The 70,966-nt window shown below is 39.3% G+C and overlaps 4 protein-coding genes and 1 long non-coding RNA gene across 12 annotated transcripts; 3 read left to right on the top strand and 2 right to left on the bottom strand.

Moving 5' to 3' along the window:
* Positions 1-17,672: 17,672 nt before the first annotated feature.
* LOC103722046 lies at positions 17,673-26,675 on the top strand. 4 transcript variants are annotated; one of them, XM_039128559.1, is made up of 5 exons: positions 17,679-17,843; positions 20,017-20,094; positions 20,173-20,276; positions 21,635-22,630; positions 25,846-26,675. In XM_039128559.1, the coding sequence occupies exons 4-5, from the start codon at positions 21,675-21,677 to the stop codon at positions 26,324-26,326; spliced, it is 1,437 nt and encodes a 478-aa protein (XP_038984487.1). In that variant the 5' UTR covers positions 17,679-17,843; positions 20,017-20,094; positions 20,173-20,276; positions 21,635-21,674; the 3' UTR covers positions 26,327-26,675. The 4 variants fall into 4 exon arrangements, with proteins under 4 accessions (XP_008810689.1, XP_038984487.1, XP_026666191.1 ...); XM_026810390.2 differs by lacking the exon at positions 20,017-20,094 and having other exon boundaries at positions 20,207-20,276; XM_008812468.4 differs by lacking the exon at positions 20,017-20,094.
* A 4,806-nt stretch (positions 26,676-31,481) lies between these two features.
* Positions 31,482-37,998, top strand: LOC103722044 (putative aminoacrylate hydrolase RutD). Of its 2 annotated transcripts, XM_039128558.1 has the most exons (12): positions 31,482-31,736; positions 31,844-32,045; positions 32,650-32,732; positions 32,890-32,990; positions 33,537-33,632; positions 33,792-33,845; positions 34,384-34,532; positions 34,686-34,803; positions 37,087-37,174; positions 37,279-37,343; positions 37,422-37,482; positions 37,588-37,998. In XM_039128558.1, exons 1-11 carry the CDS (start codon positions 31,634-31,636, stop codon positions 37,479-37,481), a joined length of 1,119 nt encoding a protein of 372 aa, XP_038984486.1. In that variant the 5' UTR covers positions 31,482-31,633; the 3' UTR covers position 37,482; positions 37,588-37,998. The 2 variants fall into 2 exon arrangements, with proteins under 2 accessions (XP_038984486.1, XP_038984485.1); XM_039128557.1 differs by having other exon boundaries at positions 37,279-37,482.
* Positions 34,966-39,646, bottom strand: LOC113463740. The gene is made up of 2 exons (XR_003388525.2): positions 39,500-39,646; positions 34,966-35,889 (listed from the first exon to the last, which is right to left on the bottom strand). It is a non-coding gene; the product is annotated as an uncharacterized LOC113463740 (long non-coding RNA).
* A 2,345-nt stretch (positions 39,647-41,991) lies between these two features.
* LOC103722043 (putative protein ABIL2) lies at positions 41,992-45,788 on the bottom strand. 4 transcript variants are annotated; one of them, XM_008812463.4, is made up of 10 exons: positions 45,574-45,788; positions 45,004-45,158; positions 44,257-44,339; positions 44,000-44,150; positions 43,794-43,893; positions 43,535-43,633; positions 43,391-43,430; positions 43,163-43,278; positions 42,941-43,044; positions 41,992-42,374 (listed from the first exon to the last, which is right to left on the bottom strand). In XM_008812463.4, exons 2-10 carry the CDS (start codon positions 45,109-45,111, stop codon positions 42,204-42,206), a joined length of 972 nt encoding a protein of 323 aa, XP_008810685.1. In that variant the 5' UTR covers positions 45,112-45,158; positions 45,574-45,788; the 3' UTR covers positions 41,992-42,203. The 4 variants fall into 4 exon arrangements, with proteins under 4 accessions (XP_008810685.1, XP_008810684.1, XP_008810687.1 ...); XM_008812462.3 differs by having other exon boundaries at positions 45,587-45,787; XM_008812465.4 differs by lacking the exon at positions 45,574-45,788 and adding an exon at positions 45,454-45,538.
* Positions 45,789-58,417: 12,629 nt separating this feature from the next.
* On the top strand, positions 58,418-66,633 carry LOC103719671. Its single transcript, XM_039128555.1, has 3 exons — positions 58,418-58,594; positions 65,603-65,685; positions 66,241-66,633. The coding sequence occupies exons 1-3, from the start codon at positions 58,516-58,518 to the stop codon at positions 66,274-66,276; spliced, it is 198 nt and encodes a 65-aa protein (XP_038984483.1). The 5' UTR covers positions 58,418-58,515; the 3' UTR covers positions 66,277-66,633.
* The last annotated feature ends 4,333 nt before the right edge of the window (positions 66,634-70,966 follow it).

Genomic DNA, 70,966 nt, shown 5'->3' with positions numbered 1-70,966 from the left:
TGGGTCTTTTAAAACTTTTAAACTACTTCTAGTACTTTTTGATTAATTATGCTAAGTTGTATATATGCGCAGTGAAAGTTAAACTTAGCAACAGTTTGATGTATAGAATGTGACTTGATTAAATATGCTTGCAACTAAAGGATATCCAGATAAGAGTTAAGCAAGCAGTTTATCTAAGTAAGTGAGTGTGTTAGTTAGACAATAAGTAGAGGCATTACAAACACAAAGGACATATAGTGGTTCGGTGCACCCCAGCACCTACATCCACTCCCCAAGACTTCTTGAGAATTTCACTATAATCCTACAGATTACAGCCGGTTGTTTTACAAGCTCACAACCCAACTTGTTGTTTTACGAGGTCACAACGAACTCGGTCGGTTTTCCCAGGCTCACCGACTAGAACCACCCCCGATTGTTTTCCCGGGATCACAATCGAACCCTTACACGTTGGTTTTACCCTCGGCTCACCAACAAACCTAAACTCCGTTGGTTTTCCCTTTGGCTTACCAACAAACCTTACACCGTTGGTTTTCCCTTTGGCTCACCAACAAACCTTTAACCCCTTGATTCAATCCCTTGATTGAATCAAGTTACAAGATATTAAAACAAAGAATAAAAACAAATCAAAGCTTCTTAAACAAGCAAATATAACAATATAAACAAATAGAGTAAAGAGAAGCCCTCAAACGAGTTTTGAAGATAGAGGAGCTCGACTTCTTCTTTACTTGACCCTCTTCTGATTTGGCACGAAGTAGAGGATCACCGCGGCAGCACACGGATGGAGAGGAAGCTTTGGGATACACTTGGAAGCTCTTCTTCTCTCTATTTCACTTTGAATGGCCCTTATTGTGCTTATGGGAGATTTTCCTTGGAATCTCTTTCCTAAATGTTTTCTCCCACTTCCATGATTTCTTCCCTAGCTCTCTTCTTGTTTTTATAGCTTTAGATGGCGTGGAAACAAGAATATAGCCGTTAGAGACAAAAATAGAGCCGTTGGACACAGTCTGCACTTCCTGACAATATTACCGTTGGGATCGGAGTCGACTCGTGCGATCAGAAGTCGACTCGCCTGTTGCAGGAGTCGGCTCGTGCTTTACTGGAGACGACTCGGCCACTGTTCCAAATTTGAATTAAAGTGCATGCCTTGACTGGGAGTCGACTCGGCTTAACCTGGAGTCGACTCGCCAACTTCTGGAGCTGACCTGGCAATTTCGGAGTCGGCTCATCCACTGAAGTCCGTGGATCCAATTTTGAATTTTGTCCTCTCGAGTCGACTCGACTGTCCTGGGAGTTGACTCGAATCTCAGAGCCCGAACTCCCGATCCTCTGTCTTTTGGCTCGTCCAGTCTTGGAGTCGACTCGAACTTCCTTGGAGTCGACTCGGCTCTCAGTTTCTGAAAGTTGGTCTTCTGCCTTTTGACGTGAAGCTATCGTGGAGTCGACTCGAGCTGTCTGAGAGTCGACTCGAATCTCAGAGGCAGTAACTTGATCTTCTGTCTGTTGATGGTCGCGCAGTCTCGGAGTCGACTCGTGTATTGCGGGAGTCGACTCGAATCTCAGAGTCCATGAAATGCTCTCTGACTTTTTCTTTATGTACCGCTGAGAGTCGACTCTTGCTTTCTTTGGAGTCGACCTGCCAACCATCGGAGTCGACTCGCGTTCCACTGGAGTCGACTCGAATTTCAGACCCGAAAACTGCTCTCTGACTTTTCTGCCTGTGACTCCTAGGAGTCGACTCATACTTCCCCGGAGTCGACTCGGTAAACATTGGAGTCGACTCGAATTCCTCAGGAGTCGACTCGAAGACTATTCTTTCGAATTTTTCCTTTGATTTTACTCCTCCAATTTGAACCTTTTGAACTTTAAACTTGGGCCAATGAATTGTAGCTTTCTTCTAACTTTTCTTGAGAGCTTTTGGAGGCCTTCTTGTGTTCTTCCAACTTGCTATGTTCCTTGCAAAATAAATATCTTTCTCCTTGCAACATAAACATTAGTATCTATACTTCAAGATTTTGTGATCATCAAAATCAATCTATGAATCAATCTTTGGGTCATCAACTCCTGAAGAACTCGAGTCGACTCCGATGGCTGGCAGGTCGACTCCTAAGGAAGTGAGAGTCGACTCCCAGAGGAAAACAAGGCAAAAGTCAGAGAGCAAATTTCGGACACTGTGAGCCGAGTCGACTCCGGCAAAGTCCGAGTCGACTCCAAGACAGCGCAACCCCAAAGACAGAAGACGGTATTTTCGTCTCTGAGAGGCGAGTCGACTCCAAGACAGTTCGAGTCGACTCTAAGGCAGCGCGACCCCAAAAGACAGAAGACTGTTTTTCGGATACTAAGAGCCGAGTCGACTCCGAGACAGTTCGAGTCGACTCCGAGACGGCACAAGTCAACAGACAGAAGATCGGGATTTCTGGGTCTGAGCGCCGAGTCGACTCCCAGAATTTTCGAGTCGACTCGAGTGAGCAAACTTGAAAAATACATCTCAGGATTCCTTGGAACGAGTCGTCTCCAAAAATGCCAGGTCAGCTCCGGACATTGGGGAGTCGACTCCAGGTTGAGTCGAGTCGACTCCAAGTTGAGACAGCACTTTAATTCAAATCCGGAACAGTTGCCGAGCCGTCTCCAGAAAAGCACGAGTCGACTCCTGCAACAGGCGAGTCGACTCCAGATCGCGCGAGTCGACTCCGATCCCAACGGAAACATTGTCAGGAGTTGCAGAATGTGCAGAACGGCTACAATATTGTGTCTAACGGCTAGTTTCCGTGGGGAATAGCTTAAATAGCCACAGAGAACTGTAGCAAGGTAGAGAAGTGACATTCCTTTCAAAGAAAATAAGAAATCTCTACCTACCAAAGGATTTCAAAGGGAATACGCCGAAAAAAAGGAAGAGGGGCATTAAACTCCATCCAACCAACTCTTCCCAGCATTCAAGAAGTCTCCGTCAGTCATCAAGTCTTCGAGACATTCAAGAGGAGACCCCGAGTTCGAGAAGCCCTCCTCTACATCTTCATAAATTTGTTTGAGGGCTCTTAACTTCTCTATTATTTATATCGCTGAATATCTGCTTGTTAAGAAGCTTTATTTTTCTGTTTGTTTTTCAAACCATTTGTTCCTTACTTGATTCAATCAGGGGATTGAATCAAGGGTGTAAAGGTTTGTTGGTAAGCCAGGTTGAAACCAACGGTGTAAGGGTTTGATTGTGATCCCGGAAAAACAATCGGGTGGTTCTAGTCGGTGAGCCTGGAAAAACCGATCGAGTTCGTTGTGATCTCGTAAAACAACAAGTTAGGTTGTGAGCTTGTAAAACAACCGGCTGTAATCCGAGGGATTATAGTGAATTCCCAAGTGAGGCTTGGGGAGTGGACGTAGGAGCAAGGGTTAGCTCCGAACCACTATAAATTTTTTTGTGTTTGTGATTGCTTTATTGTCTCTTACTTTCCTTTCATTCACTGCATATAGCAACTAATTAATCCACTTGCAAAAGTTTTAATTAGTTACTCACAAAGCTTTTAAATTGCAATAATTATTTTAAAACCCAATTCACCCCCCCTCTTGGGTTGTCTATCTGGGCAACAAGTGGTATCAGAGCCGGAACTCTTTTACCAAAAGAGTAAAAGATCAAAATGACAACCCCATTTGGATCTTCTCATATTGAGGGCCAGTTCACCCATAGACCTCCATTCTTTAATGGATCCGACTACTCATATTGGAAGGCAAGGATGAGAATATTCATCCAAGCACAAGACTATGAGATGTGGACCACCATACTTAATGGACCATACGTCCCATCAATTTTTGTAGAGGGTGTAACTATACCCAAACTTGAAAAGGATTGGGATGACAATGATATAAAGAAGGCACAACTAAATGCCAAAGCAATGAATGTGCTTTATTGTGCTTTAGATAGAAATGAATTCAATAGAGTCTCTACTTGCAATTCTGCAAAAGAGATTTGGGATAGACTTGAAGTGACCCACGAGGGCACAAATCAAGTAAAAGAATCTAAAATAAATATATTAGTTCATAAGTATGAATTATTTAAGATGGATTCTAATGAAACAATCACTTGCATGTTTACTAGATTTACTGACATTGTCAATGGCCTAAAAAGCCTTGGCAAAAATTATACTAACAGTGAACTTGTCAGGAAGATTCTTCGCTGTTTGCCAAGGTCATGGGAAGCCAAGGTAACGGCAATCCAAGAAGCCAAGGACTTAAACAAGCTGCCACTCGAGGAGCTTCTTGGATCCCTCATGACGCATGAACTAACAATGAAGCAACACAGTGAAGAAGAGTCCTCCCACAAGAAAAAGGTAATAGCCCTCAAATCTGTTTCTACTAACAAAGATTTATCTTGCAGCAGCAGCAGTGAAGAGGAAGACAATGAGGGAGATGATGATGAGGCTCTTCTCGTGCGTAAATTCAGAAAATTCATCAACCGAAAGAAGTCCTTTCATCAAAGAAGAGGCCCCTCAAGTTTCTATCACAAGGATAAAGATAAGGAAAGGAAAAATGAGGGAATCGGATGTTACGAATGTAAGAAGCCGGGACACTTCAGAGCAGACTGTCCTTTGCTCAAGAAGGCCAGCAAGTACAAGAAAAAGAAGGTCCTCGTCTCCACCCTATCGGACTTCGATACATCATCATCATCGTCGGATGAGGAACAAGAAGAAAAGGCCAACCTATGTTTTATGGCAAACGACAATGAGGTAACATCTGAAACACATTTAGACTTTACCTTCGATGAATTATATGATGCTTTTAATGAATTAATGGACGAATATAAGACAATAAACCTTAAGAACAAAGAATTGAAACTAACTAACCAATCTCTCTTCCGTAAGTACGATACATTAGTTAAGGATAAAGATGTTATCAGTAAAGAAAATTCAGAACTTAAGACAAGCAACCAACGGTTAATTCAAAAAACTAATACCTTAATTAAAGATAACGAAAAACTAACCAAGAAAATTTCTGAATTTAAAAGGGATAAACAAACTGATAGAGATAATTTCACAAAAGAATTAAATGCACTAAAAACAGAAAAACAAAAGTTGGCACTAGAACTTGAAAAGTACAAACCTTTTGTAGAAAAGTTTACATATAGCTCTGAAAAATTGGAAATGATACTTAATAGTCAACGAGCTGTGTTCAATAGAGCTGGTTTAGGGTATAAACCAAAAAATAAGCAAAAGCTCCTTAGTAATTTCTTTGAAAAAGCAGAGGAAAGCAAAACCAAGAAAATAACCTGTTTTTGCTGTGGAACAATAGGACATAAAGCTAATGTATGTGATTATAGAAAAGAAAAAACTAAAAGAAAAATTAAAAGGGTTTGGGTTCCAAAAGGAACCAACATTACTAACCATGAAGGACACAAGAAAACTTGGGTACCTAAAATTGTATGATTTGCTTGTGTAGGAGTGTCTTGCAGCCAAGGTCGACAAAAACTGTTGGTACTTGGATAGTGGCTGCTCAAGACACATGACGGGTGACAAAGACCAATTCTTCACCCTTGAGCTTAAGAAGGGAGGTGCTGTGACATTTGGAGACAATAACCAAGGTCACATCATTGGTATAGGTAAAGTACAAATCACCCCTTCAACCTTTATTGATAATGTTCGATATGTTGATGGTCTTAAGCATAACCTACTTAGCATTAGTCAGTTGTGTGATAGAGGTTTTGATGTTTTGTTCAAACCATCTTTATGCATCATAACCAACTCAATTGACAACAGTTTAGTTTTTAAAGGAATAAGACGTGGCAATGTGTATGTAGTAGACCTTGAGGATCTTGCCAAACATAACCCCTGTTTAGTTGTTAATGAAACTAAGGATAATGATGCAAGTTGGTTATGGCACCGTAAGTTAGGTCATGCAAGTATGGATACAATATCAAAACTAGTAAAAAGAGATTCCGTGATAGGTTTGCCAAAACTAAAATTTGAGAAAAATAAAATCTGTAAAGCTTGTCAATATGACAAACAATCAAGGAACTCCTTTAAATCCATAAATTGTGTCTCTACCTCTAGACCTCTAGAACTACTACACATGGATCTATTTGGACCAACTAGAACCACAAGTCTAGGTGAAAACAAATATGGTCTTGTTATTATAGATGATTTTTCTAGATATACTTGGGTCATGTTTTTAGCTCATAAAGATCAAGCATTTTCAGTATTTAAGAAATTTCATAAGGAAGTAACTAGTGCTAGAGATGCTTCAGTTATAGCTATTAGAAGTGACCATGGAACGGAATTTGAAAATCATCTATTTAATGAATTTTGTGGTAAAAAGGGGATAACTCATAATTTTTCTGCACCTAGGACACCACAACAAAATAGAGTTGTGGAAAGAAAGAATAGAACCTTAGAGGAAATGGCTAGGACCATGTTATGTGAAAGTAACCTCCCTAAGTATTTTTGGGGAGAAGCCATTAATACCTCATGTCATATATTAAATAGAGTTTTATTGAGACCTATTATAAAGAAAACACCTTATGAACTTTGGAAAAATAGAAAGCCCAAAGTAAACTATTTTCATGTTTTTGGATGTAGGTGTTTCGTTCATAATAATGGGAAGGATAACCTAGGTAAATTTGATTCTAAATTTGATGAGGGTATATTTTTGGGGTATTCTACAACAAGTAAAGCCTATAGAGTTTTTAATAGAAGAACCATTGTTATTGAAGAGTCTATACATGTTGTTTTTGATGACACTAGTGATATCTCTTCTAGCAAGAGAGTTGATCTTGATGATGATGCTGAAATTCTTGAAGAAAAGATTGATGAGATGACATTACAAGAAGATGAACAAAAACTAATTAGAAATGCATCATCAAGCCAAGAGGCAATTGTGGATCATGGGCTGACTAAGGCTTGGAGGTATGCTCATGGGCATCCTAAGGAATTAATTTTAGATGATCCATCTCAACCTGTTAGGACTAGAGCATCTCTTAGAAACTTGAATAATCATCTAGCTTTTGTCTCACATTTTGAATCTAAACACATAGAAGAAGCTGAAAAGGATGTAAATTGGATAAATGCAATGCAAGAAGAACTAAACCAATTTACTAGAAACAAGGTATGGAACCTTGTTGAACGACCCTCTGAATATTCAATAATAGGTACCAAATGGATATATAAAAATAAGCTTGATGAAAATGGAATTGTAATTAGGAACAAGGCTAGACTAGTAGCAAAGGGCTATAATCAAGAAGAAGGTATAGACTTTGATGAAACCTTTGCTCCTGTAGCTAGACTTGAGTAATTAGATTGTTACTAGCATTTGCATGCTCTAAAGATTTCAAATTATTTCAAATGGATGTAAAAAGTGCATTTTTGAATGGTACATTAATGAGGAGGTGTATGTAGAACAACCTCCTGGTTTTGAAAATCATCAATACCCCAATCATGTGTATAAATTAAACAAAGCACTTTATGGTTTGAAACAAGCACCTAGAGCATGGTATGAAAGACTTAGCAAATTTCTACTAGATCATAAATTCTCTACGGAAAATGTAGATACAACACTGTTTTTAAAGAAGAAAAATAAAGAAATGTTAGTAGTGCAGATTTATGTTGATGATATTATTTTCGGTGCTACTAACAATCGCCTCTGCGAAGAATTTGCTGACTTGATGCATAGTGAATTTGAAATGAGCATGATGGGAGAGCTGAACTATTTTCTCGGGCTCCAAATCAAACAATCTGAAGAAGGGATCTTCATCAATCAAGCTAAATACATCAAGGAGATGCTTAAGAAGTTTGATATGGAAGGAAACAAGTCAATCAGCACACCCATGAGCTCATCATGCAAACTAGACCAAGATGAATCAGGTAAATCAGTAGATCAAAGGATGTATAGAGGTATGATAGGATTTTTATTATATCTCACTGCAAGTAGACCTGATATCATGTTTAGTGTATGCATGTGTGCTAGATATCAATCTAATCCTAAGGAATCACATTTAATTGCAGTTAAGAGAATCTTTAAATACTTAATAGGAACAAAAAATATAGGTTTATGGTATTCTAAAGAATCTAGCCTGAACTTAATAGGGTATACAGATTCAGATTTTGCTGGTTGTAAACTTGATAGAAAAAGCACTAGCGGGTCATGTCAATTCTTAGGAGAAAATCTAATCTCATGGTTTAGCAAGAAACAAAACTCGGTTGCATTATCTACTGCGAAGCCGAATATGTTGCTGCCGAGAGTTGTTGTGTTCAAATCATGTGGATCAAACAACAACTTGAAGATTATGGAATTAAACAAGATAAAATTACCATTAATTGTGACAATACTAGTGCTATTAACTTAACTAAGAATCCAATTCAGCACTCAAGAACCAAACACATTGAAATAAGACATCACTTCATAAGAGATCATGTACTGAATGGTGATGTTACACTTCAATTTATTTGCACTGATGATCAACTAGCTGACATCTTTACAAAACCCTTGAGTGAAGAGCGATTTTGTGTGCTTAGGAGAGGATTAGGAGTGATTGATCCATCCTAGTAATGTTCTCTTCTAGTTCATTGATTTTGATGATTAGCTTGTGTTAAATATAGAGTTTCTCATCTATGATTATCAAATCAGATCATAAACTTAGTGATTATCCCTTGTTTGGCACGAAAATAACATGATTTTTAGGTGCGTGCCAGATTACGAGTCGACTCGGATACATTTTAGAGTCGGCTCATGAGGAGGAGTCGACTCGCACATAGATAGGAGTCGACTCGAGGTCGATGGCATCATAGGGGGAGTCGACTCGCGCATATTTTGGAGTCGACTCGAGGTCGAGTCGACTCGCGACTTACTGGAGTCGACTCGCGGTCGGAAATCCGATGTTTTAACCCTAATCGAAGCGTTTAATCGACACTTCTATTCACCGCCTCCACTGTTCAAAAATCCTAGAGTCGTCTCCGACCTCGTCTCCGACCTCCATTAGGGCATTTCCGTCGAGTTTCCCCCGATTCCTCGTGTCTTTCCCCCCTCCTTCGGTCTAGGATGCCTCGGAAAGTTGTTGTCCCGAGCCGGAAGAGGCCCCAATCCGCGAGCGGCGCCGAGCGACGGTCCAAGGCTCGGAATGAACCCGTGAGGCCACAACCTCCGGTTCCTTCCCCGCCGAGGCCGGTTCCCTCGCGTCCGTGCGCCGGGAAGGCGGTCTCCACCGGGAGGTATGTCAACTTTGACTTCCTCTCCCGGGAAGGCTTTACAATAGGGCATAGGTTAAGGACCCAAGGGTTAGAGATGTTTTGCTCCCTAGATCTCCCTACTTGCCCGTGGCTAGTTAGGGAGTTTTACGGGACAGTAGCTAGGGGTCATGGTGGGATACAGGGAACCGTAGCGGGTGTCCCTTTATTTATTTCGGAGGATTTCATTGCACAAATCCTTCATCTTCCCCAAGTAGGGGTGTTTCCCTCTCACCCAGCCGATAGGACTGAGGCCCTTACGGCCATACTAGGGAGTCCACCCCAGTCCCCCCTAGATGAGGTGTCTACAAGTTAGCTATCAGTTGAAATGCGGCTCCTCTTAAGTATTATATCTAGGACCCTCTTCCCTAAGACTGGCCGTTTTGACTTTGTATCTGAGAGGGACCTAGCCCTAATGTACTACATTCTTCAAGATACCCCAATCAACTTTCCTAAGCTCATCTATAAATACCTATGTGAGCCTCTAGACAAACCAAGGCTTACTCTTCCCTATGGAATGCTGTACACATTGATCTTCAGGGAGTTAGAGGTCCCCATTCCTGAGGGGGAACCCTCTCGCGCACTGCGATACACAGATCGCATGGGTGAGGGAACTCTTCACAGGATGGGATTTGATAAGGTTGAGGGAGTCTGGGTCCGGAAACCATCCTCTTCCACACCTACTGACCCTACCACTCGTCACTCCCCCAGCCTTGATCATGACTCCGATTTTTCCACCTATCCCTCCACTTCAGCACCATCCACTTCAGTCGGACCCTCCACTGCACCACCTTCTCAGCCACAGGAGGTCCGGATCTCTCCTGAGCAGCTCCGGGAGTTGCGGCAGGAGATCGTGAGGGATCTTCGGGACGACCTACTGCGGGAGCTCCGAGATCCAGCGGCTGCTCCCTCCACTGCCCTGGTTCCTTCATTGGCAGCCGTGACCGAGATGACGGCTCATCTGAGGAAAGAGATTTACAATGTCAGAAGCCTTATACAAGCCCAATTTTCAAATATGAGCGATGTCACGAGTAACACAAGAAAGATGCGAGATGACATCCGACAGGACTTAGGCAGCCAAAGTCAGCGGGCCGAGCGTCTAGCCAATGTACTGATCTCCAAGTTGGATACCCTTCAGGAGAATCTGACTGAGCTTACCTCAATCCAGAATAGGGCCACCTCGGAGATCATAAAGCAGCTAGGAAACATTACAGATGGGATCAGTCTAATTATGCAACAATCTAGACTGAGCAAGGGAGCCACATCCTCCACAAAGAAATCCTAGTGTAGCTTGTTTTCTCTTTTTGATATGTACTTACTGCTTTACTTTTTGTTGTATCTACAAGTATACTTAAATATACATCAATACAATGAGTAGACATTTCTCTTCCAAAGTGTTGCAAATTTGATCTCTAATTGCTTTTGTGATGTGCTTTCTTCCTTTTTACTATGATGACAAAAAGGGGGAGAAAATATATTGAATAGACATGTAAAGGGAATCAATAAAAAGAAACCTTTTAAAACACAAAATAATTTGTTCTAAGTGGATTCGATACCTCGAGGCTCATTATCTCTCTGTTGGGGCTCCTAAAGGAGTAATCTCCAGAATCTATTCAAGGGATATTCGGAGATTAGTCGAATCATACTCAAGAACAAATTGGCAGATTTTTTCTCTAAAAACAAAAATTCAAGTTCAAAAGCTTCAATACACTAAAAGAAAATTCAGAAAATCTAAACAAAGTTGAATGCATGTGTTGAGGGGGAGAATCTGAAATTTTAAGAAAGCAAACTCATTAAATATATATAAGCCAAACAATTGATTGCATGACATGAAGGCTTATATAATTTCAAATGAAAGGGGGAGCTTTAACTTCAAAATTTACTGTTTCACACCTTTCAGTTTTGGATAAATTAAATAACTAGACACTTGAATTCATTTTAAAATTTTACTATAAATCTCCTTGTTTGTTGAGCAATTCACTTTACATATACTAAATATTTTGTCATCATCAAAAAGGGGGAGATTGTGGAGTGATTGATTATAACCCTATTTGATTTTGATGAGCTCAAAGCATTTGAGTATATCTTATGTTGTACTAATGAATTCAATCTAGTGTTTCAGTCAAATACTAGTAAATTTATGGTTAAGTATCTCTAGATTTGGTTCAATACATTGTGGATAAGTAAAGAACTCAATTTGAACCAAAGTCTGAGACTCGAGTCGACTCCGGAAAATTACGAGTCGACTCCAAGCGTATCAGAAGCACTGGCATGAGCTCGAGTCGACTCCTGTACATTACGAGTCGACTCCGACTGAGAACAGACAGACGGACAGAAAGAATCATCTCAGAACCTGTCAACGAGTCGACTCCTGAAGAGCGCGAGTCGACTCCGATGCTTGACGAGTCGACTCCAGAGTAGAACGAGTCGACTCGAGGGAGTAACAGACAGAAAGACAGAGAAGCTATTTTGGACCCTGAGAGCCGAGTCGACTCCTGAAGAACTCGAGTCGACTCCGATGGCTGGCAGGTCGACTCCTAAGGAAGCGAGAGTCGACTCCCAGAGGAAAACAAGGCAAAAGTCAGAGAGCAAATTTCGGACACTGTGAGCCGAGTCGACTTCCGCAAAGTCCGAGTCGACTCCGAGACAGCGCAAACCTAAAGACAGAAGACGGTATTTTCGTCTCTGAGAGGCGAGTCGACTCCAAGACAGTTCGAGTCGACTCCAAGGCAGCGCGACCCCAAAAGACAGAAGACTGTTTTTCGGATACTGAGAGCCGAGTCGACTCCGAGACAGTTCGAGTCGACTCCGAGACGGCACAAGTCAACAGACAGAAGATCGGGATTTCTGGGTCTGAGCGCCGAGTCGACTCCCAGAATTTCCGAGTCGACTCGAGTGAGCAAACTTGAAAAATACATCTCAGGATTCCTTGGAACGAGTCGTCTCCAAAAATGCCAGGTCAGCTCTGGACATTGGGGAGTCGACTCCAGGTTGAGTCGAGTCGACTCCAGGTTGAGTCGAGTCGACTCCAGGTTGAGTCGAGTCGACTCCAAGTCGAGACAGCACTTTAATTCAAATCCGGATTAGTTGCCGAGCCGTCTCCAGAAAAGCACGAGTCGACTCCTGCAACAGGCGAGTCGACTCCAGATCGCGCGAGTCGACTCCGATCCCAACGGAAACATTGTCAGGAGTTGCAGAATGTGCAGAACGGCTACAATATTGTGTCTAACGGCTAGTTTCCGTGGGGAATGGCTTAAATAGCCACAGAGAACTATAGCAAGGTAGAGAAGTGACATTCCTTTCAAAGAAAACAAGAAATCTCTACCTACCAAAGGATTTCAAAGGGAATACACCGAAAAGAAGGAAGAGGGGCATTAAACTCCATCCAACTAACTCTTCCCAGCATTCAAGAAGTCTCCGTCAGTCATCAAGTCTTCGAGACATTCAAGAGGAGACCCCGAGTTCGAGAAGCCCTCCTCTACATCTTCATAAATTTGTTTGAGGACTCTTAACTTCTCTATTATTTATATCGCTGAATATCTGCTTGTTAAGAAGCTTTATTTTTCTGTTTGTTTTTCAAACCATTTGTTCCTTACTTGATTCAATCAGGGGATTGAATCAAGGATGTAAAGGTTTGTTGGTAAGCCTAGGTTGAAACCAACGGTGTAAGGGTTTGATTGTGATCCCAGAAAAACAATCGGGTGGTTCTAGTCGATGAGCCTGGGAAAACCAACCGAGTTCGTTGTGATCTCGTAAAACAACAAGTTAGGTTGTGAGCTTATAAAACAACCGGCTGTAATCCGAGGGATTATAGTAAATTCCCAAGTGAGGCTTGGGGAGTGGACGTAGGAGCAAGGGTTAGCTCCGAACCACTATAAATTTCTTTGTGTTTGTGATTGCTTTATTGTCTCTTACTTTCCTTTCATTCACTGCATATAGCAACTAATTAATCCACTTGCAAAAGTTTTAATTAGTTACTCACAAAGCTTTTAAATTGCAATAATTATTTTAAAACCTAATTCACCCCCCTCTTGGATTGCCTATCTGGGCAACAGTTAGTATTCTTTACGGTGATATTTTATTGGTCTAACATGTAGCTGAGCTGGTATATAATTTCTTGTATTATTGGGGGTGGTGGCAGGATCCAAAGTCTCCGTACATTTTTTAAAGAAAAATATAAATCTCCAAACGACGAGCCACCAATCTCATCATCGTAGTTCAAAGCGGTTGCGGGTTCCACACCAGATCCAAATCCGTCCGTCCGGTTCGGTTTGATAGACGCCATACCGTGATACACAGATCCGTCCGTCCGGTTGCGGGTTCTTTACGCCATATACCGGCTGAGGGGGAACCCTCTCGCGCACTGCGATACACAGATCGCATGGGTGAGGGAACTCTTCACAGGATGGGATTTGATAAGGTTGAGGGAGTCTAGGTCCGGAAACCATCCTCTTCCACACCTACTGACCCTACCACTCGTCACTCCCCCAGCCTTGATCATGACTCCGATTTTTCCACCTATCCCTCCACTTCAGCACCATCCACTTCAGTCGGACCCTCCACTGCACCACCTTCTCAGCCACAGGAGGTCCGGATCTCTCCTGAGCAGCTCCGGGAGTTGCGGCAGGAGATCGTGAGGGATCTTCGGGACGACCTACTGCGGGAGCTCCGAGATCCAGCGGCTGCTCCCTCCACTGCCCTGGTTCCTTCATTGGCAGCCGTGACCGAGATGACGGCTCATCTGAGGGAAGAGATTTACAATGTCAGAAGCCTTATACAAGCCCAATTTTCAAATATGAGCGATGTCACGAGTAACACAAGAAAGATGCGAGATGACATCCGACAGGACTTAGGCAGCCAAAGTCAGCGGGCCGAGCGTCTAGCCAATGTACTGATCTCCAAGTTGGATACCCTTCAGGAGAATCTGACTGAGCTTACCTCAATCCATAATAGGGCCACCTCGGAGATCATAAAGCAGCTAGGAAACATTACAGATGGGATCAGTCTAATTATGCAACAATCTAGACTGAGCAAGGGAGCCACATCCTCCACAAAGAAATCCTAGTGTAGCTTGTTTTCTCTTTTTGATATGTACTTACTGCTTTACTTTTTGTTGTATCTACAAGTATACTTAAATATACATCAATACAATGAGTAGACATTTCTCTTCCAAAGTGTTGCAAATTTGATCTCTAATTGCTTTTGTGATGTGCTTTCTTCCTTTTTACTATGATGACAAAAAGGGGGAGAAAATATATTGAATAGACATGTAAAGGGAATCAATAAAAAGAAACCTTTTAAAACACAAAATAATTTGTTCTAAGTGGATTCGATACCTCGAGGCTCATTATCTCTCTGTTGGGGCTCCTAAAGGAGTAATCTCCAGAATCTATTCAAGGGATATTCGGAGATTAGTCGAATCATACTCAAGAATAAATTGGCAGATTTTTTCTCTAAAAACAAAAATTCAAGTTCAAAAGCTTCAATACACTAAAAGAAAATTCAGAGAATCTAAACAAAGTTGAATGCATGTGTTGAGGGGGAGAATCTGAAATTTTAAGAAAGCAAACTCATTAAATATATATAAGCCAAACAATTGATTGCATGACATGAAGGCTTATATAATTCCAAATGAAAGGGGGAGCTTTAACTTCAAAATTTACTGTTTCACACATTTCAGTTTTGGATAAATTAAATAACTAGACACTTGAATTCATTTTAAAATTTTACTATAAATCTCCTTGTTTGTTGAGCAATTCATTTTACATATACTAAATATTTTGTCATCATCAAAAAGGGGGAGATTGTGGAGTGATTGATTATAACCCTATTTGATTTTGATGAGCTCAAAGCATTTGAGTATATCTTATGTTGTACTAATGAATTCAATCTAGTGTTTCAGTCAAATACTAGTAAATTTATGGTTAAGTATCTCTAGATTTGGTTCAATACATTGTGGATAAGTAAAGAACTCAATTTGAACCAAAGTCTGAGACTCGAGTCGACTCCGGGAAATTACGAGTCGACTCCAAGCGTATCAGAAGCACTGGCATGAGCTCGAGTCGACTCCTGTACATTACGAGTCGACTCCGACTGAGAACAGACAGACGGACAGAAAGAATCATCTCAGAACCTGTCAACGAGTCGACTCCTGAAGAGCGCGAGTCGACTCCGATGCTTGACGAGTCGACTCCAGAGTAGAACGAGTCGACTCGAGGGAGTAACAGACAGAAAGACAGAGAAGCTATTTTGGACCCTGAGAGCCGAGTCGACTCCTGAAGAACTCGAGTCGACTCCGATGGCTGGCAGGTCGACTCCTAAGGAAGCGAGAGTCGACTCCCAGAGGAAAACAAGGCAAAAGTCAGAGAGCAAATTTCGGACACTGTGAGCCGAGTCGACTTCCGCAAAGTCCGAGTCGACTCCGAGACAGCGCAACCCTAAAGACAGAAGACGGTATTTTCGTCTCTGAGAGGCGAGTCGACTCCAAGACAGTTCGAGTCGACTCCAAGGCAGCGCGACCCCAAAAGACAGAAGACTGTTTTTCGGATACTGAGAGCCGAGTCGACTCCGAGACAGTTCGAGTCGACTCCGAGACGGCACAAGTCAACAGACAGAAGATCGGGATTTCTGGGTCTGAGCGCCGAGTCGACTCCCAGAATTTCCGAGTCGACTCGAGTGAGCAAACTTGAAAAATACATCTCAGGATTCCTTGGAACGAGTCGTCTCCAAAAATGCCAGGTCAGCTCTGGACATTGGGGAGTCGACTCCAGGTTGAGTCGAGTCGACTCCAGGTTGAGTCGAGTCGACTCCAGGTTGAGTCGAGTCGACTCCAAGTCGAGACAGCACTTTAATTCAAATCCGGAACAGTTGCCGAGCCGTCTCCAGAAAAGCACGAGTCGACTCCTGCAACAGGCGAGTCGACTCCAGATCGCGCGAGTCGACTCCGATCCCAACGGAAACATTGTCAGGAGTTGCAGAATGTGCAGAACGGCTACAATATTGTGTCTAACGGCTAGTTTCCGTGGGGAATGGCTTAAATAGCCACAGAGAACTATAGCAAGGTAGAGAAGTGACATTCCTTTCAAAGAAAACAAGAAATCTCTACCTACCAAAGGATTTCAAAGGGAATACACCGAAAAGAAGGAAGAGGGGCATTAAACTCCATCCAACTAACTCTTCCCAGCATTCAAGAAGTCTCCGTCAGTCATCAAGTCTTCGAGACATTCAAGAGGAGACCCCGAGTTCAAGAAGCCCTCCTCTACATCTTCATAAATTTGTTTGAGGACTCTTAACTTCTCTATTATTTATATCGCTGAATATCTGCTTGTTAAGAAGCTTTATTTTTCTGTTTGTTTTTCAAACCATTTGTTCCTTACTTGATTCAATCAGGGGATTGAATCAAGGATGTAAAGGTTTGTTGGTAAGCCTAGGTTGAAACCAACGGTGTAAGGGTTTGATTGTGATCCCAGAAAAACAATCGGGTGGTTCTAGTCGATGAGCCTGGAAAAACCAACCGAGTTCGTTGTGATCTCGTAAAACAACAAGTTAGGTTGTGAGCTTATAAAACAACCGGCTGTAATCCGAGGGATTATAGTAAATTCCCAAGTGAGGCTTGGGGAGTGGACGTAGGAGCAAGGGTTAGCTCCGAACCACTATAAATTTCTTTGTGTTTGTGATTGCTTTATTGTCTCTTACTTTCCTTTCATTCACTGCATATAGCAACTAATTAATCCACTTGCAAAAGTTTTAATTAGTTACTCACAAAGCTTTTAAATTGCAATAATTATTTTAAAACCTAATTCACCCCCCTCTTGGATTGCCTATCTGGGCAACCGTTAGTATTCTTTACGGTGATATTTTATTGGTCTAACATGTAGCTGAGCTGGTATATAATTTCTTGTATTATTGGGGGTGGTGGCAGGATCCAAAGTCCCCGTACATTTTTTAAAGAAAAATATAAATCTCCAAACGACGAGCCACCAATCTCATCATCGTAGTTCAAAGCGGTTGCGGGTTCCACACCAGATCCAAATCCGTCCGTCCGGTTCGGTTTGATAGACGCCATACCGTGTTTCCCTGTACCAGCGACGCGATCGCACCACCGTCGCTCAGTCTTGTGACACGTGGGACCCACGGCTTGTCCTGCTTCCTCCTCATCGCCGAGCAAAAAAACTCCCCGTTTAACGCCCCGGGATTTTCATATAATCACAATCGAATTCTTTTTTTTTTCTCCACCCGTTCTATTCGTCCTCCTAGATCACGAATCAAGAGATCGATAAAATGGGTGCTTGTCCTTTTCTTTACCAGCGGTGACGGGACACACGGTCAGTGTGTGGGATCCACCGGGAGGACCACAAATCGACGGCTGTCCTTCTAGCACCGCCCTGAGGAATTGGGTATTCGTTTATTTACTTAGGGGGTTTTCTGGAAGTCTAGCTTCAAAATCAGTAGAAGAACTTAATATATAATGACAAGAATTCGAGAGAGAAAAACGATAACTTCGGGCAAAAGAACTCGCTGGGAAGATAGACACAGGGATCTAGCGTCATCCGGTCCTTTCCCCTCGATTAGATTCGGTTTTAGATCTCATCTTAGAGAGGCCAGCGCTCCGGTGGCCAAGTTTTTCAGGTCGAAGCGCGTTACGAGGTATAACTTTTCGTGCCGATCCCAGGTTGCTGAATTCTGGAGTTAAATTCGCTTCGGTTTTTTTTTTTTGTTAGAAAAGTCCTATTCGGGATTTGGTGACTGGGTTTCTGTTTTATTGATGTGTTTCCTCTTTCGTTTTTTGAGCTTCCAGGATGTGTGTGTGTGTGTTATTGTTCTTTGGGTTGATTGTGTTTGGTTCATCGCTGGATTTGATATGAATTTTTGATTTCTTATAGTTAGTTTTTTTACTGGATGTCTGAATTGTAGATGGTGTTGTCATCAGTCTGTGTTAGGATTTGAGTATGTTTTACTAATTGTGTCTTGAGAATTTGTGTGCTTTTATAATTTTTTTATTTTGTTTTTGTTCAGTTTGGCCCAAATTAGATCTTTTGGATTTGTGACATTCTTTTAGGTGGTTGATGGAAATGTAGCCGTAGTATCTTGGTTAAATTAAGTTAAGCAGTTGTGGATGGATGGATCTGGCTTGTGGAATCGCTGCTAGTGGTATCCGGTTTTGAGGCTGATAGCTTTGTAGGTTACCAGGATAATCTTAAAAGATATATGGGCCATGGTTATTTATTGCATAGTGTAGAGGTGGCAGATGGGAAGAGTAATGTCCCGTTTTTCCCCCTGTTCTGCCACTGGGTCGGTGATGGATGTTGGCTGCTTTGTGGAATGCCCTGCATTGAAGTGAAGCATGGCAAGTTCTAAATCATGCTTGGTTTTGTTTGGCCATTTTGGTATCTCTGGATAAATGTTGAATATGCATGAAGGATTATGGGGTGTTTTTTTTTTTTGGCATAAAATTATCTTATTTTCAGCTATTGTGTCTATAGTAATAGTGTTAGTGATTAATGAAGCATATGTTTCTTGAGAAGGCGTAAGCATAAGCTTGCATATTTACAAACAAGGAATCTTGTCCAATCAATCTGGGATTGGCAGATAGTTTGCAGTTGGTCTAGTGCACCAACCAAAGAAATGGATATATATTGCTTTAAAGTGACAAGCATTGTGTGTTGGGTTTGTCATCTAGTCTTTTAAGTTCCTTTTGTCTCCTTCTTGATGTGTCAGATTTTTCCTTTATGGTGAATGCTTTGTTCTATTAATTGAGAGATGCATGGCTAAAAGAAATTTCCACAATGGAAGGAGCATATAAAAAGGCCACATTTTCTTAACAAGTGGCAAATGCAGAAGAAATTGTATTGACCAATTCATCTTCATACTCAAAGGGGGAACCGAAAAATTCTATATGATGTTTGAGTCAAAATGCGGATAATATGAATGCATAAACTATCTTTTGTACATGTTCTTGCTTTATCATTTGAAAGCATAAGCAACTAGCTTCTTGCTCGGCTATCTTCCTTGGTATCACATCCTTGGGATCGAGTGGTTGTAGTGCTAGATAAATATCACCAGTATGGCTATTGCCCTCCTTGTCTGTCTTGTCGCTGAGCCTTTATAATAGGGCTAATGGGCCTCGTAAGAAGGCAATAAGTTATGCAATTTCTTTCATGAAGATTTCTTCTCTTTTTTTTAAAGAAAAAGACTCAGGAGATTGAAGAACATCTATTTGGTAGTTTTATTTCTGCATATTCGCAACTGAAGAGGTTTACTGATGGAAAGATAATATCCTTGCAATTCAGTATTATATCTTAGCCATTAGTAATATACTACCATGTTTGTTCCTACTGTGCCTTCACTGATGCACATTAGCAAAGCTGAGTCAAGACACCTGTCACTGAGCTATGAATTTCCTTATGAACTAGCAAAAATCTATGTTACACTAAGACTCGGTAAAGTCATGGTCAAGGTGATACAACTTTTTGAGGCAATGTTCTTTATAGCGATTATCATAGTCCTTGTTGGAGTAGATGCTGACTAATTGATTTGCAAGTCTAGAGTACTGGAGATTGTTGCAACATCAACTTTTGACCTTGTTATTGATTATGAATATTTTTAGTGATAGAGACTTCTATCTAAGACCAAATTCGCTCCATATTTTCTTGCTCCAGCGTTCATAATTTTGTAACAGTAGGTATTTTGCCATGACTGCATTCTAAGTCATTCTTTTCTCAACAAGCTCCCATTTTAGCTCTCAAATCCATTGCAGCTCTTACATCACAAAAGTATACTCTTAAAGCTGAAAGAAATGATTTGCAGTTTTATTGTGTAGAATCAGCATCATGCCTTACATATTCTCTTTGGAAATGTCAATCTAGTTGATGTTACCCAAAAATTCAATGTTTCAACGGTAAGCGATCATTTTATGTATTGAGCATGAAATACAAGAACTTGTTTTCATGGAATATTACATTATTTCTTTCTTTAGGAATATGGTCGCCAATATATACATACATATGTAGGGGCGCGGACGAGCCAAGCTGTCTTGGACTGCTCAGATTCTGATCAAGTTTGGCTCAAGCCCGAGTTGAGGTCTGCCTTATATTTTCAAATGGCTCATGTTCAGGCTCGGTTCCTTGACGAGCCAAGTTTTTGAAGATGTTTGAACTTGTTTAGTTTCCTAGCTGAGCTAAGCTCAAACGAGCTTTCTTGACATGAGCAGCTCAGTCCATTACATACATACATGCATGCATGCATGACGAGCTTTTGACGAGCCAAGACCAAGCTGCTCATGAGCAGCTTAGTCCGCATGCATGTATGCACACGTATGCGGTACTGATGGCAATACAGCTGAAGCTGATTCACTTGTAAACTTGGTTTAAACCATAACTTTTCTGGGTCCAATTAAATTCTAAATAATTGTTCTTTGGATATCATGCTTTACTGGGATACTAGACTATGCTGTATCATGCTTGGTATTGGCATGGAAACAAGTATATCTCAGTTGGTAATTATCTAAAGGCACATTTAGATATCTGAAGAAATCTTTTATGCTTCAAATCTGGATTAATTGATGATGAATTGCTGATACATAGACATGATTTGAACATCCAAACTGTGTGGAAGATACTTCTAATTTCATTACATGCAACGATTTCGATGACTTTTTGTTTCTGACAACCTTCATAACTACACATAGTACTCATTAAGTTTTCAAACCACAACCTAACATCAAAATAACATCAAAGTTTTGGTTTAATATGCATATATCATATTGGCACAAACCACCACACTCGTAACATATTAGTGTATGTGTGATAATGTAAATGAGTATTGACTGAGACTAAGTTGAAATGGATTAACATGTAGTCCTAAGATGTTGAGTATATATATCATGTTGGGCATGTGGATGCAGTGCCAGGTGTAGATACTTGCCTGGTACAGCATATGCTGGCTGGCACATAAAACACTGCAAACTACTCTATCTGAATCCATCATCTCCTTTTCTTGCCTTACATTCATATCCATACAAACTTATGATCCAGATAGATCAGGATGCTAAATCTCTTAGGGATTAATGATTGTTGACCTGATGAATCAATACTTGGTGTTCAAAACTTCCTATCAAGCCTATTTGTAAATATAGAAGTAACCATAATTAATATGCAAGCTGGGTGATTTTGGTAGCTCTGTAAGTTTTTCTTGTCATTCTCCAGGCTTAATAAGGAAATGCTCACTTAAATTTGAAACTGGGAGCTTTTTGTTTATTCCGAAAAAAAAAAAAACTTAATCTTTTTAAGGTTGCACCATTTTTTGTACTATATCCAGAATCTAAGTTCATGGACTTACTACATCTCTGGAATTCTTTTGATAGATTTTTTTTATCTGAAATTTCATGTAAACTCTCTTGCTTGAGAACGAACTCTCACTCGCTTTAGTCTCTCTGACAGAGAATTACTGTAACAAACAGTTTTGGAGGATGTTGGAATAATGGCAGCTGCAGAAGCAAGGGCTGCTTGGCAGCGTGCTGCAAACCGTTGCCTAGTCCAGGAAGATGCAAAGAGAGCTCCAAAGTTAGCCTGCTGCCCGTCGTCATCAGCACTGCAGAATGATTCAAGCAATGGCAATGCAACAAACTCACCAGATCACTCTGGCTCCAATTTTATGCCTTTAAACTGGAATACCATGAATTCTAATCTCCCACCGGACACAAAATGGTGGCTCCACATGCAACCGAACTTTGGTTACCAAAAGGAGCACATGTGTAAACAACTGAATTTCATAGAAGATGAACTTGATGAGAAGGGAGCGGAAAGTACAGTCCTAACATCTAATCTTACTGAAGAGCCGTTGGCTGGTGAATCAATGGACATTGATCTTAAAAAGAGCGAATGCTTTCTCGAGTCTCCATGGATGGCATCTACAGCTTTTATGAAGCATAATTCTGAATCCAGAGTAGAAGAAATGAAGACTACTTTTCCACAACAACCGCTAAAGCGTAAAGTAGATATGGGTGATTATCTTTACCAGGATGAGGAGCTGCTGGATTGGAAGCCAGTTGATCGGTTAATTTCAAAGAAACAAGAGAAGTTTTCTTCAGACCTTGATACACCATGGGCAGGAGGTAACAAGTGTGAGCCCTGGTGGCGAATATCTGACAAAGATGAGTTGGCTTCATTGGTTGCCCAAAAATCACAGCAGCATATTGAGAACTGTGATCTTCCCAGACCCACCCAGATGGTGCATGTTAGTAGGGATCCATTTGCTTATCTTGAAAATTTAGACAGTAATGGGTTATTTTCCTCGAGATTAAGTCAAAAGTTGCATGCTGGCACATGCAGCCCCCTTGATTATGCACAAAATAGTTCTATTTCTGGCAATGCGGTTGATAAGAACTGGTCTTCTGGTGGAGGCTGTTTGGTAGATGATACTGAGAAAATGTACAGGTACTGCCTGTATACATCTTGCATTCGTCCTAGAAAGTGCACATACTTTTTTAATTAATTTTTTTTTCAGTAGGAAAGAGCATGTAATTTAAGTTAAGCTTTTGTAAGTATAATCAAATTGCAACATGTAAGTGAAAAGCACAAAATTTCTTTTATTTTGCTTTAAATATGTTTATGTATGCATGTATCTAGACACAGATTCTTCTGTTTCGATGTTCACTTTTGCTTGCTAAGGACAGGTAAGACTAGAACATAAGATTGACATTCAATAAGTAATCTTGATTTCTTTCATACCACAGATCCTAATTTGTCTCCACTTAACAGGAAAGATAACTGTCAGACATTTGCAATCATAGACATTTCATACAATTTGTTAATTTTCTTGGATAAGCTAGGATTGCCTGCGGAAACTAAATTTAGTGCAGTATGATTGTTTACAGAATAATCGCATTGGTTTTCCATTTCTTCTCTATATGAAAGCATACATTGGAATCTTAGGTTTACTGTTAATTAATCTTCTTCGGAATTCTGTAGTTTAGATTTTGTTTGTTAGATTAATTAACAGAGTGCTGCTTGATCCATTTGATGTGTCCTGCTTGTTCAGATTCCCTGCAATATCTAGTGGTCCTATAATTAGGCCTACTGTTGATTAACATTATTATTCCATTCTTTTTGTGTTTATGATTAGGGGTGCAAATGAGCCAAGTAGCTTCTGGAGATGACTCGATCTTCAGGGCTTCAAAACTCATCCTCTCGATTTTACTTCCTCGAGTTGACTCGAATTTCCTTGGAGTCGACTCGGCTCTCAGAGCCGGAGAGACAGGTCTTCTATCTTTGAACTTGAACTGTCTCGGAGTCGACTCGGACTTTGCGGGAGTCGACTCGGCTCTCAGACACGAAATACCGATCTTCTGTCTTTGGAGTTGAACTGCCTTGGAGTCGACTCGGACTTTGCGGGAGTCGACTCGGCTCTCAGACATTGAAGTTGGCTCTCTGACTTTTAGCCTTGCATTTCTCTGGGAGTCGACTCTTGCTTCCTTAGGAGTCGACCTGCCAACCGTCGGAGTCGACTCGAGTTCTTCAGGAGTCGACTCGGCTCTCAGAGTCCAAAATGGCTTCTCTATCTTTCTGTCTGTTACTCCATGGAGTCGACTCGTACTATGCTGGAGTCGACTCGGCAAGCATCGGAGTCGACTCGAATTCTTCAGGAGTCGACTCGTTGACAGGTTCTGAGATGAATCTTTCTGTCCGGCTGTCTGTTCTCAGTCGGAGTCGACTCGTAATGTGCAGGAGTCGACTCGAGCTTGTGCCAGAGCTTCTGATACGCTTGGAGTCGACTCATAATCTTCCGGAGTCGACTCGAGATTCAGACTTTGGTTCAAATTGAATTCCTTACTTATCCAAAGTGTATTGAACCAAAGCTAGAGACACTTGAACATAAATTTACAAATATTTGACTGAAACACTAGATTGAATTCATTAGTATAACATAAGATATACTCAAATGCTTTAAGCTCATCAAAATCAAATAGGGTTATAATCAATCACTCCACAATGGATCATCTTAGACTACTTTAGCAAACATGAATAATAAATAGCATGCTCAAAGTTTAAACATCATAAAAGGATTTTTCATTGATAATAAGAACTTAAACAAGCTTCAAAATAATAAAGAAAATAAGAACTACAATGCCCTGTAACATTGCTAGGGCTTCATCCAGCCCTAGACTAGACGTTTAGCCGAGCATGGCTTCCGGACGATCTCCCATCTTCAAATGAAAGCCTTCCCCTTCCATTATTCCCAAAATATCACAAAATATTCTCTTCACCCCCCCCCCCTCTCTCTTTTTTTTATTTCTTTCTCTGGTTCCCTCTCGGCTATCTTCTTCTTTTTCTTCACCGAAACAGGGGTTCCCCTGTTTCTTTCCTCCACCCTGCCCCCCTCTGCCGATGGCCAACCTCCTCTCTTTATACTCGTTTGGAGTGCTCTTTCGGGAAGGGAGAAGAGGTCATGGGCCTGATTCCGGGGCGTGATGCCGGAGGGCAGATCGCGGACGGCGAATGGCTGGATGTCGGGATTAAAGCGTGATCTGTGGACGCTGAGTTGAATGGCCGGATTAATGCAGCTAGCTGCCACCGGATTGGAGGAGTTGGGAAGAAATCCGGGAATACTGATCGCGAACGTGGTTGAATGCTGGGCGAGATCCGTGGACGCTGGAAGAATTGCATTGCGGGAGAAAAGGAAGAGGGCTGATGCGGAAGGTCTGCTGATTTCACGAGCAGTTGAGGCGCGATGCTTGGGAGGAGCTGTCACGGCGTGGAGCTGAAAATCCGGAAGAGGAGATGCCGCACGCGGTTGATGGCGGAGGAGCTGGAACGGGAGAATCGACGGGTGGCGACTCGATTCTCGGCCGTGATCCACTGCGGGAGGAAGAAGATGAACAGTGAACGGGCTGGGACGAGCGGCCGGTCTGGGATGCTGCGGCTGTAAACGGAAGGGAGTAATTAGGAGAATTAGGACCGAGCTCGACTCGACTATTAGCGAGCTCGAGTAGCAAAATATTCAACTCGAAAGCTCGCGAACCTAATCAAATATAATTTTAATAATATTATTATTTATTTATAATGTATATTATTAGGTTAATATTTAAAATATAATATTATGTTGTATTTTGTTTTAACCATTTTTTTTAATTACGATCAAGGCTCGAATTTAAGCTCGAGTATGGCTCGGCTGATATTTGAGTGGAGTCGAGTCGATTTCAAGTATTGCTTTTTTTTTAAAAAAAAATCTAGTCAAGTTCGAGCTTGGATATTAAGGCTCGATCGATCTTGAGTCGAGTTTTGAGTCCGAGTATTTTGAATCGAGTCAAGCTCGAGCCTCTAACTATTCAACTCAGCTGGGCTCAATTCCACCCCTATTTGTGATAATATGTAGAGTCAAAAATATTACTCTTTAATCTTGTATTGGTTGACTTATTATATATACAAATCATTGCAGTTTTAATTCTTTTACCAGACATATGACTTTTTCCATTGTGAAAATCGTCTATATATTTGCATGTGCATGCTCCAAAAGTTGAGTATTATTTTTGGTACAGAGACATACTTATTTCCTCCCTGCCAGATAAACCTGTTACCTAACTTATCAACTCTCTGCCCTTCTACTTTATTGCTTACATATGTTTTATGCTTCGCATCACAATGCTACGCAGTGGCAAGCAAGGTTATTGTACAAATAAAAATGATTCACCTGAAAGCAAGAATATACAAGGTGACCCAAGCAGGGCTCAGCTGTTGGAAGCACTCTGCCATTCCCAAACCCGAGCTAGAAAAGCTGAAATGGCAGCCCAAAAGGCTTATAATGAGAAGGACCACATCATCAAGCTACTTTTCAGACAAGCTTCTCATCTGTTTGCATGCAAGCAGTGGATACACATGTTACAGTTAGAGAGCCTGTGTCTCCAGCTCAAGATCAAAGATCATCAGGTCTCAACTCTCTTCCCTGTCCTGCCATGGATGCCATTGAAGGGGGCACCTTCAAGCAAAGATAGGAACACAAGAAGTAGGAAAGGGAGGAAGCAGAAGAAGTGTAATATCTGCAAGTATGCAGTTGTCTTTGCTTTTGGACTGGGTTTGGCTGGTGCAGGACTGCTCTTGGGATGGACCCTGGGCCGGTTACTATGTACTCCCTAGACTGCCTCACAGTTTATAAGACTCGTAAAGAAGAATTTCAAATCCACACTCGCCGGATTTGTGCTGCTGCCAATGAGCAATTTCATTAAGGCCCACGTTCATGGGGTTGCATGAAAATTGGGGTTCAAAAGCATGCGATGTGATGCGATGGTTCATGGTGTTTATTCAGTAAAGTGTTTTATCTTTTATTGTGCATAAGCAGTATCTAGTGTACATATAATGTATTGAGACAGATAGTTACAGTGGCATGATGATACACATGCAGGATGACGAGACATACGGTCTGGTGGGAAATGAAATGTATCCTTTACATCATTGGTGATATGATAGCTGCATCATGTTAACTGCACTTGCTTGCGTGTATGGCCTGTGGATCTCTTAAAAGTAGTGACGCAAATATGTCATTGCGTCTCATTGTTGTGATGTAGGGATGCATTTCTTGTAATTCGACTTTGCTCTGGTACTGCCTCAGAGAGGCAGCAATCGGCAAGTGATTTGCTGATTTCATGACTAGCGGGCAGATGAAGGGAAGAGTATGTTGCATTGTGAACCGAAAAGTGTCTATAGTTGCTCTCCCTGCAGCCAACTAGAATAACATTGAAAGCCTTAGAACAATTTATTGAAGGGTCATCATCCAGTTGGCAGCAAATTATGAGTTTTAATGTTGGTTGAAAAGCAGATCATACTTGGATTGGAAGCAAAACTGGTAACAAATGTCAATTTTATGGAAGGGAGCCATCTTTCATGCTTACCATCAATTCAAGAGGACTGTTGTTTTTGAGCTGTTATTCTTAATCTGATAAATATTAAATATGATTTTGTGAAATATGTCTTGACAAATGAAGGCCATAATTGATCAACATAGATTTTTTTCTCGTCCTGTATTATTTCCAGTATTTTGCATTTTTTTAAAAAATATATATGTTTTAGACGTTTTCAGATATTCTTTTGTACCTGATAAATCCCAAAGCAGGTATTCCAATATGCCCAGTGTAGGTTCTTGGCTGCGTGGTTATGTTGCCTGGCCTCTTAGAGCAAGCGGAACTCTTTAGATTTTAGGTGCCAATTGGTAGCCACCAAATGGCTTGGTTTTATTTGCTGTCTTTTTTCCTCATGGATCTACACTGGGCGGACATCAGGTAATGTGATGGCTAGAAATGATTTATGTTTGTTTCTATAAATATTTTTTCCATATTTTAAGCTAGAAATATAAAATTTCTGCTAATCACAAAGGTGTATAAATTTTGATGCTTGGCTTCGAGCTAGAATTCTGGTGAGAGTATTACTTATTCTCGCTAATATCAAGCAAGCTGAGGCTGGCGACTGTGTAGGATGGAGATTGGATCTTTTCAGTTCTACCCCGAATTGTAGAAGATATAAGCTCATCGATTGTCTTGCACTGAAACAACTCAGTTATGGGAATTCCCTATTATCACCTGCGTTTAAATGTCATCATTCAACGACTTAACACGTACCTCACTGAAGAAGATATCGACATGTGAAATAAGCCATGTTCCCCCAACGTTTGCCTCGTGTCACTTTAATCAATTCAATGGGGCGGGCCGGGCTCAGCCAAACATATAATTGAAATCAGTAAACCTTGAGCCCGGCTTGGTCCGGCCTTCCCCCAAGCTCATTTTTTTACTCGGGCTTCGAGCTTTGAACTAGGTCTTGAATTTTCTGAATCTTTTTTCCAGTTTAAAAAATATTAAAAAAATACTTTTAAAAGTTAAATATTTGAAAGGGATTAGTAAAGCCCATTGATGTTTATTATTGCTTATAAGGAGTAAGAGTTATATATATATATATATATATATATATATATATATATATATATATATATATATATCATCAAAAAATTGGATTTCTGAAGCATATGTATCCATTTTATATTATATAAGATTCGGGCTGAACTAAGCTCGGGTGGGCCGAACTAAAGGACAGCCTGGCCTGTTATAACAAGTGGGCTCATATATCAAGCTCGGTCCGGCCAATCAGGCTTACAGCCCAGGCTCAATCCCATCCCAAAATGCCGGCCGAGCGGACTGTTCAGCGCTCATGAACAGATCTAGACTTACTTGATCAATGTGTTTTGGTGGGTGATGGCTTTCTTTTTTTTTCTTGTTTTTTTTTTTTGATGAATGGTGGGTGATGGATATGTCTATTCCATTTTTAGAAACAAAAAGCGAGCGCCGTGTGTTAAAAATATTTTGTTTAAAAACTACTATATCTTTATTCTATATAAGTATTATAAAGAAATAATCTACTCGAAACAAATCAGAAGATTGAAAAGAGTTTGCCAGAATCGAGGCGTGTGATGTATACTGCCCTAAGAACATGATTTATTCCCTATATGCAAGTTTGCGGCGATCTCGTTCTCAAGGTACAACAATCCGACTCAACTCGATCCTCTTCTTTGGGAGACTTGACTCAACCGACTCCTTTAGTTGCGCAGATGAAAAAAAAAACTTAAAAAATATTTGGAAGAAGAACGGAAAAAAAAGAAGGAGAGAAAAAATTTCTGTTAAACATTATGCAAAAAAAACAACAAATCAAATAACAAATCAAAAAATAGGAAAGAGAAGATTCAAGAGGATTGTACCGATCAACATAAAGAAAGACGGATGAGCCAACTTGATATTTTTGACATTATCATCACAAAGAAGAGATTCCGGATTTTTGTTACTTCCTATCTTTGGAGCAAATCGAATCAAGTAGCTAAGAAGTTTTGAACTTTCTATTACGTATCCGTTGAAATCAGTATTTAAAGCAGAGAAGTAATAATGTGGATTGAGTTTTTCAAACCACTAGACGCATAGCCTATTTTTACACTATGTCCGATGATCGGTATGGTACGGTGTTTCTAAAGATGTGATATTTCAGCATCGCATGCTTACAAAAATTAGAACCAATGTTCTTTCCAGAAGAGTCTTAAAAAATATCTGAAAAAAATATTTTTTTAAATTTTTTTCTAAATATCTAAAATTTAAAAAATAAAACTGATATATATTTTTTTCTAAGTTAAATCTCCAACACGGTAGAGGTCCCTTTCGTTTGCGTCTCGTAAGCGTTTGTGTCTCTTTCAGCCTTTCCTTTTTTTTTTTATTAAGTTGTTTTTGTTAGACCAACGGAGGAACTTCGAGCACGCCCATCATTATGATATAGATTAATCGGCTGGCGCCGTCCACGTCCATGGGAGACCGAGTCGAGCCATGAGAATTGGCACGAAGTCCGCTTTGTGGACCAGGATTTCTTACAAAAAGTATATATTTTTGGTGCGATTAGGAGGGAGAACTTTCGTGCTTCTTCTTCTTTTTGTGTGTGTGTGTGTGTGTGTGTGTGTGTGTGTGTGTGTGTGTGTGGAGGGGGGGGGGGGCAACCAAATGATATAAAGGAGGAGAAACCTCCGTGATACTAATCCAAAAGAGCTCTTCAGAGTGCCGAGTTACGTAGGAAGCGGCTCTGTTTGCTTCTTGATACACATACACTGCCTAGAAAGAAGCCAAACTCCTAACCAATCTGCGGGTCTCACGAATCAATGGGTGGTCGTCCCCGTATCAGTCTACTCCCCATATCCAATCGATCACCATAGAGGAGTTCCCCTTAGGTATATCCTGTCTGCATCCAACACCCTCCTCACATAGGAGATGCTCTCCCATACTGCTCGAAGCTCCGCTTCAATGGTCGTCCCTCCGTGGGTAAACCGACCTTCTGCCCCTACCAGTGTACCCTGGTGGTCTCTGATCACAAATCCAATTCCTCCATATGCTCCATCCATCGACCTGCTATCCTCAAAGTTCACTTTGAGATGACCAAGGGGCGGGGGCACCCAAGAGAACAAGGCAAACCTGGGTGATAAAATTATGGAACAGGTGTTCCAGATGTCCCTAGTCATCTCAAAGGAACTCACCGCAACTGCCACAGTGATCTCAGCTGACTAACGAAAGGCTCTGTCCACCACTGCCCTCGGAGACGATCCATTCCCCTCAAAGAGGCGGGCATTTCTATCTAACCATATATCGTAGGCAATGTATGCCCTCCTGAAATCCTCCTCAACTGTACCCGGTCTCTTCGTGGCCTCCCTCAAGAAGTATAACAGATCCTCAACTAACTCCAATGCCTGAGGGAAAGTGCCAAAAGCAAACTCCCAAATTTGCGCTGCCATTCAAGAAATCATAATTTTACTCATCAAGGTAAATAAAGTAATTTTCTATAAAGTTTTCTATTTTTTTTAGTAAAACATTGTACATGGCAAGTTGAGTCACTAGATTATCTCAATTTAGCTTCGTAAAAATTCAACCAATTTTAAATCTTTCATCAAGTAAGATATTGGATTGGAAAGCTATCAAGGATTATCTTAGCCTTAATGGCATGAATCAAATTAGACATACATTTTTTTTTAAGAATCCAGCTTTAATACTATATGCCAATTTATTTTTTATTTGGCAATGTTTGGAACAAAAGGACTTTTCTTATCTTTTTCTAAATATGGAAAAAGAGACCATCCCGTCTCGACATGCATGGCATCTCCTACTTAGTACTTTGAATCATTCAATTTCACATTTGATTATCATTATTATTATTATTAAATCTAAAATTAAAGTCCACAAAACAAAGAGGACTTTTTCCAACAGCCTAATTGTCTCCTCTCAGCCTATTTCATCATGACCAAAAAGTTACAAGTACACAAATCGTTTGATTTGACATTGTTTGACATCCACCCAATATATTCTAATGCTATGATTTGACCGCAACGAGAACCAAATCAGAGCATGAAATCCATAACTTACAAATCACTGGAAGATAAATGAAACTTAAATCTCTTACACTAGCAAAAACTTAGTCAATATGCTACTACCATTATATTTTCTGTCCCAAATTTTTTTAGTACATCAACGTTGAACTCGTGCACAAAAAACGGGAAAAAAGTGGAAAAAGAAACAAAGAAAGAGTACCAAACGGTGGTCAATTGATCCGACGGTGGACCCGTTAATGATTAGAATTTAGAGGGAAAGAGGAGACCCGCCAGCTTTGACTCTATCCCTTCCGACACAACCGACCGGATGACGTGGATCCGACCCGCCCATATCCATCCACGTGTCCTCCCTCCACCTCCCTTTTAATACACGCCGCGCCGCCCCGACGCTGCCGCTGGCCGCGTATTTAGCCCACGACTCCTCTCTCTCTCTCTCTCCCTCTCTCCCTCCCCTCTCCTTCTCCCGAATCCGATTTTTATATTGTTAAATTACCAGAAAATTAGTAAATTCCTTATTATCCGATATTTTTATTTCGGAAAATTGAGGAAAAATGCCGTTTTGCGACGTGAGCAAATCGAGAGGAGAAGGGAATGGGATCAGGATTTTTTATAGGAGATACGGCCGTGGGAGCGCCAAAGTTCTCCTCATTATTGGTAGGTTTGTTTCCCTCTTTTGTGGGTTTTTTTTTTTGCGATCTTTTGGTTGATTTGTGTATTTTTTTCCTTAGAAATTCGATTTTGATGGGAAATTTTGGGTGCAGGATTGGCTGCGACGCATGATTCATGGGGACCGCAGATAAAGGGGTTGACGGGGATGCTGGAGCCCAACGACGAGGAGGCGCCGGAGGCCGTCGGTGGGGGAACGGACGGCCTGGATGAGGAGGACGAGGGGATCGAGGTGTGCTGCTTTGATAATCGTGGGACGGGACGGAGCTCTGTGCCCACGAAGAAATCCGAATACACGTGAGTTTTCTACGTCTCTTTTGTGTTATGATCGTTTTCTTTGTTTAGAAATTAGATTCAGACTATTGATTCTTTGGTTATATTTGGGGTAAAAGGGCAACTTTTCCCATCTGGATTTTTCGCCCCATTTCGTTGGATCTTTGTCAAATTTTGTTTTTTTTTTTTTTTTTTTTTGATGTTCTGAAAGAAGAAAAGGTTTTTTTTTAATCATTTGACGAAATCTTTATCGCTGGAAACTCAAATGCCAGCTAATTTAGAGCGAGATTGTTTGTATTTTAACTTGTTTCGATATTAATTCAGACAGAAAATAGGAATGCAATAAACAAAAAACAAGGCAAAATTATTTATTTTAATGACAAACATGACGAAGAGGGCTGAATGAAAAACAATGAAATCTGTATCAACTTCTGCCCATGAGATCATTTGATTAGCGAGACGTTTTGCTGTCCCACGAAATAGTTACAAATAATTAATATTTGAAATTGGACATTTTACAGGGCTAATAGCTGGAAACGTTCGTTAATTTGTGTTGAAACACTAAAATTTAATGTGCAGTATGTAATTCATGGGAAGGCACTGATGTTCTGTGCTTGATGGTTTGCAGAACAACTATCATGGCGAAAGATGCCTTGGCTCTACTGGATCATTTAGGCTGGAGAAAAGCTCATGTCTTTGGTCACTCAATGGGTTAGATGGCTCTTTCCCTTTGTTTTTTTTTTATTATTGCTGGAGTTTTGTTGGAATGACTTGGGTTGTTCTATTATGTTGTTAGAACTGGAAAATGGGAGAGGGTTTGCTCACTTAAATTTCCTTGTTATTTGTTATTTTTGTTGGTTGAAAACAGGAGCTATGATAGCTTGCAAGTTGGCAGCAATAGCACCAGAGAGATTATGCTCTTTGGCTTTGCTGAATGCTACCGGAGGTGGCTTTGATTGCTTTCCAAAGGTATTCTGACAAATCTATTACGTCCGGACCTACAAATTAGGAGGATCCTTCGTTTTGTGTCACAAATGAGCATTGTGGATGAACACAACTAATTTAGGTTTTTTGGGATTTCAATTTCTTCTTTGCAAGGTTGAGCAGTTAGGGATTTACCTAGTGACAAGATAATGCCTTCTGTTTATTTATTTTAAAGTTCTCACTTTGCATGGGCATTGAGGGATTGGGCTTGCACAATGATTTGGTTAAGGAAGGGAAGGGTGTCCATTGGATGAGCAATTCCATTGGGACATTGTGCTGGGCTACAATTTTTTTTTTTTTTAAAGAGCTTGATACCAGGAAAAGAAAAACAAATGCTTCATATAAGAGTTTAATCTTTAAATGGAAGTTTCATCTGAACATTGCTTACCTTGAAAGCCATGTTCAAATACATTGTTTCATGACAACTGTTCTACTAAATCTTATATCTTGATTTCCTTTGCTCCAACTTTTTAGTTGTTTTACAATTAGCAGCTCATTTACAGTGGGCTTATGTTCTGACTTGTTTTGCAGATTGATCGCCAGATGCTATCCCTTGCATTTCGTTTCTTAAGAGCAAAGACTCCAGAGCAAAGAGCTTTAGTTGACTTAGAAACACACTACACTAAGGTTGGTCAGCATAGACATTTTTTTTTTTGCTTTTTCACATGCACTTGCTTCATGCGAAGAGTAATGAACTTTTTAATGACATCTAAAGATCTTTTAACTTTCCTAAGTCATTCAAAAGAAATTAATTCACAACCTTTTCACGTTTTGTTCTATTGGCAGGAGTATCTAGATGAATATGTTGGATCATGTACACGAAGGAAAATTCTTTATCAAGTAAGTGGCATTAGTTGTGTTGTAAAAAATATGAAGCCAGCAGTATCACTTCTATGGATACCAAGTTTCCCTCTAAATTCCTCTTTTTCCCTTCATCTCGACCTTATGAGGTTGCCTATTCTCTTGGAATGAGATTCTGCAGTTTTGCTCTTGGACCAGATGCTGGCATCTTCACTGAAAATGATATATGTGCATGGATAATGTTTTCTTTATCTATAGATCATAACAATGGCACAAAAAGTAATGCCCAAAATCACCAGCGCCTCAACCTCTTGCATCTCTTTTGTGCATTCCTTCTGTCTGAAAGCTCTAGCCATGTTGTCAAGTACTGATAAACTTTTCCTTCTACTGCAAATACTGCTTGCATATCTTAGGTTCTCTCTCTGAGAGCCAGCAGTTTAGTCTCAAAGCAGTTTAACTGAGGATAACCCCCACCTTTCCTTGAAAGAGTACAAGCTTGATGGCTATTTATATGCTTTTATTATTGGGTCTGCTCGTTCATTTCGATGCTATTGTGCATAAACTTTGGTTGGTTCAGGAATATGTGAAGGCCATATCGTCAACTGGTATGCAATCAAACTGTGGTTTTGAAGGCCAAATTAATGCATGCTGGACACACAAGATGACACCAAAGGAACTTGACACAATTCGTTCATCTGGGTTTCTGGTCTCAGTGATTCATGGAAGGTTGGTACTTATTATTGATCCATGACTGATGATTCTTTCTTCCCACCTGTGCACACATACACATCACACTCATCTGCCAACCAACCTGTTATTTGTCATAAGCATGGGTAGAGAATGATAGGAGCCTGATTTTACAATTCAAAATTTTGATAGGGATGATATCATTGCTCAATTAAATCATGCAAAGCGACTTGCAGAGAAGCTGCAACCAGCTACAAGAATGGTAGAACTTCATGGTGGACATTTGGTGAGCCATGAAAGGCCAGAAGAGGTATGCCTCATTTACAGTCGGAAAGGATAGTACTTTGCATCAGGGTTCTACTGGTTGCTGCTGAATTCTGAGTATTATGTATCCCATGGTGTAGCCTGGGCCAACATGTTAATTTTCATAACGTTCTGCACACCTTATCAAAACTATATGCAAGTTGCTGGATTTTTTTTCTGGAAGTAATTGCAAATTCCTTAGAAAAATCAAAGCAATAAGTCTGTCAACATTCACGATTTCAGAGACCTGCAAGCACCATGTTCTGAACCTGTACACACTATGCAATAGAATGCCATAAGATATGTCCAAACAAGATACTGTGCATTTTGTATTTTCAGCAGTTGATGTTCATTAAGCTAGTAGAACTTATAAGATCGAACTAATTTAGGGAAATGTTTTAAAATGTATATGGTCTGGACATTGTAAACATTTGTAAATTTACCTAGATATCTGTAATTAGTAATAACTAATAATAATATCAGCAAAAGTAATAATAATACTGAATACAAGCCCTTATATGGTACAGGATAATCTAGAAGGTTCAAAAGAATGGAAAGTGCCTGGAAAAATAAAATGAAAAAACAGTCAAAATGTTCAGTGCGTTATTTTGTATACTTGGACTATAAATATCAGTCACTTGATAACAACCTTGGTCAGCTAGGTAAAACCCCTTGACTAGGTATGCCGGGATAACCATTTCTTTGTATATATTAGTACTTCCTCTCAATATCATTTTAGATATGGCATTTTGTGGCCCACACATTTTCTTTTATACCTCAAAGACTGGAGAATATAAGCCTGACTGGATGTTTCTGTCTAACATCTTTACCTATGAAGCATGCAATATATGTGGGCAAGCATTGAATTAAAAAAAAATCGAGTAACCAGCTCTATAAAATTTACTTGATTAATTGGAATACGGGAACTTTCAGCAGTACTATTTATATAACATCTACCTGCATGCTTGACAGAAAAAAGGATATTTAAATTCATTTAAAGTGTTTGTTGTTCTGCAGTGCTCCATCATAGGCTCTGGTGGAGTTATTATAACAGTCGCTGCTTGCTAGTGTGTTACTTGAATTGGCATATATCCTGCAGTATTACGAGTAATTTCTCGTGAGTGCTTCATTGTTTCCAGACACTGCTGTTAGTAAATAGCAAAGCACACAATAAGGTGACACCAGCAAGCAAACAGTAATGCCACCATTGTATTGCGTGAACAATTGCCTGTAAATAGATGAATCCAAATACATATTTCCTTTTTCATAATGAATCATCAAATCACATAACAAGAACTATGAATATGCATTGGGAAGCAAAAGCTTAGACCATGATTATTTTAACAATCAAGGGATCTAGAATTGTCTTGCAGTGGTGACTCCATGTTTAACTAGAATTTTGTGTTCTTAGTTAAATTCTCAGAAGAGAAGCAGTCTATTTTGGTTGCATCAAGTAGTAGGTCTAATGCACCAATTGTTTCTGTACTATAATTAAAAGGGCATTTCGGTGCATGAAGCTTCCACAACTACAGGATCTGAGGAGGGTCACACAGCCTTACCCGTACGTGTAGAGAGACTGTTTCTTTATTTCGAACCCATGATATCTAAGTCATAATGGAGTAATCTTACTGTTGCTCCTAGGCTTGCCCTCTGTTTCAATACTTCAATTAGAAATAAAAAATTAATGACATTCCCTATATCCCTAAATATCATCCATTGGGAGGTTTGAAGACATTCATGTACGAGTCAAACCATTTAATAAAATTTATAGTACAGAATGTGATATCATATAACAAAATTGTAGACTCTGTATCTGAATCTTTAGCTTAGCATGTAGCACTTAACTGACAGACAAAATAATATGCAAGTAGGATGTCCTTCAAGACATTGAGCTCTGCACTTGGGTTTGCAAGCAGACGATAGGCACATACAAAAACATCAGGAATGAACTCAAGAATTTAGGTGCATGAATTCCTTTTGAAATGCATAATCAACAAGAATAAGCAGAGCATAGCAGTGAATATCACATATTCTGTCAGTCATTCCCTAATTCCAAAAATAGTTGACTGTGAAGCAAGTATCTTTTACCCTGTAGGCAACAGGGACCTGCGATGCATTGTAATCTTACCAGACATTGTCGATAGAGCTGTGCATAATATCTTCATTAGATGAAGATAAACATTGCATGATTTTCCTTGTTTTTGCTTTTCGATTTGGATTTTGGAAAAGAAACTCGATTACTAGATACTATCAATGCAAACAAATCACAGAACTCATGCTACACCTGCAGGTTAATCTAGCTCTTATAGAGCTGATAAAGGCTTCAAAATCTAAGCTCAGCCCAGAAGATTGGTCCTACCTGCCAGAGAGAGCATCTGGTAAGACCACAACAACAAGCAGCTGTTTATGCCAATGGCAATCTGTAGTCTGAAGACCTTATCAAATTTAACTTTTTGTACAACCGGGTTTTCATTTTTAACAGGGCGGCTCGTTTTGGGGGTGCCAATGTCGCTAAGCATTAGGAATAATGGAGGAGCAAATGGACTGGTAACCTTTTACAACTTATTAGGGAAGGTACAACTTAGCTTCCTTTACTTCATTGGGGTATTTCTGATGGGATTTCAGCACATGAGAAATGTCCTCAGAATTATGAAGCCTGTCAGAGTTGCAGCCTCTGATTCATAAGGTAAGAATGCAATGAATAATATGCAGTCTGTTGTCTTCATTACAGTTACGATGCGTATCCCAACTTCAACTTGAACGCTCACTCACTCTCTCTCTCTCTCTTTAGGAAGCATGTTCTCAAAATGGGCCACTGTTGCCTAGACAACATGCGGAGTATGACATCTTGTCATAACAAATAAACCTGGATTTTTCAGAGCTTGGAGATTCAACAGATACCAAACTAACATCACTGACACGAGAAGATTGTGTTCTCAATCTACATCTAACCTTCACAAGAGAACTTCGCCATTCAGAGAATAACAAGCAACAGACTTGCAAAATGCATGCAGTTAAAAGCTTCTTTTTTTTTTTTTTGATTGCTATTGCACGTATTCTGGAATAAATTCCAACTGCTGTCTATTGTTTGTACCATTTCATTCTCTGTATGTATTCTTGTTCTTTTTTGGAACGCAAAATTGCGATGCATTGAGGATGAAAATGATTGATTTGCATTTGAAATTTTAACTTCTTCCTCTCATCTTCACGATTCTTGCAGTATTTTGTGGCGAGCTGCAAGCTACAGGATTTTCCATCATTACACGGATGAGATCATCCATGAGCTATCATTAAACCATGCATGGTTGAAAAACCTAACTTGAAGCCTTCAAGCAGGATACCATCAATAACCTTTGAATAAAGATTCGTATCTCATATGCAAGCTTCAAGATTTTCCATCATCCCATGGAACAAAGGATAGCATATACAGGGCGTTGAAGCTGTGGAACAAAATTCCTGCTAGTAGAATCATAGTTATAAAGACTGGACTCCCATCCGAGTGGAGAACTGGCGAACCAGTCGCTTGTCTGATCCAATTTTATTGAACCACCAGTTTTCATAGAAAACCGGCAAGGTGGACCGGCCTAGCCTAAAATATATATTTTTTTTAAAAAAAAGCCAAATCTCCAGCATAACAAAACTGAATTCCAACTCTTAAGCTTCACCTCAACTCGACACAACTCTTAGACTTGAAATGTTATATTGATTTTCTCCATGCAGTAGACGACACTATTATAGATCAGTTAAATATGTTTCAAAAATTTTCCTATTTTGTAATACTGACAAAATCAATAACTTTAACATATTTTTATTTTATATTATTTTATATTTTTTAATTAAATTATTCATGATTATTTTCTATTTATCTTATAATTTTTTTAAAAAAGTTCAGAATATAAAAACATGTTATCCAGTGCTCCCATGTTATTTTTATACACGACAATCCAATATACTTGCAAATGGAGCTCATGGTATCCTGATTTTGGGGATGTTATACACGATAACTCGATCTACTTCAACTTCGAAGACAGCTAAAGTATCCTGATATGACGGGCCAGAATATGGCGAGGGGTCAAAAAAAAAATCTATAGCCTCCCATTAGCCCATATTTCTCTGCTCTAGGACTATTCCAACAAACGGGCGACTACAAGTTTCATTCAGCACATGAAAACCAACACATGTAGTCACAAAACATTGGATTAAACGAAAAGTTGACAACATTCATAGCTATAGGAGAACAAACGAACTCCTCTCCCTCTCTCACTCGCTCTCTCTCTCTCTCTCGAAGAAGAAGGATGATAAAAAATTTTCCCAAGAATATTTGACAGAGAGACCATAAATTGTTGGTCCTGTACGTAAAACGGGCTAGATAGCTAAAAACGGAACTCCTCGTTGGGAGTTGGGACCCCTAACACAAACCATAAAAATTTTAGGAGGTGAGATAGGGATAGGCACACGAACAGCAGCGCTCAAATCCCTCTTGTTCCACCTAAAAACCTTCTTTTTGAGTTGTGGAAGCATTTACCAATCCAAAAACACATGCCAGAACGAAACGAGGAGCAGGAAAGTATAGCTTTGTTTTAACATCAATTAGAGATGCTACTCCACGAATATATTAGAAATTCCAATAAAGAAACTAATAGTGAATTTGCCTGAAATATAAAAGAAAATAGGATGAAGGAGAAAATGAATTGAACTCCTACCCGAATTCTTCTTCATTGCTGTGATGATCAGCCTGTGGAGGGTGTCCGCACTTGAGAGAGATTTGCAGCAGGAGAAAGCCAAGGAAGAGGAAGGAAGACGCCACCCTCGGTATCACCAAGCCCAGCAGAGTAGATTCCCTTGACAGAGATAATATTCCAAACACCCAGGATAATATTCCGAACTCCCGAGGATATTCTCAAATAATTCCCCGCGCGATTTGCTCGTTATTCTGCCTCGCCGGGGCATTCTCGTCATTTCGATTCGTGTTGCTTTACTTGGGCCAGGCTACTTGTAAATTGCTGGGCCGTTCCAAGCCCATGAAAAAAGTGAGACTCCTCTTCCATACTTCAACCAAGTTAACATTGAAAAAAATATTAAATAAACAGGAAGTTTTTAATGTCTTTGAAGTCAGGTTTGCATGATCCAACTCTAATATTTTATTTAATATAATAGGCTTGAATTTATGATGTGCAACGCATAAAGGAGATCGATGAGAGAAGGGATGAGGAAGAAAGCAATTGAGTTGTGCGTAGTGAGCAAAGAAAACAAGAAGGCCCGCCACAATTGTAATTAGATATATAAACAATTAAAATTTAACTGGGGACGATAAGATTAGTTTTTTATGACAAATTTTATATTTACAAGACAAAGTTGGGAGGATCTATAAATTTTTACTTAGTCTTTAAAAAAATAATAAAGAACACAAAATGACTGTGACAAGCAGACCTTCAAAGTTTACTCATTTAACATTGAGTTTTGATTACAGTTGCAGGCAGGCAAGGTTAATAGGTCGATGTCCATTTCCCATGGCAAGCTTCAAGTGTGAGCCGTTTGTCTTCTTTCTGACCAGTGTCATTCTGCTTGTGTCTTTTCTTGCCAACTTCAGAGCGGTTTGTGTTGTTATATAAACACTTTGAGGAGATGGAAGCTATATTTCCGCGTGCAACATTCAGTGCATTGGTGGATCTTATGATTCCTGCCTCAAAATTCAAAAATCATGGAAGAATTCATCCAGGACAGCAAAAATTCTGAACAGATATGATTTTAATAACCAGCATTCTGCATCGCAAGTGGAACATAGATTGTAGCCAGTTCTTGTATTCATGTTCTTCCCAAAACTCAAATCTAATATAGTTCTATACTGTTTTCAATCAATGCCACATACTTGGACTGGCTCCGCCTGTTCTTTTCTATTAGTTCATTAGTTGATATTATCCTGGAGGCTGATACCTTGATTTTAGTAAAGCTATTACTTTCAGTTGTGCTGATTTATTATTTTGTTTATGCATTCATTCTTTGCAAGCAAAGCTCAGGTGCAACCCTTCCTCTTGCTTGTGGCTTCGGTCGACAGCATCTAATGATACTGCATCAGCATAAATTCATTAGCTCGTAAGAATCGAAGTTCATCTGGAAAGTTAAATTTCTATTCAGATATTGCAGGCACATCTTTTTTCCACTGTGGAGCAATTTGGCAGCCCAATTATGTTATCAGAAATCATGGTGGGACAAGTCTCTGTAAACCTTTTCAGTTCCATTATCACTTCCCTTGCTGTCCAGAACAAGGACATGAAACTGGGCAAGCCTTTGACCATCATACGGTTGCTTTTGATGCACAACAGCAGCAAACTCCCATTTCCAGACTTCATGCATGATAATGAAGCTTAGGCTTCCAAAGGTTTCATCAATCTTCTCTTAATGTGCTTCATCACTGGTATCACTGACCTCTGAAATTTTAGCAGCATGCAAACACAATACTTTCTGTGGCAATCCTGCAGTTGCAAGACATCATCACTTGTTCTTGATGCACCCATCCACATTGCTGATTTTGTGGTTGTCTAATTGAAGTATTCAAGGTTGGTCTTCTATTATTTTCTACTGATACTATTGCTGTTAGGAGCAGATGTTCAAGGTCATATTTCTATGTAGTCCAAAGCAGGTACTCCTGTTTCAGACTAGGATTCCTGATAAACAATTAAATTCTTGGTAAATTGGATGCGACCTGGCAGGATCGGAGGAATTTTGATATTTTTGTTAATAGTAACATTTTTACTCATATATCATCTTGATTTTTTTTTTTTAGTTCACTGATGTGCAAAAGTAAGAAAGGAATAAAAATCTAGGAGTAGGTGACTAGTTCCCATCTTGGTATGTGCCAGTACCATGCTGGCTTGGAACGCCTCAATTTAGCATACCAGAATTTGGTATGCCACCTATTTATATACCGGTATGGATGGTATGCACCGGTACGACAAATCTTGGCAGCTATTACACACTTGGAAATGCTTTGTCCCAAACTATTAGATTTTATATTACAAATACACAAAGGTGACTGTATTTCTTGGAGCTGATAACTGAAATGGACAGGACCTGAGGTTAGATGAATAGACCTGAAAAATTTTGCTGGCTTCAATTAGATGATCATAGTATCAGACGATATTTCATTATTAGGGTAAACATGAACAGAAAAACATAACCACCTAACCCAAGCATGTAGTTGTAAAACTTTGGACTATAATTCTGCATTTAACATAATTGTATAGAAATCTTACAATCTAATATGAAGGGTTCCCCACTTTATAAGACAACATTTTATATATTGAAAAAAAGATACAAAAAATATGAAGAAATAGAGAGCAAAAAGGGAGACAAATGGCAGGAGGCTAGCCATTTGTTTGCCTTCCCATGTTTCTGAGTACTGATGTCTCAATATTCATCCAAGTAACTATACAGCATCTCATCTTTCCTCGACTTGCGCCTACTAAGCAGGGACTTGAGGAAGCTTTTGCTTTTACCTGCGTTTTGCTCAATTTCTTTGTGGTCATTCCTTTCAGCGTGCAGACGCATAGTTGCTGATTTCTGTAGCTCTGAAGGATGCTGCATGATCACGAAATGGAAAAGAAATAATTGATAAGTTCACATTCTATTGGAGCAAACTTTTGAAATCAACTGCCAGAACCTTTGACTGAAATCATGTTATGTTAGGTGCATGTGTTATTGTTTCCATGCATTTACACCAAGAGCTGTGCACCATTAGTGAGTAGAAGGCACGTAGATTTTGACCTTGGTCAGAACCACATGTACATCTGATGCATTTGTCAACAGAGAAGCTCATATCGTTCCTCTAAAGACTTGTAAGGCAACCTAGAACTTAGAAATGATATCATTATATATTTATCGACATTTCTTACTGTTTTAGAAAATTGATTCCCTCTTGTTAACACATATCTCCAGTGAATTAGACAGCAGGATCAGTTTTTTTTGCCTTTTCTTCGTTTTCTTTCTTTTTTTTGAGAAAAGGGAGAAGCAAAGCTCCACCAAACTTCATTAAGAAAATAAAGGTTAACAAACAGGAGGATCAGTTAGCAATGTTCCATGCAGTTACTTGAAAAGATCTACATATATGTGCTATAAGCACAAAAATATAACCAATATCTGCATACCCGCCGTCCAATGCTTGATGAACTGAGAAGAGATGGTCTACTTGAGAATGATCCCGAACGTGCTAGAGGATTCGAATTTGTAAATGGTGAAACTGCTCTTCTTTCTGTTTTACATAAAAAAAGATGCATAAAAAACCTTCAATGAACCAGTAAACTCTGATAAAATCACAGTCGTCTTACTTAAAAGTAAACAGATTATTCATTTTAAGCATATTGTTGAACCTGTAGCTGTAAGAAATTTCCCAGGCCTGGGAGAAGGTGATGAAGAACGGACTTTTCGAGCAGGTGATGAAGAGCGTGCTCGTTGGGAAGGGCTAGGGGAGATGGAACGCAGCTTCCTGCATGGAATATGTAGTATACCAGGTGTTTAGCTTATGCACTTTCTTTTTCCTTGTTTTAATTTATGTACTCCTAGAACCAAATTTCATGAACCAAAATTTCACGGTATACCTGAATGAAGGTGCTCTGTCCCTTATTGTTGGATGAATTGCTGAAAGACAATAATTATATCAGCCAACATATATTTGAATACAATCAAAAACTTTTCATCGAATCTATGAGATCAAAGAATATGGTGCATCAAGGTGGCATTACCAGCCTGAACATGCTGCAATTCAATACTATCCTTAAGTATTTTCGATTCTGGAGATTCTGCTACAGCATGTCTTCCAGATTCAGGCATGGATCCACCTACTGAAAGGGGAAAATAGGGACGAGAAGTATTAATAACTAATAACAAGAATACAATGTGGGTAAATTTATAGCCACGAGATTGGCAATGGCTCTCAGAAAGCATAGTGGTGGTCTGAACATGGTGTAAGATACTGGGACTGCAGAAGTAGGAGTGACTTGCCTGGCAATATATACCGCTTATGGTACTTGGGAGCTGTAATCACCAAAGACTGTTGAGAAAGGCCTTCCCGATCAATAAGTGCCTGGCATGTCCGGATTCTCTAAAATTTCCAGAAAATCAAAATCAGAGACTCCTATTGGTATATACCATTGCAGCCATAACAACTCTTCTACCAGGCACTGAAACAGCAATGAATTGAATAATACCTGTTCGATACAAGACACACGAAGTTCAGTACCAGAAACTTCATCAACCTTCTCATCAAGAAGACCATTCACTTTGAACGACACAGATCCCAAATGGTCTACGGTATTCACAAGAGCCTTAACAGCATAATCCTTTAAGGTGTTCACCACTCTAAATCAAGTCGCCGTTGAAACTTTGGATTAGAGAGGATCGTGCAAGCTCTATCTTGTTCATCGGAAAGCAATACAAGGTAGATAAAAGTAAAAAAAACACATACAGTTGCTTCTGGTCATCATTAGTGTAGGATAATTCAAAGTACTCTGCTGCTGAGTACAACTGCGACCTCAAATTCTTCAAATCCTGGCGACCAAGAAGCAACATGAGAAACATTACACTATTTGCATTTCAGCGGTCTAGAAAAAACTGTATAGACTTCCTGCAAGTCTTTAGGATACGACAAAATTGATGATCAACAATTTGCTGGCTTTCTCAAAGTTGGAAAGTTTGAGATAGATCAAAAGGAGTGCCTATTTGCCAGTCTTTAGGAAATTTTAATGATTAATAAATAACATAGGGAATAAACTGAGAAACATATAAATTAGACCGAATCAGGCAAGTTTCAGGATTTTGTTTCTATTAAACAAAGAACACAATGTTAAAACACTGGCAGAAGCAAATAATACATCTTAATCAGAATACTTGAGGTGACTGGAATGAAGTGGGGAGAACTAATGCAAAGTTCTAAGCTTTTTATTTCTAAATAATAAGATTTTATTACAACAGACAAAATAACTGGCATGTAATGTTAAGCGTGCATTCTCCTGTAAAGAAATAGTTCCGCAAGTTGAATTGTATTTATGTTGTACATTTCATCGACTTTTTTACTCCAGGGAGTCGATAGTTTTGTTTTTTTTGTCACACCCAGCTCGCATCACTAAGATAACTAAAGGAATAGAAGCTTTAAGTTCTAATAGATAGGTAATCGATCAAATGATCCATTAAAGCCAGGAGGTGGATAGGGTACCTTGAGGCTGTCTGAGAAGAGCAAGCTCTGGTGCATGGAAAGCTCATCGAAGGTCGATGCTTCATGCCAGCCGGACACGGAAGAAGATGTCGGAGATATGGTCTCCATGACTGGATAAATGGCAAGCTAAAACCGAAACCTTGGCGAGCGTCTCCCTGAAACCATAACGAGAATCAGAACCCCTTTTTCCCATTTTCCCACCAAATCATTAAGAATAGATCCAGACTTAGAGGAGATTGAGAAGAAAGGACATCTTCTTCTCTTTGTAGAAACCAACGACCATTTGGGTTTTGCTCAATGTTTTGAAACAACCATAAAGGCTTATAATACAGCCCAATACTTGATGAACGGGGAAAGAGAAGCTAAGAAACTCAACTCCTGTACAGCTATACAGATATGGGGTGGGATTTAAAAAGAAAGAAGTGTACAAAAATAAGATCTCATTACCACCTTTTTCTAGTCTTCAGAAATGATCAGGAACCAAAAAAATCCTCAAACAAGGAGAGGAAAGAAGAGATTTAAGAAAGAGAGATTTGAGAGAGAGAGAGAGAGAGAGAGAGAGAGAGAGACCACATCTCTTTACCTGCTGCTGCTCCCGAGCCCCAAAAACCCCTTGCATTCAATAGCAGCAGCCACGCTGCTGCTGCTGCTTTTCTATCCTCGACAAAGTTAAAAGGCCAAATCCAAGCAAAAGTAATAAGCTAGATTAAATTCCCCGGACATGGAAACCGAGTCGGTTGATTGGTTTCTCTTCTTTTATTCCGGATAAATATTATATAAAATAACAAATAGACCAAACCGGCTACAGTTCTTTACACTTTTTTTTGGTGATACATACGTTTATAACACTTTCATTTCCTCTTTCTATTACCCTTTTCTGTTTCGTCCTTGGACTTGGTCACTGGAGGTGTACTTACCTTCGGACTTCTTTATTGCTAAACCGGGCAGCTCAACTCTCAGACGACTGAGATGGTTGTCTAAGATCCCAACCTTTAAATACATTTATTATAACTATAAATATATTGAGACCTTCAAATATATTTATGTTAGAATCGTACTTTTTATTAAAAAAATATTATCTTTTTTCTATTTATGCATTAAAATCCTCAAATATATTTATGATGGGCCTGTGAGTTCGCCGCTCGTGTTTCTAAGCTAGTGTTTCTTCACATTTTACAGATAATAATACATATTCAGCATTACATTATGCAAGGGTTCCCACTGCTCAAATTATTTATGATTTTAATATAGAACGCCCCTTAAAAAAAAAAAGGTGTTAAATAACAGTTAGAATTAAGCCGGTTGTTGGAATTGTAATTTTGATGTGCAGATAATAAATTCTGATGTTAAAAATATGATACCAATTTTTTTTTAATATACCGGCATCTCACTACAAATCGTAAGAATGTCCAGAATAATCAGAAAGCAAAACACGCTCTAGTGCCACCGATATTCGCTCCAATTTCTTTCATAGGACGGCTCCAGAGTGGTGTGCTGCAAATGAGGCGACCCAGTCTGCCGCACTGTTCGCCTCACGAAAACATGCGTGGCTCGGAAGGAGTCCAACTCTCCCACAAGATGGCAAATATCATAGACAAGAGGGTGCAGATCTGACCTAACACGCCCACTCCGAATCCAGTCGACCACTGAAGTCGAATCTTCCTCATTATATAATAAATTTTATTATTTAGAAAATGAGATACCTTACGTGCAGATTTGTTGAAATAATGCAACATATTACTGTACATGAAACATATTTTTTATCTTCAAAGATTAATAGGTTAAGAAAAGCTACCTTCATAGAAAGAAAACTAGTTAAGAAACTAGTTGGCAATGGTGGTCCTTCCAAACAGTTCCTTAGTTATACCGAAGGTGAGGATAAACATATTCTATTTATGTATTCTTTGGGAGGAATTTGGTGGGGGGACAACATCAAGGGAGCCACGTCGGGAGTCGGGAGCATTTGGAGCGCGCACAAGTCTCCTGCTATCCTTTCGGCTGGACCTCATCATTTCCTTCTGGTGGGGCCGCCCTGTTGAATTTTTTTTTTTCTTTCCGTAGCTTCTTGATTGCTTACTTTAATCATAAACCGCGTGATCATTATTTAACAGCTATGATTGCTGCGAAATCATGAAGTTTATGTTCCTTATTTTTGTTGGTTTCTCCTATTCGCATCTTTCGCTTCTCTTATTGTCTTGTGTGGAAGATTTTTTTTTTTTTTTTTTTGCTAGAGAGAACATAAATTTAACAAATTTAACAGCCTAGACAAGTGATAAATCTTCTTTTTTTTTTAGTGGGAAAATGAAGTTTCCTACTTATATAGGCTTGATGATTTAGCATTTATTCAAGATGAATACTAACAAAAATTAATTATTTTTTATTTATTTAAATAATTTTATTTTTAAAAATGACTTAGTTTTAAAAATTCAAGATAGCATTGCTATGACTTTACCAGCATTATGTGGCCTTCTATCTCTCAACAAATATGACAATTCAATATTGGGAATATATTTGTTCGAATAAAAACAAGGTGCATTCCCTATAATATTTGTGTGTTTAACACTATTTGAACATCAAGTATGATATGTCCTCTTGTATGAAGGACAAAAAATATATCTAAATATTCAAAAGCTCAACTATTTATGCAAAAAAGAAGAAAAAGAAAAGCTGAATCTTCACTAGAAGTAAATAAACTAGAACAAATTAGCAGATTTCCTTATATTTTAATAGGCCGGCCTCAGACATATTTTCTTTTAAAGTAAAATTGAGTTCTCCTTTTTTCCAAAACATTACAGCTAATAAGAAATTATCTTAAAGTAATATTATAGGAGTTTTTTTTTTGCCAGAAAATAACCTCATTTCAGATTGCTTGCGCAGAGGATCCTATTCTTCGTTTTCAGTATGGTTTGTCATTGGTTGCATATGATGAAGTTTTCAGCCAGCTACATCTTCTTTGAGATGTCCTCTTGGAAGTCAAATATAATTGGAGCATATTATGTCCTGCTTACTTTTCAACTGTCATGCAGTTCTGGAAAGGAAAGACACTGCAAAGCATATCAGCCCTATCTTCACCCTATGCCTCAGCTACAATTAACCTCTTTAATGATTGAACGATTGCAACTTTGCCTCCACTACAACTCTTATTCGTCATCTTATGCCTTCGAGCATATTGTATTGTGCTTCAGAGGAGGCACCAGATGTGGTATAAAAATTGGTGGTGGAAAATTGGTTGTTTTTTTGTTTCAAAGATTTTCTCAAGCTTTTGTGAAATTAAAAGTTTGTGGCCATTCTAGATTTTGGTACTTATTTTGAAAATTTTTATGAAATTGCTTGAAACTTTCAGGCAATGAATGCTCGTGCTTATTGGTCTGGATGAAGTTCTTTCCTCCATTACTTTTTCTTACGAGCATCAACATTTCTTATCCTGATTATCAGGTACTTGATTTGGAACCATTTAACTTCTTTTTCTTACATATGTTCCTCTTCTCTTTCGACAATATAACTCATTTCTACTCTGCATCTTTATTGTAAATATGATTAATTTTTAATAAAAATTCAAAAATTAGGTGGCTTCTTTTGCCTTTCATTTATCTAAAAAAAAAAACATTATAGGAGTTTTCTGCAACTAAAATGATCGAGGATTTCCCCTCCAAGCACCGAGCACCCATCGTACAAAGAAGGGCTCATCTTTCAATAAATAGATTGGGATGAAACAAAATACAGCTGTTAAATAGAAGAAAAAACAACTGAAGAAAGGAAAACGTGTAGCTACTGCGTGCATTATATGCTTTGGAATATAGAAAACTATTCACTGTACTCTCGTGAATGTCCTAAAGCTTCAATGGACGGCAGGTCAGAGACTTCATTCTAACTCGTGATGCACTATGATGGTTGTCTTGTGCTTTCCTCATTGACGTTAGGAGTGGAAGTGGGCTCCACTTGACAAGAGGCGACAGCTCTCTTTGGACGGAGGAGTGTCTTCCATTCCATGTAACCTTCCTGGTTGTCAAATTTTCCAGTCTTTCTGAGCTTGGGCCCAATAACTCCACCTAACGGCGTGGCGGCAGCGACTCCTCTTTATTGCATGCAGGAAACTTGCTACTTCTCTTTGGATGTGAAACTGAATCCAGAAAGAGATTGAAGCACCTCTTTCATATATCCATGCATGTATGCATGGCACATAACTGATTTTGGAGTTAAGTTTCATACTTTGGGTAATATTGGTTGGTGCACTCCCAAAAGACCTAGAGAATAATGACAGGTTTCCCTCCTTTTCTCCAAAGAAGTTTGGTTAGCTATCAAAAAGAACATTGATTGGAGAGGCCTTTTGTGAACTACTTGGAGACATAAGAAGAAGTCTAGCTACAATCAACTCCATGCGTTCTAAGGCCTTGGCAAACTTTCATCTATGGTCTAATCTTTTGCCCCAAGAAGATGAAGATTGCGTCTCTACCGAATCACTGAGCTTATCTGTTTCTTGCAACTCACTCTTTTCTTTGGCTGGTATTCTTTTTTAACTTGTATGTTTTTTAATAAAAGCTGGGGAAAGGTCTTGCTTCCTGCACTTGCATCAGGAAAAATGTGTTAGCCTAGATGCACAAATATAATTAAATATTTTTAATATTCAAAAACAATAAATAAGAAGAATAAACTAGTAAATAACTAACTTGACAATATAATAATAAAATGAAGAAAGAGAGAGAAGATGGCCTGTGGATCGAAGCACGCTGATGCGCTGTCCCAGGAAAGTTTATGCCCCCCACGCACGGGTCTGCTGGCACAGATCTCCTAGAGATACGACGACCCAATACAGAACCACGTCTTCCCCGTCAGTGCGCCTCCAGGGAAGAAAGAAGAGCACGTTCACGCTTGCAGATAGCTCAAAAGAAACTTAGAAAAATTATGAGGAGAAGAAAAATTTTCTTTATTTCTTTTCTCCCCAATGATCCCTAGAGCCTTTTTTTTATCTAGACTCTTGGAATAGGGAGAAGAGAAAATTTTGATTGTCCTTTGAAATGATCCCTAGAGCCCTTTATATAGGCTCAGGCACGTCAAAAGAAGAAGATTCCCCTCCCGCGGATTGATGACGTGTCTTCTTGTGCTCCTTTGATTCTTCGGCTTATTGCATCTTGGTCGTTCATGCTTCCTTCCTTCTTCGAGGGGCCTTTCCATGTTTGCTCCTGCGCTGGATACATGACACTTGTCATGGTTTGCTTTCATTAGAAATTCTTTCATGTTTGCTCCCTTGCTTGTGCACGGATGCTTGCCACTTGGCCGTTAACCAATTTTGGTTTTCAAATTTTAAATTATTTAATTTAATTCAACAATCCCCCACATAAATTAAATATTTAAAAAATTTAAAATCAAAATAAAATTTAAAAAAAAAATCAAAATAAAATGCTGAGTATCTTATATTATGTAATAGGTGTAGGTACCTTTCGGTTTGAACCTTCACTTAGTGACAATTGATTACCTCTGTGGAGCCAAGGTGGACTATGCCTTGAACCTTGGTCCATGGCTCAGATTTCATCAACAGCACACATAATATAGCGTGAACATGCTCGAAGCGGGTTTGCGCTTTACGGCCATGCGCAGGTATCTCTTCATGTGTGTTATTAGGGAACAGCCCACTTCCCACAGTCGCGGCCTCACGACTACACGCATATAGGTGAATCCTGAAAAAGGGTACGAGCAAGTAGGTACCCTGCCTCATGGGTCTCGGATTCATTAAGAGTAAAAACTCAACCTAACCCTTGCTTTTTATGAGCACTGTTGCCCTAGGGATGGGAAAAACAAATAGTGCTCCTCATTAGTCACCTATCTAGCTTGTTTCTACCCATTGAACCTTTTCAGGTTGGGTTACTACCGTGGTGACTTTACTTATGGGCTTAGCCCCATCCCCCTCGACAACTCTAGAACCACTGTTCTAAACAATCCTTTGGTAAGCTGATCAGCTAGATTACTTTCGGATCTTACAAAATTTAGTGCAATCAAGTTATTCTTTAATTTGTATCTCAATAATTTATGGCGCACTTTCAAGTGCCTATTCATTTTCACATTTGCATTTTCTTGATTGCATTTATCTATAGCAGATCTGCAGTCACAATGAATAGATATAGAAGGTAATGGTGAAGTCTCAATAGGCAAATCTATCAGTAGATCTCTAAGCCACTCGGCTTCAATGCTAGTGGTATCTAGGGCAATCATTTCAGATTCCATGGTGCTCCTAGCCACTACAGTTTGTTTGGTAGACTTTCATGATACAGCTGCACCTCCTAAAAGAAAGACAAAACCAGTGGTGGATTTGGTGTCAACTGTATCACTGATCCAGTTGGCATAACTATAGCCTTCCAGAACAGCAGGATAACCACAATAGTGTAATCCTAGAAATATGGTACCCTTAAGGTACCTGAGAATTCTTTCTAGAGCAGTCCAATGATCATTATTAGGATTGTGAGGATATCTACTTAGTCGGTTCACAGAGTATGCAATATCAGGTCTGGTATAATTTGCAAGAAATCCTAAAGAGCCAATGATCTGGGCATACAAGCTTTGATTGACTGGATCACCTAAGTTCTTCTTTAGATGAAGAGATGGATTATAGGGAGTAGATACAGAATGACAATAAGAGTAGTGAAACTTTTGAAGAATTTTCTCCACATAGTGGCTTTGGGACAAAGTTATTCCATTTTCATTCCTTATGATTTTAGTATTAAGGATTAGGTCTGCTTGTCCTAAATCTTTCATGTCAAATTTTAGAGATAAAAATTGTTTTACTTCATTAATAATTTTTAAGTCTGATCCAAAAATTAGGATATCATCTACATATAAACATAAAATTATAATTTTGTTATTCTTCTTTTTATAATATACACATTCATCTGTGTTATTAATTTTAAATCCATTAGTTAGAATTATTTCATCAAATTTAAGGTGCCATTGTTTGGGGGCTTGTTTTAGACCATAAAGAGATCTAATCAACCTACATACCTTTTTCTCTTGACCTGGGACAATGAAACCTTCGGGTTGGTTCATGTAGATCTCTTCATCTAGGTCCCCATTCAAGAAAGCAGTTTTAACATCCATTTGATGTATAACCAGCTTATGAATGGAAGCCAAGGCAACAAGAATCCTAATAGTAATGATTCTAGCTACAGGGGCATAAACATCAAAGAAGTCAATCCCAGATTTTTGAGTAAAACCTTTGGCTACTAACCTAGCCTTATATTTGTCTACAGTTCCATCTGGCCTAAGTTTCTTCTTAAAGATCCATTTACACCCTATGGGTTTACTTCCTGGGGGTAGGTCTGCCAATTCCCAAGTATGGTTTTGGATTATAGATTGCATTTCATTATCTATTGCTTCTTTCCAGAAGGGGGCATCTAGAGATTTCAAGGCATCCTCTAAAGAAGTAGGAGAGTCTTCTATTAGGAATGTGTAGTAGTCTTCTCCAAAGTTCTTTTCAACTCTAGTTCTTTTACTTCTTCTAGGTTCAGTTTCTTCTTCTTCTTCTCTAAATCTGGTTCTGCTAGAACTAGTCCCTAAGTTATTATTGGTATTTATTTGATCATTTATCCTTGTTTTAAAAGGAAATATACTTTCAAAGTAGATTGCATCTCTTGCTTCCATTATAGTGTTGTTATTAATTTCATTTATTTGAGAGTTAAACACTAAAAATCTATTAGCATTACTCTCAATTGCATATCCTATAAATATTGCATCTATTGTTTTGGGTCCAATTTTCTTTCTTTTATTTTCTGGAATTTTTACTTTAACTAAGCACCCCCACACTTTTAAATATTTTAAGTTAGGTTTTCTATGTTTCCAGATTTCATATGGAGTTTTATCATTATGTTTGAATGGAATTCTATTCAAGATATAAGATGCAGTTACTAGTGCTTCCCCCCAAAGATTTTCTGGTGCACCTGAACTAATTAACATAGAGTTAACCATATCCATTAAGGTTCTATTCTTTCTCTCAGCTACTCCATTAGATTGGGGTGAATAAGGAGCTGTCACTTCATGAATTATCCCATGTTCTTCACAGAACTGGGTCAGCTCAAAAGAGGTATATTCACCTCCTCTATCAGACCTTAAGATTTTAATCTTTTTATCTAGTTGGTTTTCAGCCTCTGCTTTATAGACTTTGAATTTATTTAAGACCTCAGTTTTAGCTTTGATAAGATAGAGGTGACAGTATCTAGAAAGGTCATCTATGAAAGTTACAAAATATTTGTTTCCACCCCTTGAGGTTCTCCCTGAGTCACATACATCACTATGTATGAGTTCAAGGAGATCAGAATCTCTACTTACAGAGTGAAAGGGTTTTTTAGGTAATTTGGCCTCTACACATATCTCACATTTATCATTATTCTTAATTTCTGATTTTGGGATTAAATTCAAGTGCATTAATCTTTTAATTGAACTATAGTTTACATGTCCCAGCCTACTATGCCAGACAACAGGAGAGTCAATATGAAGAACAATAGAATTTTCATTCATAGATGGAATAATTACATTGAGTTTAAACAATCCATCACAAAGAAAATCTTTTCCGATGAAAGAGACACCATGGGTTACAACAACTTTATTTGATTCAAAAACAATTCGGTATCCTTGCTGGACAAGCAAGGATCCACTAACTAGATTTCTACGGATGTCTGGAACGTGGTGCACGCCTTGCAGAGTAAGGATCTTCCCAGAGGTAAGTGTCAGATCCACTCGTCCCGCTCCAAGCACGCGCGCCACAGCATTATTACCCATGGTCACAGTTCCTCTATATGAGATCTGATAAGATGAAAACCAGGAGCAATCAGAACAAACATGTATACTAGCTCCGGTATCAATCCACCAGTCAAGTGCTAATTGTGTCATGTTAACTTCAGGTATGAAGGAAACAGACCTGATAGCAGTCTCAAAGGAGTTAGTCCCACAGGTCACTATGTTGGCCTGGGCACCAGAAGTGGTAGGATCCTTACTTCTAGGTTGACAAGGAGTAGTGATCTTGTAGAAGCATTGGTTGGCCATATGGTTGGTCCGACCACAGACAAAACAGCAACGAACAGATTCTCCTTCTTTCTCTTTCTTCTGGTTCTGAGAGAAGTTGGATTTTCTGTTGTTGGGCTGAAATGAGTTCCTATGGTTGAATGATTTCTTCTTAAAGGACTTGTTGTGGTTGGGACGGAAAAAAACGATTATGATTTTTGGATTTGGGCTTGGATTCAACATTGTTGACTTTGGGCAAAGGATTGGAGGAGTGAGATTTTTCTCTAAGGCGATGTTGTTCTTCAATTCTAATAGAATTTAGGACTTGGGTTAGAAACAGATCACCTTGGGTGTGGCTCAAAGTCTTGGCAAAGTCTGACCAGGTAGAGGAAAGTTTGTCTATAATACAGGCAACTTGGAAAGACTCATCTAAGTGGGTTCCATTTGTCTGGAGTTGAAGAATCAATATTTCATATTCATGGATTTGATCATTCATAGATTTGGAATCAACAAATTTAAACTTGCTAAAGTCAGAAGCTTTGAATCTCTTTACCCCGGCATCATCAAGTCCATATTTATTTTCTAAGGTATCCCAGAGATCTTTGGCACTCTTAGCTATATAATAAATATCATAAAGCCTATCAGAAAGGGCTCCTAGAATTCTATGAAGACAGTGGTAGTTGGTTTCTTCTGGAGTCCTAGTGGAGGATGCATCATCAGAAGGAGCAAGGTTTGGGTTGTTGCGAGTAGAAGGTCGTGAAGCAGATGGGTTAGACCCACCAATGGCGGAGATCAAGCCTAAGGTGGTGAGCCAGAACCGCATTTGATTCTGCCACCTTCTAAAGTTTTGACCATCAAATTTTTCAGGTTTAGCACTAAGATTTTCAGATGCGTGGGAAGGCATTATTTTGTAGCTTAACACAATTTTGACACCTGTGGAAATGAGAAGGTTTATGTCAAATTATTGCACTGATATTTAAATTGAACTTTAGATGTCTAATTGAAAAATCCAAAGAATAACAGCCAGATCAGCTCCAGATCGGTGGTGGAGCACTTGGCTCACTTAAGTACCAGCCTTTCTTAGGCACGTATGCCTTTTTGACAAGCTTTTCTTAGACACCGTTATTCAATAGATAATTTCACTAGATATCGTTCAATTTTATCCTAAGTGCAATATTAAGCTAGCTCCTATGAATTAACCAATTTCCGAATTTCCGTTTGAATGGAATCTGGAAATTACTCCGTAAGAAGTCCAAATGGAGGTATTAATAAACCTCTTGGAGGTTAAGCAATCTAATATTTTGCTTGAAAAATTAAGTATTAAAGTAAAGCTAGCATAAATGTGTAACAGCTAAAATAGAACAATTTATAATTATGCAGCAAAATATTTAATAAATATTGCAATCTAAAATCTAGTGCTAACCGTACATAAACTTTTCTGGATTGTTAGCCTAGATGCACAAATATAATTAAATATTTCTAATATTCAAAAACAATAAATAAGAAGAATAAACTAGCAAATAACTAACTTGACAATATAATAATAAAATGAAGAAAGAGAGAGAAGATGGCCTGTGGATCGAAGCACGCTGATGCGCCGTCCCAGGAAAGTTTATGCCCCCCACGCACGGGTCTGCTGGCACAGATCTCCTAGAGATACGACGACCCAATACAGAACCACGTCTTCCCCGTCAGTGCGCCTCCAGGGAAGAAAGAAGAGCACGTTCACGCTTGCAGATAGCTCAAAAGAAACTTAGAAAAATTATGAGGAGAAGAAAAATTTTCTTTATTTCTTTTCTCCCCAATGATCCCTAGAGCCTTTTTTTTTATCTAGACTCTTGGAATAGGGAGAAGAGAAAATTTTAATTGTCCTTTGAAATGATCCCTAGAGCCCTTTATATAGGCTCAGGCACGTCAAAAGAAGAAGATTCCCCTCCCGCGGATTGATGACGTGTCTTCTTATGCTCCTTTGATTCTTCGGCTTATTGCATCTTGGCCGTTCATGCTTCCTTCCTTCTTCGAGGGGCCTTTCCATGTTTGCTCCTGCGCTGGATACATGACACTTGTCATGGTTTGCTTTCATTAGAAATTCTTCCATGTTTGCTCCCTTGCTTGTGCACGGATGCTTGTCACTTGGCCGTTAACCAATTTTGGTTTTCAAATTTTAAATTATTTGATTTAATTCAACAAAAAGGATATAGGTTTTCCTTCTTTTCTTTAGAAAAATTTATACTTTATATCATAAATATTTTTTTTGTATATTTAAAATGATTTTAGAGGTATTTCAATCCAAAAATAAACTTAATGCCCATCATGTACTAAATTCAACCTTCAAGCAAAAGCCATCCGAGATGTGATATCCCCGTAAAGGCAAAACGAAAGAAATATCAAACCTCTCTACTATTTTAATAAAAACTTTTTGGATTAAAATTGATTCTATTTCGACTCCATTTTGGTATACTTGCAAAAATACTTCTTGAGGGAGACTCCCTTGATGTCATTGAGACATAGATTTTGTAACGTAAATTGTAGATTTCATGTGCTATATATTTATTGATGCAGGCAAGCTCCTCAATGCTTCATTTACTTTTCACCAAAAAAAAAAATAAATTATTAACTAGAATCCTTTATCTTTTTCATGTCTAAGCATAGTTTTAATAATAATAAAATCATGCGACTCATATCTCCAAACAAGAAAGGAGGAAAGCATAGCATGGATTCTAAACTTGCAAGTTTCAAGCACATGAACAAGCATGTATCTCATATGAGTTGCAGTGCTTTCGCATGTATTGCATGTGCTAAGAACTAGTCTACTGTAACACGAGAAAACTTTGACCTAACAATTTTCAATACTTTCTTCCTAAAATCAAGGTTTATCCTGGACCCATCATAAAAATGATTGCTTCTATAGGAAAAAGTTGTGAAGTGATTTTGAGATATTAAGGATGAGCTTGGATGAACAGATATGATATCCACAAGATATCTAGTATATCGATTGGAAGCACATCTTATACTGTACTTGCACCCAACTATCCATGTGATTGTAGTTTGTAACTGCATCCGCAATGATTGCACTTTCCTTGTGGTATCATAATCCATCCATGCTATTCAAAGGTTCTCAAGTTATGGTTTACACTAACGAGCTGGAAACACAATACAGAACTAGGAACCAAGCGATTCATATTAAATGAAGCACCTTATCCTTTAAGTCTGCAACTAAAATTCTTCCTTAACAAATGTCTTGTTCCTTGCCTTGCTCACCTCTTCAACATGTGCTCTTACTTCAACATAGGAATCAGGAACATCTTAAGCAAGCTGCGCATGCATACGTGTAACACATGTGGGCACTTGCTGGATTTTTTATTGCAAAGTTTGGCAGAAATTTGTACTCCATTTGAATCGTAAAACTACAGGAAAAAAAAAGTCATCTGCCTATTCTTATAAGCATCAAGGTAGACTCGAGATCCCTCCCCCATTTTTTTTTTTTTTGGTAAACCGGATACATTATACAATTCTAGTATGGATTCTTTAAAAAAAGTCGGAAAGGAGGAGCAGGTGATGGAGGGAGAATGGTAAAGTTTCATAGCCATTGACAAACGATGCAACCCAATCAACAACCCAATTTATCTCACGATATACATGGATGATCTGAGTAGCCACATATTCTCTCAATAGGTTGCAGATGTCCTGCAACAATGAGTACTCGTCTCCAGCCCTAGCATGCCCCTAGATCCACTCAATCATAGTCGCTGGGCCCACAAATTCTCTTTCACCATCCATCATTCTTGAGAACCATTTCCATTAAGTGTAACACCTGAATAATACTTTTTCCTTTAGACATGACTACAAGTGGTAAATACCTAAATACCTTTTTCTTCTCCAAAGCAAACATGAACTGCAGATTGAGCCCCTTAATAGAGACTTTTTTATGTGCATGTTTAAGGGATTGTGTGAATTGGGTTTTGCTTCGCTGCTGCTTGCGCTCGCTTGCTTAGCAACCAAAGATTTTAGATTCTGAGTAGAACGGTGTATTTTCCAGAATTTAGTTTTGAATATTTACAATACAGGTGGATCTGTGCCAAGTCGAAGACAGCCCGAGTCTGATCCCATTTCTTAATGCCAAAGCCCAAGTTCTGTGCAACTTGAGTTCATCTTCACCAGTTCAAGTGTCGTCAGATTCGAAATGATCAGGACTAGATCTGGAGACCCATGCTTGCTTTCAGCACAATTCTTGTCTCTGGGATTTTCTATTTCTTAAACACAATAACTATAAAATAATGTGTACTTCTAAGAAAATGGTAGCTTAAATAGGCCCATCACAGTAGGCCCAACCCGGTCCATTGGTAAGCGTTTGGACTCCGTGGAATCACCAGGCCTAAATGGGCCTTCTTGATCCGGACTCTGGACTCATTTTATCTGCCACGTTGAGCGGAACAATCGCACTGCGAGCTCTTAAAAGGGAGCGAGACGGAGAAGAAGCAAGGGCCGAAGGCGATCGCGGAGCGATCGAGTGAGTGAGAAAGAGCGATGGCGGTGATGGAGAAGCTCAAGATATTCGTGGTCCAAGAACACGTTGTCTCGGCCTCCTGCCTCATCGCGGGAGTTGGTACTATTCTTCTTTGTTCAATTTATTCCTCCAAAACCCTAACATCGTTCTGTTCTCTTCGATCTATCCTTCATAGTATTTAAATAACCACCCTAGAATAAACCAAAAGGATACCGTCACTTAATCTGATTTATTTGAATTATTAGTGATTGTTAGTTCCAGTACACTATGTATGCACGTACATTTGATCTAGCTTGTTAAAATCTAAAGAAGATTGTAATGGAAAAGAGGAGGAAGAGAGAAAGAGTAGAGACTAAGATATAATGTGGTTCGACTGTAGTAAGCCTACGTCCACAGCAGAAATCCCTCACACCATTTATTTTTTTATTCTTATCAGGGCTATAGCTCTCCTCTCTCTTATAGGCAAAAGTAGGAGAAGAGGGAGAAGGAACGGCTCCCATAAATCAAGGAAACAGTTTCTATTCTTTTGCCAAAGTAAAAGGAAAAATAATTCCATTGATTACAATCACCAAAATCACTAGACACCAAATAGCTAAATCACCAAAAATAGATCCATGCGTCACGCGTCCGCCCAATCAGGGATATCGTCCAATACCCCCCCTCAAGTTGGAGCAGGTTGTTGGACAGAGGAAAATATGTCAGACATGCCCAATTTGCAGATGATATTTAAGAATCTGTCGTGGCCAAGCGCTTTAATAAATACATCCGCTAGTTGACTTTTAGTAGGCAAATATGATGGTTTGATGAGACCAGCGTAGAGCTTTTCACGGACAAAATGACAGTCCAATTCGATGTGTTTCGTTCTTTCGTGGAAAACTGGGTTGGAAGCGATATGCAATGCAGATTGATTATCACAATGAATAGTGATAGGCTCATGATGAGGAATCCGAAGATCTGTGAGGAGGGACTTAAGCCAAGTGAGCTTACAGCAAAGAAGAGCCATAGAGCGGTATTCAGCTTCACAGGAGGATCTGGCAACTGTTGTTTGTTTTTTTGTTTTCCATGAAAATGGTGAGGAACCAAACATGGTAATATATATAGCCACTAGTAGATTGCCTAGTCATTGGACAACTAGCCCAATCAGAGTCACAATAGCCAGTGATATGAAGAGAGCGAGTAGATGGAAATAAAATACCCTTGCTAGGAAATCCTTTGAGATATCGAAGAAGCTGGAGAGCAGCACTGTAGTGTGGCTGAAGCGGACGATGCATAAACTGACTGAGTATGTGAACTGAATAAGTAATGTCAGGTCGAGTAATTGTCAGGTAGATGAGTCGGCCAACAAGACGACGATAAAGAGATGGATCTGACATAGGCGTGCCATCAGTGTCGGAAAGCTTCAAGTTCTGCTCCATGGAAAAGTCGATGGGATGAGTGCCAAGCATGCCGACATCATCTAATAGGTCAAGTATATATTTTCACTGGTTGAGAAATATGCCTTTGGCGGAGCGGGCAACTTCAATGCCGAGAAAATATTTTAGAGTGCCCAAGTCTTTCATGTGAAAGCGAGTCTTGAAAAATTGCTTCAGAAGAGTAATGGCTTGCGCATCGTCACCGGTGACAACAATATTGTCCACATAAACCAAAACATGGACACAACCATTCTTAGAAAATTTGCTGAAAAGAGAATAGTCAGCTTTGGAATGAAGAAAACCAAAAGCAGATAATGCAGCCGAGAGTTTGGAAAACCAATTCCGAGAAGCCTGCTTTAAGCTATAGAGTGATTTGTTTAACTTGCAAACCAAAGTGGGATGAATGGTGGAGAGACCACGCGGTAGTTGCATGTAGACCTCTTCCTCTAAATCGCCATGAAGGAAGGCATTGTGCACATCCAATTGGTATAGCGGCCAGTGCTTAATGGAAGCAAGAGCTAAAAGACAGCGAACAGTGATGAGTTTGGCAACAGGTGCGAACGTTTCATGATAGTCCAGACCCTCCAATTAAGTTTGACCTTTAGCAACAACTCACGCTTTATAGCGTTCGACAGAACCATCTGGCTTATATTTGGTCTTGTAAACCCATTTGCATCCGATGGCATGCTTGCCAGGAGGAAGGATGGTTAAACGCCAAGTGTTATTGTCAGCCAATGCTTTAAGTTCAATATCCATGGCAGCCCGCCAATGTGAGTGTTTGTTGGCCTGAGTGAAGGTAGTAGGTGTGATAGAGGATGTGAGAGCAGCCACAAATGCTCGGTGAGGAGGTGAGAGTCGAGAATAAGAGAGACAATGAGAAAGTGGGTGAGCAGTAGAGGAAGAGGAGGAGTTGGGTTTCCTAGCAATGGAGTATTCGAAATCCTGGAGGTAAACAGGGGTTTTGGATAGGCGAGTAGACTGGCGAGTTAGGAGAGAGGGAGGTGCTGTGGTTTCATCCTGGGATGGGGTGGATGTGGGTTCAGCCAGAGGAAAAGAATTGTCTTGAGTTGTAATAGGGTCTGAAATAGAATCAGTAATAGTGGGTGTTGAAGGCACTGGCAAATCAGAAACATCAGGAATGGGACGTGGCATGACAGAGGAATGCTCAGGTGCAAGAGTCTGAAAAGGAAAAATGTGTTCGTGAAAAACATCACGACTGACATATATGTTTTTTGACTCTAAGTCATAAATACGGTATCCCTTTTGCCCGAGAGGATAACCAATAAAGATGCCAGGCCGGGATCGAGTATCAAACTTATAAGAGATTTGGAAATTTCGACCATAACAAAGACAGTCGAAGACACGCAAATGACTGTAGGAGGGGGGCGAGCCAAAAAGAATCTCATAGGGGCTTTTCCCAGATAATAGAGGAGTAGGGATTTTGTTTATCAGATATGTGGCAGTAAGGATGCAATTGCCCCAGAAAGAAAGAGGTAGATGGGCTTGAAAACGAAGTGCCCGTGCCACCTCAAGTATGTGGCGATGCTTGCATTCTACAACACCATTTTGTTGGCTAGTGTGAACACAAGTGCGTTGGTGGACAAGCCCATATTTCTTAAAAAATTGTTGAAAGTCATTGGCGAGAAATTTTTGGCCATTATCAGTGCGAAGGGTTTGAACACAAGTATGAAATTGTGTTTTGACAAAGAAAAGAAAGTGGCGGAGAAGATATTGAGTTTTAGATTTATGACACATTAAAAATACCCATGTAGCACGAGAAAAATCATCAACAATGGTTAAAAAATAATGTGCACCTGAGAGGGAAGCGGTTTGATAACCACCCCAAATATCACAATAAAGTAAACTAAAAACATGAGTAGTAGAAATATAACTAGAAGGAAAAGGTAATCTAGTTTGTTTGGCTAAAGGATAAATATCGCAAATACAATTCTTAGAAAAAGAAATATCAGGAATAGATTTAGACAAAAGCCGTAGACACTGAAAAGAAGGGTGTCCGAGACGCCAATGCCAACGGTCGAAGGTGCTGGGCGGTGTGGGAGAAGCAAGATGTGCAAATCCAGGATATAAAGTCCTCCATGTAGTCTACCCACTCCAATCGTTCTCTTCGATTGAAGGTTCTGAATATGACAATGATCAGGATGAAAAATTGCAAGGCAAGAAAAAGTATGTGTGAGATGAGAAATAGAAAGTAAATTTAGATTAAAGGAAGGGATATAAAGAACATCATCTAGGCGAAGCCCATTAGGCAAAATAATAGTTCCTGTAAAAGAGATATTTGCAGTCTGACCATTTGGTAAAGTGACAGGAGCAATAGTAGATTGTGGTGTTAGCGTGACAAAGGAGGACTTGGAGTAAGCCATGTGGTGTGTAGCCCCTGTATCAATAATCCAATATGAAGAATTTGAAGCAGAGAGACAAGAGATATTACCAGAAACATTGGCTGCTGGGTTAGATGAAGTAGTAGGAGCCATGGTAGTGAGAAGGGCCATTAACTGTTGATACTGATCTGGAGTGAAGGGCTCCCCATGAGCGTGGCCTTTAGTGGTTGTGTCCAAAAAAGCAGAAGCTTGCTGGCTGCGCTGATTGGAAGGAGACGATTTGTTCCTCCCTTGCTGTCGATGCCCATTATTTTTATTGGAAAATCCATGGAGAAGAAAACATCGATCAATCGTATGATTGGTCCTCTTGCAATGATCACAATACAAGGTACGTTTTTGTGAAATAGGAGGACGACTAACAGAAAGTGCAGCAGCATCAGTAGAAGAAGTAACCAAATGCAACCATTCCTCCTGAAGTAACAGGGAATATGCACGGCTAACAGTGGGAAGAGGATCTATCAAGAGGATCTGACTACATATGGCATTGTAGCTTTCATTTAAGCCCATAAGAAATTGCATCACCATTTCTCGTTGTTGAATAGCTGAGTTCCTTCGAGGAACCGCAGGTGCAAGATGGAATAGTGCTATAGGAAGATAGTTCATCCCATAATGCCTTTAGGCCAGTAAAATAAGTAGCAATGGGAGAAGTACCTTGTTGATGAGTAGCGATAGCCCGAGAGAGTTGGAATATACGAGGAGCGTTTTGTTGGGAGAAACGGTTCTTGAGTTCACTCCATACCTCGCTGGCTTTCTCACATACATCATGCTATTGGCGATGTCATGATGCACCGAATTTAGGATCCAGGAGTATACCATTCGGTTGCATTGCTCCCACTGTGAGGCTTTAGCATTGGATGAATCAGGCTTCCTGATGGTTCCATCGACGAAACCAAATTTGTTTTTGGCCATGAGGGCCATGCGCATGGCCTGGCACCAGGTAGCATAGTTGTCTCCGGTGAGACTCTGAGTGACGAGAAAAATACCAGGATTGTCAGAAGGATAGAGAACATAAGCCGAATCAGAACTCGCGGTGACACCGCTAGAAACCGAGTTGGTGTTGCTGTTGGAATCCGCCATGATACTAGATGGGTGTGATATCAATGCTCTAGTAATGTGGTTCAGCTGTAGTAAGCCTACGTCCACAGTAGAAATCCCTCACACCATTTATTTTTTTATTCTTATCAAGGCTATAGCTCTTCTCTCTCTTATAGGCAAAAGTAGGAGAAGAGGGAGAAGGAACGGCTCCCATAAATCAAGGAAACAGTTCCTATTATGTTGCCAAAGTAAAAGGAAAAACAATTCTATTGACTACAATCACCAAAATCACTAGACACCAAAAAGGTAAATCACCAAAAATAGATCCATGTGTCACGCGTCCGCCCAATCAAAGATATCGTCCAATATAGCTTTAATTAGATCTCTCTAGTCCTCATGCAAATTCTGACGGTTCGAGCTATTCCATCTAGATTGCATTCTGGTAGTGCTAAAATGGACGTATGAAAGAGAAAAGAAAAGTTCGAAAATTTACGAACATATTGAATTTGGGGATTATTGCCTTTCCAAGGTGGCGTTTTGGCGCTTTCAAACCTTTCAAACCTCGAGAAGGTTTCTGCTTTGTGGAGGCTAAGTCTATTTTAGAACTTAATCATACGCTGATTAGCACAGGTAATTAACAATATGTTGTGGCGTTTGGAGATTGATTTCCTGCTGAACGGCGGAAAATTGAATTATATGATGAATAGAGTTGCAAAGATGTGTTCTTTAATTGAAATATGTGCTATCTTGTTGGTAATGGCTTCCCAGTTCTTGGAACAGGCTATGCTGCCTTTAGGCTCCAACTACGTATTGCTGTGTTAAACTATTTAATTTTGCGACAAATAAGATTCTCAAGAAGTTGGCATTGTGGAAATCTTCGGAGGTCCGATGTGAGACAGAATAAGCTGAACAATTGTCAGGATCAACATGAATTCATGATAATGTAACAAAAGCAGGCTTGGAGCGGATCCTTTCTGTAACTCGATTAGTAAAGAGTCGAGGCCCTTGAACCTTAAAGTATTTAGCTCAACATCATCATTCTTAATTGTACGCCCCATTGAGGATGTTGCCTGTAGCAAAATCTGTATCAATGATGCCAAAAATTATCATGTTCGAGGAGGATGGACCGACCATTTATCACTCTGTAACTGTTTGTTGGTTCTCATTTCTGGCGTTGAGCTTGTGTTTAAAGATCATTTTCAAGAGAAACAGATCTTTTCCCTCTGTTTAGCGATATAAGAAGGTCCTGACCAGTTAGATTATCTTGATGAAAGGGAACTTTGTATAACAATACCGTGGGCATTTTCTAGATGATTAGGTTCAGCATGAGCAAATGGATCATTCAGAATGGAGTAAAGTGCATTGAGGGTGTGCAAATGACTAAAGTTATATAGAATTTATCACCAGATCGTGGTATGTATAAACCAGATGTGTCAAAATAATGGACTAGAACCTCCCTGGATCTGATTCTGTACCCTTTTTTGCATATCAGATATATGAAATCAAGGTTTCATAGCGGATTTAGATATCTTTTTGCAAAAGAAAAAGGTATCTGCTCTTGCTTGAATAGTTTAAACTAGTCTCTTGTCTCATACTTGCTGTTAGCATATAATTACTCTTCATGCTAAAAACATCTATAGATCTTCTAATCATTTACTGGTTCTGTCATATGATCTAAGTGATAAAGTTTGCTGCCCTAATTTTGTTTTTGATGAAGATTGCTGAGTATGTAACCTAGAAACTCTTCTTTTCTCCACCGCTGTTTGTGCTTGCAATATTTTGTCTTAGTAAAATCAAGCTGTGCTCTCTTCCAAAATCTTTACTTTCTCTGAATCTATTTTTGAATGAATTTATCACATATATATCTTTTCATGTGCTTCTCCAACATCAGGTATGATGTTGACTTTTATGGTGATTATCAATTATTTATTCAGGATTTGCATTAACATGAATTACCATTGGATCAGAAACCATGTACAGAGTACTGTATCGCATTAGACGTGGACCATTTGGTATCCTTGGAACAGTGTTTTGTTACCTAATCAAGTTGCCTATCCTTTACCTTTGATGTTTAATTGTGGAACAAAAGTTAGCATTCCTTATCATAGATTAGAGGCAATTTTTACCTAATTTTATGCTGTATACCTCATTCTATTCATTCAAAATTTCTGAATCACTTTATTTTGTTATCAATTAGTATGAATAAAGTAGGATTCCTCTCTAGTGAATTTCAAGTATGTTGGTTTCTTGTGCAATATCAGGTCTCTTCCTTCCAGCTGTGGTCAGGCCTACATTGGATTCCTTCGAGACGGCCAAGCAAGTTCCACAACCTGCTTTAAGTGACGTATGTATATGTTGCACCTTTATCATTCTTCATTTTATCCTGGTTGATTTGAGTTGAGACACATCTCCAACTAAAGAAGGCCCATTTTCATTTCAGCTCTTGTTCATCTCCAATTATCCACTGCTTTTGATTGCAAATGTGATTCACGCTAACTTTGAAAATGAAGTTATGAATTTCTTATGTAACAGAATGTGTTCGTACTAATTAAAAGAATGAAAAGGATGTATCAGATTATGTGGTGATAGTTCAAATACCAATGTCCAGTAAAGCATGCAACTTTAGCAAGAAATGGTGCAGAACTTAATGTGGGTTAGCTTCAAATGCAATTTTTTGATGAGCATTTAGATTGAGAAATTTGTGTAAATTATAAAATTAGGTGATGTTACTTCGTCTATCTTTATATGAAAGGGTTTTAGAATGTGATTTGACCTTCAGAGGTCACTGATGCTCTGGTAATTTTTGCTGCGGAAGAGCTGGTGAAAGTGTTAGTAGGATCTTTTTTTGAGCTAAGTGTTACTATATGATGATGTTATTCTGTATTGCCTTTGATTGCAGGTGGTTGCAGGTGTGACCGGCAAAAAAGGGAAGTGATCTGGATTTATTATGGTGTACAAATGTGGCCCCATTTTTCTGTCTTTTTATTTTTTGTTTAATCTATGTGACATTTTGATGACTGCTGTGATGTGCTTCTGTTTTTCTGATATTTTCATAACATTGGGAATTAGGTGCGGAATCTATCTGTTTTTGTTAATGGGTTATTGGTCTGCATTGCAACGAAATTCCAGGTGTCGAGCTGGAAAGGACCTGTTTAAATAAAAGAAGAATTTGACAGAACATCGAGAAAATTTTGTTTCAGTACTATTTATACAGCCATTGAAGATTGAATGCAGGTTAACTCTGCTGCCAAGTAAAATTTTAACATTTAATACAGATTGATCTTCAGGATTCTGGTGGAGCTGCTTTATGTTCCAGTGCACCCTTCAAGAAGCGCAATGAGATTCTTCCTATATGTATTTTGAAGTTGATCGGTATTATAACAAGGTCAAGTGGAAAACTTTACTGTCCTTTTTATTTGTTAATGGTGGAATTTGCTTGCCTACGATAAAGATGATGTTAACTTCTTTCCCCCCAGACCTCTTGATTCATGAGGTTTTCAGGTGCAACTGTGGATGTTAACGCCCTTCTTCTTCCAAGGGTTCTCAATTTGAAGTGATAAGATGGCTCTAGTAATACTTTGATTTTGATAGATTCCAGATTGCGCCCTTTGATGATGGGTTGGCAGCAATATTTGAGAGACGTACTTCAGAATCATCTCTCAATATTTGCCAATTTGTAGAGGAATATTTCAGAAACAACTCTGTTGATCCGGGAACGGTCTCTTAAATTGGTGGAGCGCAACTTTTTAATGTATTTGTTTTCAGAAATAGAGAAGGAAAGCTTGCCAATACTACAATTATCCAAGTCTAATGTTTTTTTTAAACAATGCACCATCCAAGAATCGAATCTAAGACATGGAGGCAGTGTTATCCTTTGGGCAAGTCCCTGTTCATGCAGCTATTTGCTGCAGGTGAATCATGTTAATATCATATAATTTAATTATTATTAATTTATTTTTAATTAAAAAAAAGAAAAGTATGGGTCTATTCAGTGTCTTTATTATTTTCTGTTTTTTTTTACAAATTAATGAAATACCACGTGAAGATCTGTATTGGAGATCGTAGCACTTGCACAAAACTTATTTTTACCCTTATTTTTTTTTTTTTTGAAGCATTAAATCGTTGTTACCATAAATAAGATCTATAGACTTCATAAATAATTTTAAATAAAAAAATTTTGTAAAGACTAAAATGGTCTCATGATACATGATGTACAGTCTAGTTCCTTTGATTTATTGAATTTTGAAAAACGGAACAGAAAACCTTAGGGTACCAAACCGGCCTCAATGAGTGGCCATTACCAGGTTTGGGATGGAACCTCCGTTTTCTACATGCATGACCACAATAAATCATCTACCAGGAGAATTAATTACCCATCACCAAACCCGATGAGTGACCTAATACCAATTAATAATAATTAATTAATCCATTAACTGGCCTCTGAAGCCCAAGACCTCGTAACCCCTACTTTCCTCCTCCCATCCCTCCCCAACACCACGCTTGATCACGTCCCCTCATAAATTCACCCATATTTGCACCCTACCGCTGGTAAGAGGAGACATTACGTGGGACCCGAGAAGAGTATCAACGGAAGAACGTCGGCATTAGAGTTCTGGAAGGTGGATTTATTAATAAAGGCTATTCATTCCTTAATTTGTCACACTCGCGTAGCCAATCCGTGCTCATAAAAATCTCCCTCCCATAAGCGTCCTTTCCAAAGATAGGCACGATTCATAGTATCTGAGAGCAGAGAGAGAGAGAGAGAGAGAGAGAGAGGAATGAAATATCCTGGCTTAATCAATAGAATTTAGTGAATATGCAATGCATGGAAACGTTTTATGTAACTACATGACAATGTGAATATTATTTATTACGCCGCAGAAGAACAAAGACATCTCTATTGGATTAATTTCATCATAATTCATTCAATGCACGTATACATTAACCCTCGGTTATGGTATAAATTCTCCCAGGACGCAATGGAGAAAAGGCGCCAAGCGTAACTCCCCTCTCCTCACTCTAGTGCTATTGTGCGCATTCATACGTGGGTGCCCTCGTTATCTTCAACCTCACGAACTTGCTGCTAGTCTCTCCCTCTCTTCTCCACTCCTAAACTCTTCTCTTCTCATCTCGTTCTACTCATATTCTACACTAATTTTTGTTTGCAGAGCAGTGTAAGGCTTACTACCATCCGTTCCTCTCTTGGCATGGACTTTAACCTTATGAACAGTCTCATGGTAGTGGAGGAAAAGGACTCGTTTGATTGGGCTCTCTTAGGAGATCCCTTCCCAGATGTCCCACTCCTAAGGTGACACACAAAGAGAGAGAGAGAGAGAGAGAGAGAGAGAGAGAGAGAGAGAGAGAGAGAGAGGTTTGTGTGTTTTTGCTGGTCTTTGAGTATACTTTTTTTTTGATTTGCAGTGAGAAGGATGCTCTGGTGCCATATCCTGAGAGCCTGGATCAAAATTATAATGACCTGCATGGCTCTTGCCCATTTTCAGATAATTTAGCGGCTCTAGTTCCATATCAACAATATTCCCCGCCACCTTTCGATAAGTTGGCCTGGGACGACAACAAGAAGTTCGCACCACACTACGGAGATGCTGTCAGTGATATTGTAACGCCACTGACCATCGTCACCAGGTCCAATGATGTTTACGATGGTCAAAACAATTACAGTGATCCATTTGAAGTATTCAGAGTAGGTTATGTTGAAGAGAAAAGCACTGAGAGGAGCACAAATGGGCGGCCGAGGGTGACCGACATTGGCCTCGACGAGATTAAAAACTATTTCTACATGCCCATAACCCGAGCTGCGAAAGAGATGAACGTGGGGTTAACCCTCCTGAAGAAGAGATGCAGGGAGCTTGGGATCCCTAGATGGCCTCACAGGAAGATGAAAAGCCTCAGATCTCTCATCCATAACGTTCAGGTATAAGCGATTTGCTGATTTTATATATCCTGTTACTGTTAAAGTGTGCCAATAGTTCGAAAATTGTTGATAAAAAAAAATGAATGCTAATTCCATGGCACTCGGACTTCATCTTTGGATGATGTGTTACGGTTTTGTAGGAGTTGGGAAATGGTGCAAGCGGGGAGAGCATAAGGAGGGAGCTGGAGACATTGGAGGAGCACAGGAGGCTGATAGAAGAGAACCCTCAGGTAGAATTGACTGAAAGAACAAAGAAACTAAGGCAGGCTTGTTTCAAGGCTCATTTCAAGAAGAGGAAGGCACTTCGAAAGCCCTGCTTCGACATCCGCAACAAGTATTATGCTTAATTCATTATAATCTGTATTTAATATCTTATTATATATATGCCGTCGTGGGTGCGTCCACGAAATTTTGATTACTAAATCAAACTTTGATATATTGAAACTAATTTGATTTGCATTTTACTACATTGCGGCCTAATTCTTAGAGGAGGACAAATTAATCTTTTAAGGAACTGGATGACATGCCAAATATCATCTAGAATTATCTTAAAGATTTGGCCAGCTAGGAGGAATGCAACTCCTGGAACCGGTGCATGGATTTGGTGACAAATAGTTTCGAAGACTAATATCGCACTTGGCATCTTACATTTATCAGTTGGAATATCGCCCAACCACATATATAGGAATAAGGTTTTTATCTCAATTCTCCATATATTAGGTACTTAATTATTTGGTTTAATTGGTGACTTTTGGAGGCTGTTTGGTTGTATGTGAGATTTTCTTATAAATTAGATTAATATAAAATTCAATTTTGTCGAAATGTATTTTGGTAAAGATTGGATCTGTTTTTATAAAATTCATTTTTCAGGTTTTGTAAAACATGGTTGTTTTGATAAGACAAGTTTTATGAAAAATAACCAAACAATCATTTTTATAAATTATAAATTTGTTTTAAAAAATCTCTTAATATGTGGTCATTTTAAATGAGCAACTATCCAGGAACCTAGCATTACGATAGTATACTCTACATAATTGGCTAAAATTGCCTTTGTTGAGAGGGATGCAGATGTTCTCAATAAGATTCCGAGCATATCCTAGCCAGTAATTTACAAAACCATTTATTTTTTATTAATACTTACTAAAATACTTTGGTTTTGTCTTGCGATTATATGAGAGAAATCTGATTTCTTCTATACTAGTTGTGTGATCCACCGTATGTTTTCCTATAGCAAGGGCATGATCAAAAACACTAGATCATCTATGCAACGAAGCATGGAAAGAGCAAAATTATAAATAAAAACATTGGAAAATACCAAATAATGTCACCATAAAAAGTGTCAATTGGACCTCATGTGAATGGCTGAAGCAAAATTTTATTTTGCTTCCGAGAATGATTATCAGATCTCTACCCTAATTTATGAGAAATTATATCTTACACTGCGTGCACCACATTGCCACGCATGCAGCCAATAGTCGCTTCATATGGGCTCTATTTATCAAGTGCTCATCTCGATGCACCCCTGCATGAACGAGTAGCTGTGGTTGGCTACATGCACAACCCCATGGTGTAAACAGTATAGGGTATTAATTAGGTGTAAAATTAGACAGGGTTCGAACTCAAGACCTTGCTCATCTCGATGCACCCCTGCCGCCGCCAACCACTCTAGTGGACCCACAAAATCTCCAAGGAG

The sequence above is a fragment of the Phoenix dactylifera genome, chromosome 8, assembly GCF_009389715.1.
Source record: "Phoenix dactylifera cultivar Barhee BC4 chromosome 8, palm_55x_up_171113_PBpolish2nd_filt_p, whole genome shotgun sequence".
In the NCBI taxonomy this organism is placed as follows: Eukaryota; Viridiplantae; Streptophyta; class Magnoliopsida; order Arecales; family Arecaceae; genus Phoenix; species Phoenix dactylifera.
The sequence above is the reverse complement of the archived record's forward strand: the minus strand, read 5'-3'. Positions and strand labels throughout refer to the sequence as shown.

What these genes read in the sequence shown, in the direction of transcription:
- LOC103722043 (XM_008812463.4), bottom strand. Translation starts at nt 45,111, where the DNA reads ATGGAGACCATATCTCCGACATCTTCTTCCGTGTCCGGCTGGCATGAA. An exon ending in GAAATTTCTTACAGCTACAG is followed by an intron (nt 43,045 to 43,162) that starts GTTCAACAATAT and finishes TATGTAAAACAG; the next exon opens with AAAGAAGAGCAGTTTCACCA. An exon ending in CATCAAGCATTGGACGGCGG is followed by an intron (nt 42,375 to 42,940) that starts GTATGCAGATAT and finishes GTGATCATGCAG; the next exon opens with CATCCTTCAGAGCTACAGAA.
- LOC103722046 (XM_008812467.4), top strand. Translation starts at nt 21,675, where the DNA reads ATGGCAGCTGCAGAAGCAAGGGCTGCTTGGCAGCGTGCTGCAAACCGT. An exon ending in GATACTGAGAAAATGTACAG is followed by an intron (nt 22,631 to 25,845) that starts GTACTGCCTGTA and finishes AATGCTACGCAG; the next exon opens with TGGCAAGCAAGGTTATTGTA.
- LOC103719671 (XM_039128555.1), top strand. Translation starts at nt 58,516, where the DNA reads ATGGCGGTGATGGAGAAGCTCAAGATATTCGTGGTCCAAGAACACGTT. An exon ending in CTGCCTCATCGCGGGAGTTG is followed by an intron (nt 58,595 to 65,602) that starts GTACTATTCTTC and finishes GTGCAATATCAG; the next exon opens with GTCTCTTCCTTCCAGCTGTG. An exon ending in CACAACCTGCTTTAAGTGAC is followed by an intron (nt 65,686 to 66,240) that starts GTATGTATATGT and finishes CTTTGATTGCAG; the next exon opens with GTGGTTGCAGGTGTGACCGG.
- LOC103722044 (XM_039128557.1), top strand. Translation starts at nt 31,634, where the DNA reads ATGCCGTTTTGCGACGTGAGCAAATCGAGAGGAGAAGGGAATGGGATC. An exon ending in CAAAGTTCTCCTCATTATTG is followed by an intron (nt 31,737 to 31,843) that starts GTAGGTTTGTTT and finishes TTTTGGGTGCAG; the next exon opens with GATTGGCTGCGACGCATGAT. An exon ending in GTCTCAGTGATTCATGGAAG is followed by an intron (nt 34,533 to 34,685) that starts GTTGGTACTTAT and finishes AAATTTTGATAG; the next exon opens with GGATGATATCATTGCTCAAT.